At 45.9% G+C, this 60,948-nt stretch overlaps 1 protein-coding gene and 1 pseudogene across 1 annotated transcript; one reads left to right on the forward strand and one right to left on the reverse strand.

The window, feature by feature from the left end:
* The first annotated feature begins 7,988 nt into the window (after positions 1-7,988).
* ITGAX (integrin subunit alpha X) lies at positions 7,989-28,547 on the forward strand. The gene is made up of 30 exons (XM_055562047.1): positions 7,989-8,025; positions 8,608-8,710; positions 9,208-9,311; positions 9,601-9,671; positions 9,816-9,930; positions 12,291-12,421; positions 12,549-12,694; positions 12,923-13,073; positions 13,378-13,528; positions 13,974-14,047; positions 14,201-14,330; positions 14,456-14,598; positions 14,756-14,896; positions 14,989-15,198; positions 18,406-18,536; positions 18,651-18,808; positions 18,952-19,106; positions 19,814-19,945; positions 20,035-20,108; positions 20,325-20,466; positions 22,935-23,051; positions 23,141-23,220; positions 23,311-23,394; positions 24,685-24,763; positions 24,873-24,980; positions 25,329-25,412; positions 25,617-25,730; positions 25,881-25,982; positions 26,255-26,365; positions 27,111-28,547. Exons 1-30 carry the CDS (start codon positions 7,989-7,991, stop codon positions 27,207-27,209), a joined length of 3,477 nt encoding a protein of 1,158 aa, XP_055418022.1. The 3' UTR covers positions 27,210-28,547.
* A 14,764-nt stretch (positions 28,548-43,311) lies between these two features.
* On the reverse strand, positions 43,312-43,718 carry LOC129637787 (60S ribosomal protein L26-like; annotated as a pseudogene).
* Between the last annotated feature and the right edge of the window lie 17,230 nt (positions 43,719-60,948).

The raw sequence follows: 60,948 nt of genomic DNA on the forward strand, positions 1-60,948 counted from the left end.
AGTCCTAAATATAGAGGACAAACAGGTGGCTGGCAGAGGGGAAAGAAATGGGAAAGAGAGAAAAATAAGTGAGAAAGATTAAGAGATATGAGCTTCCAGTTGCAAACTAAAAGAGTCATGGGTATAAAATGTACAGTGTGGGCAATATAATCAATAACCTTGTAATATCCTCTTATGGTGACAGATGACAACTAGACTTATCATGGTCATTATTTTGATGTATAGAAATATCAAATCATTATGTTGTATACCAGGCAGGATAGTATTATAGGTCAATTACACTTCCAAAAACAAACAGATAAACTCAGAAAAAGAGATCAGATTTGTGGCTACTAGAGGCAGGGAGTAGGGGCTGGGGAATCAGATGAAGGTAGTCAAAAGGTACAAACTTTCACATAAGTATTATGGGATTTTGTTTTATGGTCCTGCGGCAGGGCATATGAGATCTTAGTTCCCCAAGCAGGGATTGAACCTGTGACGCCTGCATTGGAACTGTGGAGTCTTAACCACTGGACCCAGTCTTAGGGATGTAACGTACAATGTGATAAATATAATTAACACTGCTGTACGTTATAAATGAAAATTGTTGAGAGTAAATCTTAAGAGTTCTCATTACAAGGAAAACATTTTTTCTACATCTTTATTGATGTACGTACATGAGATGATAGATATTCATTAAGCCTCTAATAGAAAAAGGAGTATGTCAAGGCTGTATATTTAACTTATATGCAGAGTACATCATGAGAAACGCTGGACTGGAGGAAACACAAGCTGGAATCAAGATTGCCAAGAGAAATATCAATAACCTCAGATATGCAGATGACACCACCCTTATGGCAGAAGGTGAAGAGGAACTCAAAAGCCTCTTGATGAAAGTGAAAGTGGAGAGTGAAAAAGTTAGCTTAAAGCTCAACATTCAGAAAACGAAGATCATGGCATGCGGTCCCATCACTTCATGGGAAATAGATGGGGAAACAGTGGAAACAGTGTCAGACTTTATTTTTTTGGGCTCCAAAATCACTGCAGATGGTGACTGCAGCCATGAAATTAAAAGACGCTTACTCCTTGGAAGGAAAGTTATGACCAACCTAGATAGCATATTCAAAAGCAGAGACATTACTTTGCCAACAAAGGTCTGTCTAGTCAAGGCTATGGTTTTTCCTGTGGTCATGTATGGATGTGAGAGTTGGACTATGAGGAAAGCTGAGCGCCAAAGAATTGATGCTTTTGAACTGTGGTGTTGGAGAAGACTCTTGAGAGTCCCTTGGACTGCAAGGAGATCCAACCAGTCCATTCTGAAGGAGATCAGCCCTGGGATTTCTTTGGAAGGAATGATGCTAAAGCTGAAACTCCAGTACTTTGGCCACCTTATGCGAAGAGTTGACTCATTGGAAAAGACTCTGATGCTGGGAGGGATTGGGGGCAGGAGGAGAAGGGGACGACAGAGGATGAGATGGCTGGATGGCATCACTGACTCGATGGACATGAGTCTGGGTGAACTCCGGGAGTTGGTGATGGACAGGGAGGCCTGGCATGCTGCGATTCATGGGGTCGCAAAGAGTCGGACGCAACTGAGCGACTGAACTGAACTGAAGCCTCTAATAGTCATCATTTCATGAAGTACATTAGTCAAATCATTACACTGTATGTTTTAAACTCACACAGTGCTATAGGTCAATTATATATCAATAAAACTGGAAAAAAAAGTTCACACTGATAAAAATGTTAGGATTATCACAGTTCCTTTGTTCTGCCATCAAGATGTTATTTCCTGGGACTTCCCTGGTGGCTCAGTGGTTAAGAATCCATCTGCCAATGCAGGGCACACGGGTTCTATCCCTGGTCTGGGAAGATTCTGCATGCCGTGGAGCAACTAAGCTTGTGCACCACAACTACTGAGTCCACGCTCTAGAGCCTGAGCTCCGCAACAAGAGAAGCCACACAATGAGAAGCCTGTGTGTACCACAAGGAAGAGTAAACCCCATTCACCGCAACTAGAGAAAGCCCAAGCATAGCAACAGAGACCCAGCGCAACCAAGATGTTACTACTCTATGCCTGCTTCTCTCTTCCATGTCCTATGCTTTGCAGGCATTGGGTAAAATCCTCCATCGATCCCAAATCACCCATCACACCAGAACTCCATGCCCAGGAATCCAGGAGTGTAGGGAGAACCAGAGGCTTTTGAAGAGAAGCATCTTCCTGATGGGGCTTCCCAGTTGGTGCTAGTGGTGAATCCGCCTGCCAATGTAGGAGACGTGGGTTTGATCCCTGGGTCGGAAAGTCCCCTAGAGTAGGAAGTGGCAACCCACTCCAGTATTCTTGCATGGAAAATTCCATGGACAGAGGAGCCTGGTGGGCTTATAGTCTATGGGGTCACAAAGAGTTGGACATGGCTGAGTGATTGAGCATATGCACACACAAATACACCTTCCTGAGTACCTACGTGCCCGCGTGTATTTCTACACTACAGAATTCAAATAAGTTCTGTTTTGAGAAAACTCAGAGGTGAGGTAGACAGGTGTTCCTTTGAAGACAGAGAAGTGAGATGGATTGTTTGCAGCAAGAGGAAGGGCTGAAACTATGGAAAATCCGGTAAAGCCCTGTGGGCAAGCAAAGGGTAGAAACACACGAGAAATCTGAGGGTTTCTGCCCACTAAATTTCTGTTCTCTTATTTCCATGGGGAAAAAAAAACTCACATGACAGACTGCAGATTATTCAGTTCCACTTAGCTCGGGTAAACCAGACCTGAATTAAAACAGCTTTTGTCCTGGTTTCTCTAACCCACTCCCCACAACCACCTCCATCCCCTGCCCATACATGGTAGACCAAATGCAGCCCCTCCTACCCTACCATCCTTCTGGAATCTTCTTCAGCCCCTCTGAGCTCAGAGACAGAGCAGAAACTTATGGAGTCAGAAATGTCAGCAGTGGGAAGGCTGGCTGTTCTTCAAACCTCCCCAGACCACCCCTCTGCCCTTGACTGCTTGCCCCAAGTTTGACCAGGACTCTGAACACCCTAGGGGTGCCAAATAGACAAAGCTGGATGTGACTGACTGCACTGAGGAGATGAGTAACTGGGATGTCCGCCCCTTCCTTGCCTATATCATCCCCTTTACTGTCATCCTTTTTTTCTGGAAATGTCAAAGTCATGAATCACTGAAATGGGGCTTTGAGTTTTAGACACCCTAAGGTCTTTGCTGGAGCCTCATTGGCCTCATCTGTAAAATGGGTGGGTTGAATTAAGGACACATTCTGTTCTACAGTTTTATGATCCAAGTCTTCCTTACCAAAGGCGAGGTACCTTATCTTGACTTTTCTCTGAAGCATCATGGAAGTACGTGAGCAGAGTGAGAGAGGGGATGGAGTCTTACTGGTCCAGGATTCTTATCTTATCTGTCCTCACCCATCCAGGGTGAAATCCGTGTCTAAGGAAAGAGAGTGACAGTAAGGCCAGGTTCAAGGTTCTTTGAAGGCCGGTGGCCTCTGTCCATAACACTAGCCCCGAGTCTCCCAGACTTCTGGTTTAAGTTATTTCTGGTTGTCTTTTATCATCTTCAGGATCCGGGCCACTTCTCTTTTCTCTTTGCTGGGTTTTTCTGCCACCATTTCCTTCTTGGAATTGAACCCCTGCACCCTTGCTCACTTGCTCTCAAATTTCGTTCATGGCAAAAGATTCCAGAGGGCTTCCCTGGTGGCTCAGTGGTAAAGAATCCATGTGCCAATGCTGGAGACTCAGCTTCAGTCCCTAGGTAGGGAAGACCCCTTGGAGAAGGAAACGGCTACCCTCTCCAGTATTCTTGCCTGGGAAATTCCATGGACAGAGGAGCCTGGTGGGCTACAGTCCATGGGGTTGCAAGAGTCGGACACGACTGAGTGAATAAATGACAACAACCCTCATTCACTCACTCTCAAATTTTCTTCATCACCAAGAATTCCAGGGCCCTTCTCCAGCCATATTTTGTCTGAGGTCTCCTCAGGGCTGCTCCTCTCTCTGGGTGATATTGCTGCCCCAAGTCCCTCTCCCACTGCCCTGGGACCACTCACTCCAGGGTCACCAACAGCCTCTGTATCCAGATTCAGAGACTTCTCATTTCTTACCTCACTTGATGGCAGCCTGTGATGTTGTTCACACTCCTTCTCTCCAGGCTGCCTTTTCACTGTGTCCTTCTCGCTCTTTCTTTTTTTTCTGAAGATTTTGTTAACATGGACCATTTTAAAAGTCTTTGGAATTTAAGTGCATGTTAGTGACTTACAGACCCTTTTTAACAACAACAACAACAACAAAACCCCAAGAACTAATGTAGTAACAGTTCATAAAACAGAACTTACAAAACCACTAATGTACACAGATATTGCATTTTATTCTGATAAAATATCTTTCAACTACAAATTGTCACAGTAAAAGAGAATTTTATTCTTAAACAGGTAAAATGCTTATTTCATTATTTTTTTTACATTTTTCATAACAAACTGATATTTATTTAAAATGCTATACTTTAATCAAAAAATCTTATTCTTTCCCTTGACTTTAAAAAAATTATTTATTTTAATTGGAGGATAATTGCTTTGCAGTGTTGTGATGGTTTTTGTCATATGTGAGTATGAATCGAACATAGGTGTGTGTGTGTCCCCTCCATCCTGAAACCCCCTCCTACATCCCGCCCCACCCTATTCCTCCAGGTAAAAAAAATAAATAAATAAAATAAGAGTCTTCATTGAATTTCCTACAATATTATTTCTGTTTCATTTTGTAAGATTTGTTTATTTATTTATTTATTGGCTGTGCTTGGTCTTCGTTGCTGAGCGGGCTTTTCTCTAGTTGCGGTGCACGCACTTCTCGGGGTGGTGGCTTCTCTCTGGAGCATGCGCGCTCAGTAGCTCAGTAGTTGTGGCACATGGGCTTCAGTAGCTGTGGCCCAAGGGGCTCAGGTGCCCTGTGGCGTGATCTTCCCGGACCAGGGATCGAACCCATTGTCCCCTGCATTGGCAGGAGGATTCTTAAACACTGGACCACCAGAAAAGTCCTATTTCTGTTGTTCACATTCTGATCTTTTGGCTGCAAGGCATGTGGCATCTTAGCTCCCTGACCAGGGATTGAATCTGCACACCCTCCATTAAACACTGGACTTCCGGGGAAGTCCCTCTTCTCCTTTTTGGACACTTTCCTTCCCAACCTTCTTGAGCCCTTTGTGGCCATCATGGGTGTTTTCCTGTGACCCAGGCCAGGCCCATTTTTCTCCTTCATTTTCATACTCCCATCAGGATCTCACCCAGCACTTCTGCCGATGGTTCCAGAATTCGTTTCCAGCCCAGGCTTTTCTCCCAGATCCAGCCCCACACACCCTTCATGATGTGGCAGCTTCTCCACTTGAGAAGCCCGCTTTCCTAACACAGTAATCATCATAGCATAGTAAGCTAAGGCTTCCCTGGGGGCGCTAGTGGTAAAGAACCCGCCTGTCAATGCAGGAGACAAAAGAGACGCAGGTTTGATCCCTGGATTGGGAAGATCCCCTGGAGGAGGGCATGGCAACCCACTCCAGTATTCTCACCTGGAGACTCCCCATGGACAGAGGAGCCTGGCAGGCTACAGTCCCTTGGGTTGCAAAGAGTCAGACACAACTGAAGTGACTTATCACTCATGCAACAGTAAGTTAACCATCAATAACAAAAGTTCACAAATACTCTTCTGAGCATTTTCACACTTACTAAGTCACCTGCCCCAACAATAATAGGAAGTGTGTATTTTTATTATCACCTCGTTTTGCAGAGGAGGAAATGGTCAGAGAGGTCAGAAGAGCCTAAACTTTTTTTAACTTTAAAAAATGTTATTTCTTTTAGTTTGTATTTTTATCAAAGTTATTCATAGGCACAGTCAAATTGTTTCACAAGCTTTGCTATGAAAAATAGCTGTCCTTTATCCTTCCCCTCCACACCTTCCTCTCTGGGAGCAGTCATTTTCAATGAAAGAGGCCAAGCTCTTATTTTTAAATTTTAATTTGTTTTTATGATTTTCAAAAATTTATTGGCAGGCGATGGTACCCCACTCCAGTACTCTTGCTTGGAAAATCCCATGGACAGAGGACCCTGGTAGGCTGCAGTCCATGGGGTCACTAAGAGTTGGACACGACTGAGCGACTTCACTTTCACTTTTCACCTTCATGCATTGGAGAAGTAAATGGCAACCCACTCCAGTGTTCTTGCCTGGAGAATCCCAGGGACAGGGGAGCCTGGTGGGCTGCCGTCTGTGGGGTCGCACAGAGTCGGACACGACTGAAGCGACTTAGCAGCAGTTGATTTACAGTGTTGTGTTAGTTTCTGCTGTACAGCAATGTGAATCAGTTATACATGTATCTACTCTTTTAAAAATTCTTTTCCCATATAGGTCATTACAGAGTATTGAGAAGAGTTCCCTGTGCTAAACAGTAGGCCTTATTAGGTATCTATTTTATACATGGCAGTATGTATATGTCCATCCTAGACTCCCAGTTTATCCCTCCCCACCCCACCCCCTTTACCCTTGGTAACCCTGTTTGTTTTCTCCATCTGAGACTCTATTTCTGTTTTGCAATTAAGTTCCTTTGTACCATTTTTTTTTAGATTCCGCATTTGAGTGATAGCACATACTTGATTTCCTCTGACTTATTTCATTCAGTCTGACCTTCTCTAGGTCCATTCATGTTGCTGCAAATGACATTATTTCATTCTTTTTTATAAACCCAAACTCTTAGAACAACATATTTTGGTTCCCTTAACACGGAAGTTGGCCGCACCCCCCACCCCTCCCCACTCCTACCCTCCAGCTCGGGGACTGTCATCAGCGTTCATGCCTTAGGGATCAGTCAGCCTTCAGTTCGTCCCCATGGCCACCAGCTCACCCACTCATCACTTCTCTCCTGCCCAACCCGTCTTCAACCAGCTCCCAAGGAATCCATGCCCCACATAGCCCCCTTTTCTAGTTTTCTAAAACTCAAATTTGAAGATCTCAGTCTTTGTAATTTTCTTCTATGCCTCCCTCTGTCCTCAAGATAAAACTGACAGGTCTTAAGGGGGCTTTCCAGGCCTGAGGCCTGCTTCCGCTTCCCCGACCTCACCGACTGACCACATCTTTTGCCACTTCCCACCTCCCACTCTCTGGTTTCTACCACTGATGTCCTAAGAAGCCCTCTTATCTTGTGTCTCTTCTACATTTGGCCACTCCTTCTGAAATATGTTCCCCTTTGATCAGTTGCTTGCAAGACTCAAATCAAGTGTCACCTCTTCCAGGAAGTTTTCCTGAAACTTCACACCCTTCCAATCTTAGTGTGATACCCTCTGACCAGTAAGTATCTTCTCTCATAGCAATGTCTTGCTGTTTACATGTTTGCCTTCTCCACTGACACCAAAGCTGGGGCCTTGTGGTTTGTGTTTTCCTATCCTGCTGAGAGATGGCTTACACAATCAGCCCCAAATTAGATTTGTTGAATAAGTGATAAACAAATGATGAACAAATACCCACTCTGCCTTCCTCCTAGGGTCCAGAGGCTTGAATCTTGGGCCCGGAAGTTTCCAGGTCCAAAGTGGAAGATTCTTCCTAGAGTCTCTCTTAGGGGTCTGAAGACACCCTGGCATCTACCCTTTCCCATCCCCTGGTTCATTGACATTTCAAGGTCAGGGGGAAACTTTCTTCTGTACAATAAGGGAACATGGGAGAGGTGGGGTGGGGCAGGAGATTTGCATTCACCCCAGCCTAGGTTGCAGAGACAAGAGAAGCAAGTCATATCATCTCTGCTTAGAAAGACTCCTGGACACAGTGTTTGTGGGCTGCCTGCCCCTTTCTCTGCTTATTTCAGTTGTATTCTCCACCCCCACCTCTGAGTCATGCTGACAACTTCCCTCCCTGCATCTGGCCTCTTGAGCTTCTCTCTGCTCACTGGCTTCCTTGGCATCTTGGTCCAGCTCTTCCCTTTGGGGCTCAAGTGCTCTGATGCCCACATCTGACCTTCTTGTCATGACCGGGACCCAGGTTTTTCTCTTCCTGTTGATGGGTAAGCCGAGGGTCACAGTGGGGAGGAGAGGATGGGGGTCGAGCTAGGGAGAGAGCCAAGAATGACTTTTCGAACTCAGACTTTAGGGGAGGGATCTGGAGTTATACCAGGTTGAGGATCTGGGGTTTGTGGAGGTCGAGAGGATACTGAATCAATTTTAGGGGTGTTCAAGAGAAAATGCTGGAAGAGAGGCCAGTTGCCTGGACAATGCAGAGGTGTCTCAAGTAGGCAGAAGAAGTCAATCGTGTACTGTCTGCCGCATCTGTTTGGCCCCAAGTTTTCCTGAATTCTCCTTCATGGGAGCCCTGAGGGAGGTATGGGGAAAGAGGTCTATTTGGGCGTTGCTCTGTGGCAATGGAGAAATGAAACTTGGTAGCAGACTAGTGGAGGAACAGCTATCTCTGGACCATCTGAAGGAGGCAAACAGGGCTGAGAGAGGCCTGAGGCTGGGGGTCCAGAAGCCCAGGAGATGCTGGGGCATTATGCCTGGAGGGGTAGTAGGGGGAGGCAGTCTGGGAGCAAGGAAGATGGAGGAGGTGGGAGACCCTTCCTCAAAGCTTGTCTCCTCACCTTCCTTCCCAGCCCCGGTGTCCTCTCTCTGCTTCAACTTGGACACGGAGCAACCGACAACCTTCCGTGCAGACAGCCCTGGGTTTGGACACAGTGTGGTCCAGTATGCCCAATGGTGAGGACAGTGTGGTGTCTTTGGCTTTCATCAACTCCTTCCCTGCACAAGGCTGGTCTCTCCCGACATCCTTCCCTTATTCACAAACTCTCCTCTGTCTGCATGGAATCTCCCCTAAGGCTATGAAGAACTGGGCTGAAGAAGGGCCATCTTGCGAAGTCAATGACCACAGCTAACTTCATTTTTTTATTGAGCAATCACTAAGTGCCAGGCACCTTTGGATGGGCACTGATTTCATCCTCACAGCAACCATATAATGTAGGAAGCCACCACTCAACAAATGTTTACTGAGCATCTATTACTGTATGTCTCAGGAGCCAGACATATACTAGAGAATGAAAGAAACCAAAATCTCTCTCATGTGGACTTTAAATTGTTATGAATCTCCACTTTACAGATGAGGAAACTGAGGCTTAGAGAGGGAAAGCAAACTGGCCAAGTGGCAGTCTGGCTCCAGCATCCATGATCTTAGCTGCCATGCTCTTTTCTCCCCCCAGGCTGGTGGTTGGAGCCCCCCAGGAGGTAAAGGCTGCCAATCAAACAGGCGGCCTCTACTGGTGTGACTACGGCAAGGGGAGGTGTGAGGCCATTCCCCTGCAGGGTGAGTGGCTGCCCGTGGCTGGCACCCAGGTTCAGGCTCCCATGCGCTGTGGGTCTGTGGGGAACACAGGAGACTCACTCCTTGGCTTCAGCTCTGTCTGCAGACCCTGAGCCTCAGACAGGCCTCCTGACCCTCCCACAGTCTCCCCTCCCATCCCACCCCTGCGGCCCCATAGCTCCATCAAGACCGAAAGCTCCCTTCACCTGTCAGACTGCCTCATCTCCTAGAGTTGAGGTGCCCCCTGCCTCCTCTGACCTGAAGGTGACCATGCATACATCTGTGCCCTCAGTGCCTCCAGAGGCTGTGAACATGTCCCTGGGCCTGTCCATGGCAGCCACCACCAACCCCTTTCAGCTGCTGGTGAGTTGCCCTGCGTCACGGGAGCATCCTGAGAGAATGCGTGGGGATCTAGGGCTCTGGTGCTGGGGGTCTCGTGGAGGGTGGGGGTGCTGGGACGGGAGGGTGCGACGGACAACCCTTCCCACCAAGCCCCTCTGTCCCCAGGCCTGTGGCCCCACCGTGCACCATGCATGCCGGGAGAACATGCACTTGACCGGGATCTGCTTCCTGCTGGCCTCCCCGTTCCGGCAGGTCAAGAGGATCCCGGCTGCCCTGCAGGGTGAGTGTTTGGGGCCACTGAGTCCTTTGAGGAATCTACACGCATCTGACAGGGGCTTGCCATGGGGCCAGGAACACTCTTACCAGAGTGGATAAACCAGAGGGATCCAGAAAAAAAAAATTTCGCTGGAGGGCACAGTGATTCCAAACGTGCCTGGAGAGGCCACCACCTGCTTTTACACCTGCCTCGTCACTATGCCAGTGCAGGGCCTTCCTAGGACCTCTCTCTCTCTGAGCTTCAATGCCCTCGTCTGTTTGATGGGAATAATAGCACACCCGACACTGTGAATAACATAGATGGTCCACGGCCAGGGTTCAGCTCAGTGCCTCAGTGGCGAGGGCTCGGTTTATGCCAGCTGCTACAATTTTTAGAGTGAAGGACATTTATTTTCGCCCATTGTACCCTGTGGTATATAACCAATTGATTTGTGCAGCAGGCTGGGAAAGGTGATGAGTATACAGGCAGTCTGAGCAGTGTGCGTGTATGTGTGTGTGTGTTTGCGTGTGTGTGTAAATGTGTACGTGTGTGTATGTATATGTATATGTATGTGTATGAGAGTGATATATATATATATTTATGTGTGTTTGTGTGTATGTTGTGCGTATGTGTGTGTTTGTGTGTATATAATGTATATGTATTTGTGTGTGTTGTATGTATGTTTATTCATCTGTGTGTATGTATATGTATGTGTGTGATGTTTACATGTATTTTGCATGTTGTGTGTATGTTTGCATGTGTGTTTGTGTGTGTATGTGTATGAGTATGTGTATGTGTGATTGTGCATGTTGTATATGTTTGTGTGTGTTGATATGTATGTGTATGAGTGTGTATGTGTATGAGTGTGTATGTGTATATGTATTTGTGCATGTTGTATGTATGTTTGCATGTGTATGACGTATGTATATATGTGTTTGTGCATGTTGTGTATGTGTGTGTTGATATGTATGTGCAAGAGTGTGTATGTGTATTTGTGTATGTTGTATGTATGTTTGTGTGTGGTATATGTGTATACGTACACGTGTGTGTGTGAGTACAGGTTGAGGACCCGGCTTCCCCTGTGCTGATGGGGATGGGGGATGAGGAGGTGAAACAGTAAGCTTCTCAGACCCCACCTGGGGCAGGCCAAGGCCCCTTCCTGGTTCCACATTCACACCCAGGCCCTTGGGGAGACTGACAACCGGGGCTTTGACTGGGGTGCCCCTCCCAGCACCTCCTAGGCCCCTGGGCTTCCACCAGGACACCCCTCTTTCTGCTGGGAAGCCTCAGGGGCAGAAGGGGGAAGCTAGGGGCTAGACAGGAATCTCCATCAGAGAGCAAAGTCAAGCGGGACTCCCTCTTCTTTTTTTAAAAAAAATATTGATTTAGTATTTATGTTATTTTTGTCTGCCCTGGGTCTGCTCAAGAACTTTCTCTAGTTGTGGTGGGCGGGGGCGTGGCAGCGGCGGGGAGGGTGGAGGCGTGGCCGGGGCCCGCGGAGGGTTGTGCTACTCTTTGCTGTAGTGTATAGGCTTTTATGGCACCCAACTCCAGTACTCTTGCCTGGAAAATCCCATGGATGGAGGAGCCTGGTGGGCTGCAGTTCATGGGGTCGCTGAGAGTTGGACACGACTGAGCAACTTCACTTTCACTTTTCACTTTCATGCATTGGGGAAGGAAAGGGCAACCCACTGCAGTGTTCTTGCCTGGAGAATCCCAGGGACGGGGGAGCCTGGTGGGCTGCCGTCTCTGGGGTCGCACAGAGTCGGACACGACTGAAGTGACTTAGCAGCATAGGCTTTTCAGTTTCGGTGGCTTCTCTTGTTGTGGATCACGGGCTCTAGGATGCACCGGCTTCAGTAACTGCGGTGCGCAGGCTTAGTTGCCCCCCAGCATGTGGGATCTTCCAGGTCCAGGGATCTAACCATGTCTCCTGTATTAGCAGGCAGATTCTTAACCACTGGTCCACCAGGGAAGTCCCCGAGCTGTCTCTTCTGAGGATGGATTTTGTTTAAATATTTAACAAAAGTAGTTTGGTGCTGACCCCGAGACAGGGGCTGGAGCAGTGTCCTGTTATTGCTGGACAGTGGGGACGGTGGGAGAGAAGGTGGAGAAAGGCCAGGGGGCGGGGCACGGACAGTCGAGGTAGAAGGAGGGGCCCCAGCCTCTCACCATCTGGACTGGACGAATTGTCACTTTTTAATCAACTAGGTGTGAGCAGCTGAATCACAGATGTGGCCTCTTTAGAGACTTTGGGAGACCGAGGGATCCTGTTCTAGGCAGGAGTCAGGGCAGCTCCTGGGAGGGAAACTCCTCGTCTTGTGCCCAGGAGACCCGGGCTTTGTGAGTGTCCCTCTGGGAACTGGTGCCATCTCCTCCCCTAGAGTGCCCAAGGCAGGATCAGGACATCGCCTTTCTGATCGACGGCTCAGGCAGCATCTTTTCCAGCGATTTTAACAAAATGTTGAACTTCGTGAAGGCCGTGATGAGCCAGTTCCAGCGTCCCAGCTCCCAGGTGTGCCCTCAAGGGCGGGAAGGCCGGGGTGTAGCCCCTCCCCGCCCCGCCCCGGGGGAGGCTTGTGGGAGGAGCCTCGAGGTGGCGTTGCCTCGGCCTGACCCCCAATGCTGCTTGGTTCTCCCAGTTCTCCCTGGTGCAGTTTTCCAGCACGCACAAGGTGCACTTCACTTTCAAAGACTTCGCTACCAGCTCAGACCCACTAAACCTCCTGAATTCCGTCCGGCAGCTGCAAGGGTGGACGTTCACGGCCTCAGCCATCCGATTTGTCACGTGAGTCCTGACTCCTCCCAGGTCCTCCCTTAAAGCATCTGAGTCTTCCTTCACGGCCCCATCTGTCTCGGTGCGGAAGGGAGGTGGGCACTGAAATTCAGGCTGTGGTCTCCTGACCAAGCCAGGGGCCTCCGGGTGGGACAGAGCATCCCCTCGTTCTCACAAAGGCATCAGGGGCCAAGCAGCGGCTCATTTCACTGGCCTCTGGACCTTCATCTTCTCTGACAGAGATCAACTGTTCAGTGCCGCCTATGGGGCCCGAAAAGATGCCTCCAAAATCCTCATCGTCGTCACTGATGGGGAGAAAACAGAAAACCTGGGTTACAAGGATGTCATTCCCCGGGCTGAGGCCGCCGGCATCATCCGATATGCAATTGGGGTAGGATGGGGGGATGCCCTTACTCTACCTCCTCCCCTCAAGTCCTCTTAAGGCACCTTCCCTTTCAAGGACAGAACCCCCCAGCTTTCTTAGTTTCTTCTGCCTTCAGGATGAAAACTTTGTCCAAGCCTGGAGGACCCTCATCTTTTCCTTAAACTCCTCCATACTGTCTGAGCCTCATTTTTCTTGCCTGTTCGCTGGCTGTAATTATATTAACCTTGCAGGGTTACTGGAGGAGCCCAGCATCCAGCAGGCATGTTATAGTTCGGATTATTTTCACTGAGTTGGTCTTTGCTGGGGACAGGTGGGATCAGCATTTCGATACAAAAAGTCCTTGCAAGAATTAATCGACATTGCCTCCACACCCTCTGAAGAGCATGTATTTCAAGTGGAGAACTTTGATGCTTTGCGAGACATTCAGAAACAACTGAAAGAGAAGATATTTGCCATTGAGGGTAAGTCAGAGATGGAACTACTCACTTCAGAAGCCCTCACCTATAAATCCTTTTTCTTCTAGAACATGGACTCCTTTGTCATGGGCCAGTTCCTGCCTTTGGGTATTTAGTCTCCAACATGAGATCCTCTTGGGCTTCCTCAGTGGCTCAGTGGTAAAGAATCCACCTGCAATGCAGGAGCCACAGAAGATGTGGGTTTGATCCCTGGGTCAAGAAGATCCCCTGGAGGAGGGCATGGCAACCCACTCCACTATTCTTATCTGGAGAATCCCATGCACAGAGGAGCCTGGCAGGCTACACTCCGTGGGGTCATGTAGCGTCGGACACAACTGAAGCAATCTAGCACATAGCACACACATGAGATCCTCTTAAAGCTGAGATTCTCCTTGAACCTGGCAAAGCTTGTCTTTCCCCCATAGAACCTAGGTGTCATACCTTTCCCCAGGTACACAGACCATAAGCAGTAGTTCCTTCGAACTGGAGATGTCTCAGGAGGGCTTCAGTGCTGTGTTCATGCCTGTAAGTGGGGCCCCTTTCAGCCCATTGATGTAGGGTTAGGCAGAGATGGAGGAGGGAAGGCAAGAGTGGGTATCTGATGAGTGGGTGGCAGGCATTTCTTCAGAATAGGCTGTCTTTTTCCCACCTGCTCACCCTGGAATCCTTTCCTTCCAGGATGGACCAGTTCTGGGGGCTGTGGGGAGCTTCAGCTGGTCTGGAGGTGCCTTCCTGTACCCCAAAAATAAGAACCCCACCTTCATCAACATGTCCCAGGAGCACATGGACATGAGGGACTCGTATCTGGGTGAGACAAGGCTGCGGTTAGGGGCTGGGCAGGAGATGGGCTGCCTGGGAAGGACAGGGGCTCCGGGGGTGGGGGATGAGGGGATGGAGGTGGGGAAGCCTCGGTGCTGACCCTGGCCCCTTCAGGTTACTCCACAGAGCTGGCCCTTTGGAGGGGGGCACAGAGCCTGATCCTGGGGGCCCCCCGCCATCAGCATACCGGGAAGGTGGTCCTCTTCACCCAGGTGTCCATGCAATGGAGGCCGCAGGCTGAAGTCACAGGGACCCAGGTTGAGTGTGGAGGGGGTCTCCAGGGGTAGAGAAGGAGGAGAGGAAGGGGTGCAGGGCCTCTGGGGGAGGTGTTGGTGTCTGGGGAGAGGTGGGACTTGGCCCAGGGCGTGACCCTGGCAGAGGGCAGACAGGATGACTCCCAACTCTGCCTTCCAGATCGGCTCCTACTTCGGGGCCTCCCTCTGCTCCGTGGATGTGAATGGAGATAGTAGCTCTGACCTGGTCCTCATTGGGGCCCCTCATTTCTACGAGCAGACCCAGGGGGGCCAGGTGTCCGTGTGCTCCTTTCCCCGGGGGGTGAGTAGTGATGAGACCCGGGCTGGGTGGGGTCTGGCTGTGGGATGGAGGGGTCGCCTGGGGTGGGACCTGACACTGTTTTTGTTCTGCAGAGAGCTAAGTGGCAGTGTGATGCTGTCCTGCGAGGGGAGCCGGGCCACCCCTGGAGCCGCTTTGGGGCAGCCCTGACAGTGCTGGGGGATGTGAATGGGGACAGGCTGGTGGATGTGGCCATTGGGGCCCCGGGAGAGCAGGAGAACCAGGGTGCTGTCTACCTGTTCCACGGAACCTCAGAACTGGGCATCAGCCCCTCCCACAGCCAGGTGAGGCTTGGTCACAATCCCTTTTGCCACAAACCTCCACCTGGCAGCTTCCTGTCTTTGACACTGCCACCTGGATAATTCTTCTTTCCCTCATCTTACCTCTTTTGCCTAGAACTGGGCACCTAGTAGGCATCAAGCAAAATCTGTGGAGCTTCCAAAATGGAAACATTGGTAATTCTTTAATTCGTATAGATGGATTCTTGGTGGCTCAGATGGTAAAGAATCTTCCTGCAATGCAAGAGACCTGGGTTTGATCCCTGGGTCGGGAAGATCCCCTGGAGAAGGGAAAGGCAACCCACTCCAGTACTCTTTCCTGGAGAATCCCATGGACAGAGGAGCCTGGTGGGCTACAGTCCACTGGGTCACAAAGAGTTGGACATGACTGAGCGACTAACATTACTTTGTATGGTGACTTGATACTTTCTCCACCCAAGTCTTTCAATCCCCTAGCAGTTTTACCCCATACACAGGCCAGGCATTAGCAAAGACAGTTTAAAGATGAAATCTGGGGCATGGAGAAGAGAAGTGCCGTGACCTGTCCAAGGTTTATAGTGGATCAAGAATCGTGGTGAGGGAGGTTCCAACCTCTTGTCTCTGACCGGGAGCTCCACCTCTATCTGGCTCGCTTTGCCAATCGGTTTAGTTCTGGGAGCCTCAGTCTGCCTGTCCACCTACCCCTTCATCTCCCTGGATGTCATGACTTTATTGTCTCCTGCCATCAGTAATCCTGCTGGATACCCGTAGGCAGGAGCCCTTCATTGGGTGGGGCAGGCTGAGAAGGGAGGGAAAAAGTTAAGGAAGTCTCAATTAAAAAAATAAGCAAAAGATCTGAAAAGACTTTTCTTCAAAGGTGATATACAAAGGATCAATTGGCACGTAAGAAGATGTTCAGCATCATTAGTTGTCAGTCATCAGGAAGTCAAAACCACAATGAGACATCAGTTCAGTTCAGTTCAGTTCAGTCGCTCAGTCGTGTCCAACTTTTTGTGACCCCATGAATCGCAGCATGCCAGGCCTCCCCGTCCATCACCAACTCCCGGAGTTCACCCAGACTCATGTCCATCAAGTCAGTGATGCCATCCAGCCATCTCATCCTCTGTCATCCCCTTCTCCTCCTGCCCCCAACCCCTCCCAGCATCAGAGTCTTTTCCAATGAGTCAGCTCTTCACATGAGGTGGCCAAAGTACTGGAGTTTCAACTCTAGCATCGTTCCCTCCAAAGAAATCCCAGGCTGATCTCCTTCAGAATGGACTGGTTGGATCTCCTTGCAGTCCAAGGGACTCTCAAGAGTCTTCTCCAACACCACAGTTCAAAGGCATCAATTCTTTGGCGCTCAGCCTTCTTCACAGTCCAACTCTCACATCCATACATGACCACAGGAAAAACCATAGCCTTGACTAGACAGACCTTTGTTGGCAAAGTAATGTCTCTGCTTTTGAATATGCTATCGAGGTTGGTCATAACTTTCCTTCCAAGGAGTAAGCATCTTTTAATTTCATGGCTGCAGTCACCATCTGCAGTGATTTTGGAGCCCCAAAAATAAAGTCTGACACTGTTTCCACTGTTTCCCCATCTATTTCCCATGAAGTGATGGGACCAGATGCCATGATCTTCATTTTCTGAATGTTGAGCTTTAAGCCAACTTTTTCACTCTCCACTTTCACTTTCATCAAGAGGCTTTTGAGTTCCTCTTCACTTTCTGCCATAAGGGTGGTGTCATCTGCATATCTGAGGTTATTGATATTTCTCCCAGCAATCTTGATTCCAGCTTGTGTTTCTTCCAGCCCAGCGTTTCTCATGAGGTACTCTGCATATAAGTTAAATAAGCAGGGTGACAATATACAGCCTTGACGTACTCCTTTTCCTATTTGGAACCAGTCTGTTGTTCCATGTTCACACCTATTAGGATGGCTAGAATAAGAAAGACAGATGATAATAAGTGTTGATGAGGATGTGAAAGTATGTGGCATACTAAACCACTATAAGTGGGAATGTAGAATGATGCAGCTACTTTGGAAGACAGCTCTTCAAAAGGTTAAACTAGAGTTACTGGGTGACCCGGAAGTTCCACTCAAGAGAATTAAAAACAGGTCCATACACAAAAAAGTTATACATGATTGTTTATATTAGTGTTATATGTAACAGCCAAAAGGGGGAAATAATCAAAATGCCCATCCACTCATGAACAGATAAAGAAAATGTGGTATACCCACACAGTGGCATATTATTCAGCCATGAAAAGAATGAAACACTGACGCATGCTACATGTGTCAACAGAACATGCTACAACATGGATGCTACAACATGCTACCACATGGATGAACCCTGAAAACATTATGCTTAGTGAAAGAAGAAGCTAGATCCATCAAAGGACCACATATTGTGTGATTCTGTTTACATGAAATGCCCAGAATAGGTAAATCCACGAAGTCAGAAAGTGGATTATTGGTTATCAGGGGCAAGGGGTAGAGGAGAATGAGGGACATGGGGGTGACTGCTAAGGGACCCTTCTAGCCCTGATACTCATCATGGTAAGTTACTGAGTAGTGACTGTATGCCAAGTGCTGTTCTAAGAACTCCATGAATTAGTTCATTTAGTGCTCTGAGGTGTTATCATCCTAGATGAGGGATAAGGAAACTGAGGTAGAGAAAGACTGACTCCTGGCTTAAGATCTCATGGCTCATAAGTGAAGGAGCCAGAATAGGAACCTGAGATGAACTAGCCAAGTGAATGAATGAAAGTCAGGTCACCAGCCCAGTCTTTCCAGCTCCACTTCTTCATTTATGTCCTAGAAATCTTTTGTCTCTAGTCACTATTTCTCTACTCCCACTTCCTTTTTTAGGTACTTCTTGGAGTTGTCTTTTTTTTTACGGCTCACCCCTCCATTCTGTCTCCCTCATCCCCTCTTCCCTGTTCCTCTTGTTGCTTCTGTTCAACTTATTTATCTCACCCTCAACCTGACTTGGGTTTCCCTGGTGGCTCAGTGGTGAAGAACTCACCTGCTAATTCAGGAGAGGCGAGCTGGATCCCCGGGTCAGGAAGATCCCCTGGAGAAGGAAATGGCAACCCATTCCACTCTTTTTGCCTGGGAAATCCCATGGACAGAGGAGCCTGGTGGGCTATAGCACCGGGTCACAAAAGAGTCAGACACGACTGAGTGACTAAATAATAACAACAACCTGATTTGCCGCTCCCTCTCTGGCCAGCGGGTCACAGGCTCCCAGCTCTCCCCCAGCCTCCAGTATTTCGGGCAGTCGCTGAGCGGGGGTCAGGACCTCACCCAGGATGGACTGGCAGACTTGGCTGTGGGGGCCCAGGGGCATGCACTGCTGCTCAGGTAAGAACACATACAAGGTCCCAGGTCTTCCAGGACACCAGCCTCTCTAACCACCCTCCCTGGTTGTCCTCCCGGAACCAGAGGCTTGTTCTCAGATCAGTGTTCTGCCCACAGGACCAGACCTGTGCTCAGGATGTGGGCAAACATTCACATCACACCCGCAGAGATCGCTAGGTCTGTGTATGAGTGTCAGCAGCTGGTGACCTTTCCGCATGATCTGGGCAAGGCCACTGTCTGCCTCCAAGTTTCCGAAAGTTCCAAGAACCAGCTGGGTGAGTCGTTTGCCCCCTGACCCAAGATAACGTGACCCTGGGAGTCCCCAAGCCCAGGGCTTCTGTCTCCTCCCTTGCCCTTGCCCACTTGGGGAGTTCCTCTTTCTCTCTCAGCCTTTTCCATCCCCCACTTTCCCCTACAGTTAACCTCCAAAGCATTGTTACCTTTGACCTAACCCTTGACCCCGGCCGCCTGAGTCCTCGTGCCATCTTCCAAGAAACGGGGACTCGGAATCTGACCCGTGTTCGAGAGCTGGGGCTGAAGCAGCACTGTGAGGCTGTGAGGTTGCTCCTTCCGGTGAGGGGTCCTGGGGAGGGAGGCGACTCTAAGGCTTGTGGGGGTGGTGGCTGGGCAGGGCCGCAGGGATGTGTTCTGGTCCTCGCCTTGGCTCCGCCCCCAAACGGCAAGTGGAAAGCAGGAGGGGCTTAACACAGGTTAGCTGAATGACTAAGGGAGTGAAGGATGGATGAGGTTGGCTGCATCAGCTGGAGGCTACACGGCTGGATTTCAGGTAGAAGCCTAAGGTTGCTTCGGAGAGCCATGGGGCATTGGGCTGGGATTCTTTTATCCAGCCACTCCTCTGAGACAGGTCCTGTCCTCGACACCAGGGAGCCAGCATTGGACAAAATGATCGTGACCAGGGGGAGCTATGGGGGAAGATCAGAAGCGAATCAAATTCCTAGATAATAGATGTCGATAATATTCCTAGATAATAGATAATAGTGAAGAAAGACAGATAAAGCTGGAGAGAGAACAGAGAGGGTTTCAGGGGGCTATGGGGAACAGTCTGGGGAGACCCTGAGTAGAGTGAGGGAGCCTGTGGGAGGCTGAGGGAAGGATACTCAAGATGAAGGACAACCACAGCAGTGGTTCCACATGCAGATCCTAGCGATGAGGGGCTGTGGGTTGGTACCATTGTTACTGCATTTTACAAATGAGGAGACGGGACCCAGCTGGTGGCTGCGAGGGTGCGTTTCTTGCTTCCTCCTATATCCATCCCCCAGGACTGTGTGGAGGACTCAGTGACCCCCATCATCTTGCGTCTCAACTTCTCCCTGGTGGGCAAGCCCATCTCTAGCCTAAGAAACCTTCAGCCTATGCTGGCAGTGGGTGCCCAGAGATACTTCACAACCTCTGTGAGTCCTGGGGTTGGCCTTTTCCAGAGGGGTTGGAGGGGGTGGACTCTAGATCTTGAGGGAAAACCCTGCTTTGCCTTCCCTCTCAGCTCCCCTTTGAGAAGAACTGTGGCGCGGATCACGTCTGCCAGGATGACCTCAGCATCTCCTTTGGGGTCTCAGAGTGAGTGTCCAGCCCCTTAGACCTACCCTAGTTCCCCAGGCCCTCTCCTGGAGCCAGGGCTCCTGTCCCTGGCTCTTCCTAATGTCTCTACCCAGGGCTCTGGACCCAGATACACTGTCCCTGTCTCTCCCCCCACTTCCCAACTCGGCATTTCATCCCCACCCCATTTTCAGCCTCGGTCACAGAATCACCTTCTCTCCTCTGCCCCAATGCTAGCTTGAAGACCCTGATCGTCGGGAGTAACCTGGAGCTGAACTTGAAAGTGAGAGTGTGGAATGATGGCGAGGACTCCTATGGAACCGCAGTCACCTTCTTCTACCCTCCAGGGTTGTCTTACCGACGTGTGACTGGGGGCCAGGTACTATCCCCTCTGGGAAAGGAAAGGCTGATGGCAGGGGGCCAGCAGAGACTCCTGTGTTGGGTTCAATGCTCAGGCAGGTCTCCTACTGTTTAGCATTCTTGAAAGCCAAGAGGGCTGGACTGATCATGGTTAGATGGATGTGGCTGTGTTTGCTGCGGCATGCCTCAACTCATTCTGTGTTCAGCTCTGAGCTTGGCATTTTAAGAATGACAGTCAGGAATCAGTTCCCAGGAGGATGCTAATGTGAGAAGCGCAGGGACCCTGCCTTCTATTTTCTTTATATTACACATAGTATAACTATTTCTCTTTTAAAGGAGAACATAACTCAGTCTTCAAATATTTTAAAACACTCTTCTGGGGAATTCCCTGGTGGTTCAGTGGTTAGAACCCAGGGTTTTCACTGCCATGGCCCAAGTTCAATCCCTGGTTGAGGAAAACTAAGATTCCAAAAGCCTTGTGATTCAGAAAATAAAATAGAAAAGAAAAAATTAAATAAAATGCTGTCCTGTGGAAGATGAGTTGGATTTATTGGTTACTGTAGATTAGAGCTTGGCATACTTTATCCATAAAGGGCTAGAGAGTAGATATTTCAGTTTTGTGGGCCCCACAATGTCTTCATTCTTGCTGATGTAAAGTGAAAGCAGCCATTGACAATATATGTATGAATGAGCATGGCTGTGTTCCAATAAAACTTTATTTATACAAATTGGTGCTGGGCTGCCATATGGCAATCCCTGTTCTAGAAGACAAAACCAGGACCACAGGGAGTCAAAGAGAGATTTTTAACAAACATTTTATTATGAAAAACTGTGTTAAACATTTACAAAAGAAGAGAGTGGTTCAACAAACCTCCTCCTAAATTATTGCCCAGATTCAACAATCATCAGCATTTTGCTATATTGTTTCATCTGTTTTTACCCTCTCTTGGTTTAAATATTTTAAAACGAATCCTAGATACCCTGTCATCATACATCTTCCTATTTCACTGTTCTGGACAGTAGAACTGTCTTACATGACCCCATAGTCATGATCACACCCAATGAAATGAATAATTTCTTGGCATTTAGACCATAATCAAATTTCCTTAATTGTCTCAAATATATCCTTTTAAGTGGTTTATTTGAACCAGCATTTAAACTAGGTCCACATTTTATGTTTGGTTGTTCTCCCATGTGTCTCTTAAGCCAGTCTTCCCAATGCAGGCTTACTTTGATCAATGCATGAAGAAATACATGATGAATGTATTTCTAGGAATGTTTGTCTAGGAATGACAAACGCCAGCTGCCCTGTGAGGGTGAACACCCTATCACTGGAGGTACTTCTAGACACACCAACTAGATGCCACGTGTGGACCTTTTTTGGATACAGCTTTTATTTACTTTTTGAAAATATTTATTTACTTGGCTATGCTGGGTCTTATTTGTGGCATGTGGGATCTCTGCCTTGACGCATGGGAACTCTCAGTAGTGGCATATGGGCTCTACTTCCCTGACCAGAGATTGAATCCAGGCCCTCTGTGTTGGGAGTGTAGAGTCACAATCACTGGACCACCAGGGAAGTACCAGATATTGCTTCTAAAAATGATCTATAACATTCACATTTTTGGACACAATTTAGAATGACTTAACATAACTTGGATATCAGCTGATCTTAAGGAGTTATTGTTAATTTTGTTGAGTCTTGTGCTTATGTTAAAAAATACCCTTATCTGTTGGTGGTATTCACTGAAGTCTTTCCAGATCGACAGTGTGTGATATTAGGAATGTGCTTTAAATAATTCAGGGGAGAAAAAGTGGAAAACAGGTGAACAAAACAGAGTAGAAAAATGCTGGTAATTTAATCTGAGTGATGGGGTATGGGGTGGATTTACCTTGTCTTTCTACTTTTGAGTAGATTTGAAATTTTCATAATACAAATCTTTTAAAAAGAACTGTGAATTTAAAAAAGGGGAAATGCTATTAACAATAAATCTGGGATTTCTACCTCAGGAGGAAGTTTGACCAGATAGTGTCTAAGGATTAAAAAAGTCACAGCGTTTCTTTATTTTTGGCTGTGCTGGGTCTTCGTTGCTGTGGGAGGGCTTTTCTCTTGTTATGGTGATCGGGGGCTACTCTCTAGTTGAGGTGCTTGGGCTTCTCGTTGCAGTGGCTTCTCTTGTGGAGCATGGGATCTAGGGCCCCAGGGCCCCAGTAGTTGTGGCTCCTGGGCTCCGGAGCACAGACTCAGTATTACATGGGCTTAGTTGCCCCAAGGCATATGGAATCTTCCAGGACCAGGGATCAAACCCGTGTCCCCTGCATTGCAAGGCAGATTCTCAACCACTGGACCACCAGGGAAGCCCAAAAATTTAAAACAAAACAAAACATAACCTTAAGGTAAATTGCAGGTAACTGTCACTTCTGTATAGAGTTTTGTTGGGACACTAACAAGTTCTCACCTGCCTTGGTTCATCTGTGCTTCCCCAGAGCCATCTGCAGTCGCGTTCCCTGCGCCTGACCTGCGACAGCGCCCCCGCCGGGACCCAGGGCACCCGAAGCACCCGCTGTAGCTTCAACCACCTCATCTTCCGTGAGGGTGCCCAGGTCAGCCTCGCTTCTGCCCACACCTCCTCCCCCGCCCTGACGCGGTCCCACTCCTAGGTGACCTCCTCCCATTTCTGCCTCCTCCCCAGGTCACCTTCACGGTCACCTTTCACGTCTCCCCCATGGCCACCCTGGGAGACAAGCTGCTTCTTGCCGCCAATGTGAGCAGGTGAGCTGGGCCAGGCCCAGGGCAGTGCCCCCTCCCTCTCAGTCTCCTCCCCTGGGGAACTTGCCAGCTGGGATCCTCCTCTTCTTCCAGTGAGAATAACAGCCCCAAGACAAGCAAGACCGCCTTCCAGCTGGAGCTCCCTGTGAAGTATGCCGTCTACACCGTGATCAGCAGGTGCCACACCATGACCTCCAAGGGGTCCTCGCCCATCACGCTGTGGGGTGCAGGGAATTCTCTCTCTGTAGGAGCTGAACTTCTGCCGAGTTTAAGTTTGTTTTGTTTTGTTTTGACCATGCTGGGTCTTCATTGCAATGCTCAGGCTTTCTCTAGTTTCAGCTCACGGGCTTAGTGGCCCCATGGCATGTGGGATCTTAGTTCCCTGTGTCTCCTGCATTGGAAGGTGGATTCTTACCCGCCAGGGAAGTCCCTCAAATTTAAGTTTTATCACTACCCTTTCAATAAGTAGACACCACCACTAGCAGCGCTTACTAATCATCGAGTGCTTTCTGAGGCTATTGATAACAATCATTATGATGTTATTATCGGTATAGCCCACATTTAATAGAGGCCCCAGGACAAGCTGGGGTGTTTTGGAGGGGCCCTTCTTAGAGAAGGATGACACTTCAGAGTAGGAGTGGGGGTTCGAAATTCTGTGGTGCAGGTGAAGGGCAGGTATGCAAGGAGTGGAGTGGGGCAGGGGAGGGGGCACGGAAGTGAGAGCAGCCCCCTGGTGAGGGGCCAGGCTGGGGACCGAGGGCAGCCTCGAGGTGTGGTTACAGCGATACCCAGTGGACAGTCCGTGTTGGGCCCACCCCCACCTCCAAACCCCAGGCCCAGAAAAGCTGAGGAGGGAATTCTCTGGTGGTCCTGTGGCTAAGAGTCTGAGGTTTCATAGGTTTGATCCCTGGTCAAGGAACTAAGAGCTCACAAGCAGAAAGGAAGAAAGAGAGAGGCGGGGAGGGAGGGAGAAAGGAAGGAAGAAAGAAAGAAAGAAAAACTGAGGAAACAGGAGAGAAGGGCCCCAGGGAAGACCCCAGGGAGCCAGAAAGGGTGGGTCCAGTAGACATTCGTCAGCAGCATCAGCCTGAATCTCCCTACACCTTCATCCGGTCCCACCTGCCCATCTGGCCTCCTCCGAGTCCACAGAGGCCCTAAAGGAAGACCCAGGCACAGAGAGGGCAGGCCCTGGCCCCCTCTCCCCGGGTCAGACAGAGCTCTCAGCAGTCCCTGTGACCCCACCCCCCTGCCTGGCTGCCCTGGCGGTCTCCTCTCTGGACAGCCTCTGCAGGAAGCCTGCACCTAGCCTGCAGCCCAGCCCGGCTCCCTGAACCGCCCCGTTACCCTAAGTCACTCCCGACCAGCCCAGGGGCCCTCTGACCACCCGTCCTGTCACGCTCCCACCCCAAGTCTCCTCAGGAGGCCCTAACGGAGCTTCTCATCCGCCCCTGCCTCCTCTCCCTGCAGCCACGAACAATCCACCAAGTACCTCAACTTCTCGGCTTCACAGGAGGAGGGCAGCAGGGAGGCCCAGCACAGATACCAGGCACGCGTGGTGACTTGGGAACATGGCCTGGGGCGGGGGGCCCAGGAGCCAGAGATCCGAGAGGGCAGGGGGTTCGGCATGATCTTGGCCCTCACCGACCTCCATGCAGGTGAACAACCTGGGGCAGAGGGAGCTGCCTGTCAGCATCGACATCTCAGTGCCCATGGAGCTGAACCAGGTGGCCGTGTGGAAGGACATAGAGGTCCTCAACCCCCAGGTACTCAAAAGGCTCTATGGGTCCTCCATTAATGCCCTCTCTCTGGACTCCCTGTGGTTTTTTGGTTGTTCTTTAATGGCTCAGTTGTGTCCAACTCTTTTGCAACCCCATAGACTGTAGCCCACCAGGCTCCCCTGTCTGTGGGATTTTCCAGGCAAGAATCCTGGAGTGGGTTGCCATTTCCTCCTCCAGGGGATCTTTCCCAATGCAGGGATCGAACCTGCATCTCCCACATTGGCAGGCAGATCCTTTAGCACTGAGCCACCAGGGAAGCCCTACCTGGACTCCTTGGTCTTCGTGAGTCCCTGATGACCCCTCACATGCTTTCTCCCTGTGCCTTTTTCCTAGAACCCCTCCATTCAGTGCTCTTCAGAGAGAACAGTGCCCACAGAGTCTGATTTCCTGACCCACTTTAAGAAGAAGCCTGTCCTGGTGAGAGGGCCCTGGGCGGTCCCCCATTGGAAGCCAGACTTCAGAGGGATTTGATTCAGGAATACATATTATATCAGATGGATGTCTGCTGAACAGCCTGCTTGAGCTCCACTGTGGCAGCTCCTCTCAAATCAGACAGTTGAACGCTGCCTTATACCTTCAAACCCATCTTTCCCTGGCCTGATGCCACTTCTCTGTCTCTAGGACTGCTCCATCGCTGTCTGCCTAAGGTTCCGCTGTGACATCCCCTCCTTCGGCGTCCAGGAGGAATTTGACTTCATCCTGAAGGGCAACCTCAGCTTCCGCTGGGTCAGCCAGGTGTGTAATTCTAAGAGCAGAGTCCCTTCCCAGACTCAGGTGGAGCCTGATGTGTCTGTGCCTACCTCAAGCCAGGGCGTTTCTCTATCCCCGAGCCCTCCTGCCCATCCAGCTACAGCTAGTTCCCAGCTCTCCCCTTCTCTGTTGCAGACACAGCAGAAGAAGGTGCTGGTCGTGAGCGTGGCTGAAATCACCTTCAACAGACTTGTGTATTCTCAGCTTCCAGGACAGGAGACATTTTTGAGAGCTCAGGTAGTGACCATGTGGTAGGGAGGGGCCGGGCTGGTCGGACAGTTCCTGATGCTAAAACCGTGATGCTGAGTTGGGGGCTTGCAATCCTGGAGAGAGACAGGATGGATGGAGAGCCCCAGGCAGGACAGTTGTTCCTAAGCCCATGAGTCCTTCTGTATCCCACCCCTTGGAGCGGAGCCTGATGAAGGAGGGGAGGGAGTTCAAGGGGACCTGGGAGGAGCCTGGGACAGCAGGAGTCCTGAGCCTTTCTGATGGGGTCATCTCTACTCCAGACAGAGCTGGTGCTGGAGAAGTATGAGGTCTACAACCCCATCCCCCTCATTGTGGGCAGCTCTCTGGGAGGACTACTGCTCCTGGCCCTCATCACAGCCCTACTGTACAAGGTGAGTGTTTTTATCCCACTCCTGAGACCACCAGCATTTGATCCCACTCTTTCTATAGTGTAAGAAAGAGCTCACCGTGGAGCCAAGCCCGTGACTCCAATTCTTCCTAAAGAGATCCCTTCCCACCTGTGACATCTGTTGTTGTTTAGTCACTAAGTCGTGTTTGACTCTTTTGCGACCCCATGGACTGCAGCTCACCAGGTTCCTCTGTCCACGGGATTTTCCAGGCAAGAATACTGGAGTGAGTTGCCATGTTTTTCTCCCAGGGGATCTTCCCAACCCAGGGATCGAACCCATGTCTCCTGCATTGCTGGTGGATTCTTTACTGCTGAGCCACCAAGGAAGCCACCTGTCCCCAGTGGACTCCATGTCTTTCTGTCTGATTCTCAAGCCTCCTTTAATCTGTCTCCATTTCTTTTCCGCTCTTCTTCACCTCTTTACATGTTTCCCTGGAAGGCAAATTAGAACGTGAAAGCCCTGGATTTGATGTTGATGCCACCACTGATTCTTTCCTTGGCCATTGGCATGTGTTTGGCCCATGATGGGTCTTGGTGTCTCATTCTGAAGGTGGTTCTGCCCAGCTGACAGAACTGTGGCAGAGTCTAAATGACACTGTTTATTTAAAGTTCCTAGTATAGTGCTGGAACATAGGGTTCCAGAAATGGTGATCACTGATCCTCTCCATCCTCTCTTTTCTTCTCATCCACTGGACTTCCTGATTTTTTCTCTCCTTCCTCCCTAACAGGTTGGTTTCTTCAGACGTCAGTACAAGGAAATGATGGAAGGAGCAAACAAACAGAGTGTCCCAGAAAACGAGACAGGAGACCCCCAAGCTGCCCAATAAGATACTGCCTCCCATTGTCCTACTGTCTCATCTGAGAGGTTCCCTGGCCTTCTCACTTTTGCCCGATAAGCAACTACCTCCTGTTCTCCTTTGAACCTGCTCTCCCCTGAGCGATTCCCTAGCCTGGTTACTCTCACCCCAGTCAGGCCTGATGGGGAAGCATTCCAAGCGAGGGGAGCTGGGATCATCTGCTTTCTGTCCTTGGGAGGATGCAGTGTGTTTGTACAAATCACCTTGCCTGGGAGGAGGCATTGGTCTTGTCAAGGCTCCAACTGGAAATCCCAGGACAGGATCCTTGCTGTGCAACCTGAGGACTTGACTTGGAATTTCTACCTAGAAATCCATGGACAGAAGCCTCAGGCTCCAGTCTCTGTTCCTCCACTAACCACGGATGATCTTCCTAAAATACAGTACTAAACCTGCCACGCATCCTCATCCATCCTCAGTGGTTCCCCCTACTCGCAGTATAACTTCTGAACTCCCCAGCTTGTGAAGCAATACACAGATGCTTCTTACAAACCCTGGGATGTATGGAAGATGACATCGTTTGCATATGGTTGGTGACTGGAGAGCACTTTGAAGTCCTCTCTCAGGCACCTGCTGCCCCTAAATAAGGTCATTCTTATTATAATGCCACCTATCTCAGCATAACGGTCAATGTGGTGCCTGGTGCCGAGCTGGGAGTCAATGCACAGCAGGCCATTCACTGGACAGCTCCTACTGCTGCCTCCAATAAGGTGCTTGGGCCACGTGGACGTTTTAATTAGAAGAACAGAAGGGGAGGCACTTGACCATGTGATTTGAGGGGAAGCCGTTCCTTCACCTCCACCCCAAATTATCACCCCATCCACCATAGGGTCCCAAACCCTTTTGAATTTGGAAGTTGGGGGATCTCCAGAAGGGCCAGTTATGATGAAATTCATTAAGCTGGGCTCCAATTTAGACCTTATGAGAATTGGGGTTTAAAGTGTTGTTTTTCAAAATGTGCTCCACAAACCTCCAAAGGTTTCCTAAATACTGTTTTAGAGGGAAAAAAAAAAGACAAGAAACAGTTTTAAACCCATGCATCTCACATATTTGTTCCCAGTGACTTTCACAGAAATCCTGCCATATCCTTATAATTGTGCTCCTAAAGCTTGTCCCTGGGCTCCAAAGACAGTAGTTTAACATTCAGGCAATGGTGCTATTTTCATATAATTTTCCTGTGTGTGTTATTGTTTCCCTTCATTATATGCTCGATTTTCATGGTTTTCATTGTGTTGTGTTATATGCCCAAATCACAAAAATGGATTGATGGCTCAAAAATTATTCATCGAGGGATAAATATTGTAATTAAAAAATAAAAGAGAATTGGTGCAACTAGAACAATGTCATCAAAGTCAGTACTGAGTGAGATTGCACTTCACATTACTATAGATGTATGAATGCTGGGTTGAGTGATTGTGAGCTGAGAAATTAAAACGTGTCTAGGAAATATACCATCTGAAAATTGGATTTTCTTGGATCAGGTATCTATTTGTTCCTAGGTTGTTGTCCATTATGAAACTTTGTCCAGTCATACCATAATTTTTAAAGGATTTTTTAAGCAACCATGAATTCGTTTTATTTATTTACTAATTTTATTTTTTGCCTGAGTGGCATGTGGGATCTTAGTTCCCTGACCAGGGATCGAACCTGCACCCCTTGAATTGGAAGCTCCAAGGCTTGACTACTGGACAGCTATCCACCATAGTAGTACCATAATTTTATCAAAGCTGTTGTGTCATTTTCAAACAAAGTATAATGGCCTCTCACATAAAGCCACAGAGATTTCTTAGAATGACTGCAACATATGACTGCCCCATCTAAGATCAATTAATTTCATCTGAAGATAGAGAAGACAGAAAAACCCCAGATGCATAAATCAAAGTTGCTAATGTAGCAAAAGCATGTGCAAGTAACATAATTTCCAAGAAGCTTATAAAACCAACTGTGAAGTTAACATCTGTATCAGAAAGTTGCTTTTGGCTGCAAGTAACAGGAGCCCACAAAGTGCATAAAGGTATATACTGATAAAAGGCCTTCACGTATGAGGTCCAGTAGAGCCCTGGCCACTGAGTCTCAAAATCAATTTGATTTTACATGGGAGGGGCAACAGTGCACCTTTCCAGTGCTCCCCAAGGCTGCCTGCACGGCCTCACTGTATGTCTTTGGTAGCCCAAGATCTGTTCCTGTTCTCCTTCCCTATGTTAGTAAAATGGGCTCATTACATTAATGATCTTTTTATTACTTATTTTTAAAATTTTTGATTGCGCTAGGTCTTCATTGCTGCATACAGCTTTCTCTCGTTGCAGCTCGAGGGCTCAGTAGTTGTGGTGCATGGGCTTAGTTGCCCCAAGGCATGTGGGATCTTCCCAGACTAGGGATCGAACCCATGTCCCCTGCATTGGCAGGCAGATTCTTATCCACTGGACCACCAGGGAAGTCCCAATAATAGAGTATTAACAGAGGAAGACTTGTCTCTGCTCAGGACACTCTGAAGATTCTGCTGGAACATGTTTGAGGGAGAGGATGGGTGGTGAACCCACAGAAAAGTCAAGGCCAGGCATCAACATATAGTTTTGGGGAGTCCTTTGGTCAGGTAAGCTTCCCTTGTGGCTCAGCTGGTAAAGAATACCCCTGCAGTACTGGAGACCTGGGTTTGATCCTTAGGTTGAGAAGATCCCCTGGAGGAGGGAAAGGCTACCCACTTCAGCATTCCAGCCTGGAGAATTCCATGGACTTTATAGTCCACGGGGTGGCAAAGAGTAGGACACAAATGAGTTATTTTCACTTTTACTTTGGTCAGGTAAGGTGCATACTGTCCCAGAAGCTGTGATTGATGGGGAGCAACCCTTTCCAACCCCTAAGAATACAAAGGAGGTGCAAGACTTTGTGGGGGTTTGAGGTTTGGAGGACTTATATTCCCCACCTGGCACAGTGCCTCCATCTCTTATACTGCCTGGTAAAGGAAGGAATGAAGGCAGGAGGAGAAGGGGACAATAGAGGACGAGATGGTTGGATGGCATCACCAACTCAAAGGACATGAATTTGAGCAAGCTCCAGGAGTTGGTGATGGACAGGGAAGCCTGGCGTGCTGCAGTTCACGGGTCGCAAAGATTCGGACACAACTGAGCGACTGAACTGAAAGTAAGGGCACGTATGGGGCTGGGGATCAGAGTGACAAGCCACCTTTGAGAAGCCAAGACACTAGTGAAGCAGATTAAAGCTCTGGGCATCCCCCAAGCAGGGCTTCCTGGGAGGTAGATGCCTCTGTGACTCTGGAAGATATGAGGTGGGGACAGTCACAGAGACAGCAAAAGGGAGTACCCCTAGGAATTTGGTCCCGGTTCTGAAAGGAGGCACAAACCCCATAAACCCGCAGAGAGCAGCAGTTCCTAGCACTGCACGCAGCGTTCCTCCCAGGTGAAGTCTCTCACGAAGGATCAGCAATCATGGTGAGACCCTCCCTTCCTATTGAGGGCCAGGTTGATAATTATGTGTCACCCACCCACGTCTGCTGTAGCACTAACTCCCACTTTGACTAAGGGGCTCGAGGACCCTGCCCTCCATACTCCCCTGCCCCTAATTCTGCCCCTGTGGCCTGTAGGGAGGGAGTGGGGGAGATTCCCTCCGATGCCTGGTGTACTGGTTGGGGTGACCGGTCTACAGTCACTGTTCAGCTCAACACTGACACCATCTGGAGGGAAACAGGCATGAACCACAGCTACCAGGGGGCTGAACTCAGAGAGCTCGTGACTCTGGCTGTTTGTTAACACTTTGCACTGACAGTTGGACTGTTCTAAAGGAATTCACCCTACGGCTTAGAAAATGGGAAGCTGGGGGGTGGATGATCATGAATAAGCACTGGTGGGGTCAGGATATGTGGAAAGACATCTGGGTTTGCCGGCAAGAGCCTGAGTCAGTTCTCGCTGTCCTCCACTTCCGGGCTCAAAGGATGCTGACACCCCTGGCAATCAGGAAGCTGAGGCTGTAGCCCGGATATGAGCCCTAGCAACGCACACTTCAGTTGTGGTGCCTGCGTGGGATGGTGTGTTGTCAATGATACTGGATTGCCCTTGAAATACACTGACTTGGTTAATGCAGAAACAGCACATCTTGTGTGTTCTAAATAACCAAAGGATTCTGGGGCCATCCACTGGAGGGAGCTCCCAGCTGGTGAGGAATTGACAAATTGATTATATTGGCTCCTCCCTCTGAGTGAGGGCTCTAAACATGCCTTGGTTTGTGTGGACACTGCATCTGGCCTGACCCGAGCTTTTCCCAGTGGCTGAGTAGACCAGACAGTTAGGGAATTAGAGAGGCTGAGTACCAGGGACAGGTACCCTCACTGAGTAGGCAGAGATGGGGGTCACATTTCAAAGGTCATGAAATGCAAGACTGGCCGAAGGAACATGACACTGAATGAAGGTTCTGTCTCCTTCACAAACTGCAGGCAAAAGTGTTGGTAGAAATGGAAGAATGAAATATTAAAATAGCAGATTAAATTACTAACAGGTACCCTTGGACAGCAAGGAGATCCAACCAGTCCATCCTAAAGGAGACCAGTCCTGGGTGTTCATTGGAAGGACTGATGTTGGGGCTTTGGCCACCTGATGCAAAGAGCTGACTCATTTGAAAAGACCCTGATGCTGGGAAAGATTGAGGGCAGGAGGAGAAGGGGACGACTGAGGATGAGATGGTTGGATGGCATCACCGACTCAATGGACATGGGTTTGGGTGGACTCCAGGAGTTGGTGATGGACAGGGAGGCCTGGTGTGCTGCAGTTCATGGGGTTTCAAAGAATAGGACACGACTGAGCGACTGAAATGAACTGAACCGAACTGAAAACCACCTTGGTCAGGTGATTAAGGGACTGTTCCAGCCTTTAATACTTTGAATAACAACCAGTAGGAACTGTCACCCCATCTGCCAGACTGGGGAACGCTGCTGAGACACCCAACACCTTAAATGTATGGAAGTCATGAGAGATGAACATCACCCTGATTCTCACCATGGATCATGGGGCGCTGCTGGGACCACTAAGCCCCATTGCTCCTGAGAAGGGTGTTATCTACTAGAGTTTGTGATGGGATGCCCCACTGGGATGGGTGGATTGCTTCTCCATTGGAATTCTATCGTCCTGCTACAAGCTGGACCAGTTGAAATGCACCCTCCCTGGCATGGAACGTACGCCATTGAAAGAGGGGAGAGGGTGGGGTCCTGGTCTGGTATTACCCACCCCAGCCCATCCATCTCCTCACACCTGACGGTGCTGCCTCCTCTAGCAACACATCCAGCTCAAGTTCCTAAAGCTGCAGCCACATTAACACCCCAGGCTCAGGCCACAGGCGTAGTTCTTAGAGAAGAGGAAAGCCTCCCCGTGTCAGTTCCTACTACATTTCTGTCTTGACTTTAGTCTTCTGCTGCTCATGTGGTTTCTGATCATGGGATGGGCACCTGATGGAAATACCTTTCTACCGTGGGCCCTCTGGATGCCTGGCAAAGGAATCAATCTGCTTGGTGGGTATGTGGGCAGCTGCCCCTCTCAGCTTGTCAAGACTGGCATGGTGGGTATCACCACTCCAGGGAGGGGATTGGAAGGCCTGAAAGCAGTACATTAAGGAAGGACAAGCCAAGACTAATACTCTTTTCTTTTCCTTTTTATGGAAGTATATTTGATATACAACATCGTGTTAGCTTCTGATGTACAGCAAAGTGATTCAGTTATTTATGTAGGTATATATATATAAATATTCTTTTCCATATAGATTATTACAATATATTGAATATAATTCCTAGTTGTACAGTAAATCCTTGTTTTTTACCTGTTTTATATATAGTGGTGCTTGCACGCATACTCAGTTGTGTCCAACTCTTTGTGACCCCATGGACTGTAGCCCACCAGTAACTCTGTCCACGGAATTTTCCAAGCAAGGATACTGGAGTGGGTTGCCATTTCCTACTCCAGGGAATCTTCCTGACTCAAGGATTGAACCCAAGTTTCTTGCCTCTCCTGCATTGGCAGGAGGGTTCTTTACCACAGTGAGGTAGCAATGACTAACTCGTGTGTGACCTAGGAACCATATCCCTTTATACTTGGATGAAGTCACTGATGTGGAAAGTCTGAATCAGCCCTGGGCTTTTCTGCAGTGCATTTATGGGGTAGATGTGCTTGCTAAATTTTTATCACTGAAAGCCTGAGTAACTGAAAATGAGATTCGGTTGTTTGTAACTAATGTTTATCCTGTTAATTAATGTTTCCTTTGAGTGGCTGGCAAAAGGGTAGGATCACTTCTGATGGAGTGCTGGCCTGAAGAAGTTGGTCTATGTACACTTGGTTGGCAGAGAGTGGCGGGGAGGCCGGGGAGGGGTTGGAGTTAACAAGACACCTTTCAACCTTGATTTGGTGCTGAAGGAAAGAGAATTGTGAATCTGATCAAGTCATAGCCACTGTGTTCATCTTTGCAGTGCTGCGAGGAGAGATGGGTATTTCATATTAAAGTGATGTCAGGGAGAAATATAGTCATTTGAGATTTTATTTTATTTCTGGCTGCCCTGGGTCTTCATTGCTGCAAGTGGACTGGCTCTATTGCAGTGAGCTGGGGCAACTGCCTAGTTGTGGTGCACGGGCTCCTCATTGCTGTGGCTTCTTTTGTTGTGGAGCATGGGCTCTAGGGCACTCAGGCTCCAGGACTTGTGGCACAGGGACTTGGTTGCTCCTCCACCAGTGGAATCTTCCCAGATCAGGGACTGAACCTGTGTCCCCTACAGTAGCAGACAGACTCGTAACCACTGGACCACCAGGGAAGTCTTATTTTTATTTGAAATTGTGGTAAAATCCACAGAAGGTAAATTTTGCCCTCTGGCTGTTTTGAAGTGTAAAGTTCAGCAGTGCCAAGTGCTCTCTCTTTGCTCTGCAACCGTCACCACCATCCATCTCTAGAACTCTTTTCATCTTGTAAAATCAAACCTCAATACCCATTTAACCACGACTCCTCATAACGCCCCTCTCCCCAGGCCCTGGCAGCCAACATTCTGCCTTCCGTGTCTGTGACTCTGACTACTCCAGGTGTCTCCCCTAAGTGGACTCACAGCAGTGTTTGTCTTTTTGTGACTGGGCTTATTTCACTCAGGATAATGTCCTGGAGCTTCATCCACGTTGTAGCAACTGTCAGAATTTCCTTCTTTTTAAAGGCTGAATAATATTCCATTATATATATCGCATTTTAGGGACGTCCCTAGTGGTCCAGTGGTTAAGACTCTGTGGTCCCAGTGCAGGGGGCCTGGGTTCACTCCCTGATCAGGGAACTAGATCCCACGTGCCCTGATTAAAAGATTCTACATGCCGCGACTAAGACCTGGTACAACCAAATAAATATTAAAAATCAACAACAGCAGTAAAACAGTTGTTCAGTGATAAAACAGAGTCCTTGTCTCTCTTCAAGGAATATTCCTAATGATCTGACACATATCTTTGAGTTGTTCTGCAGAAACTAAGACATCCACTCAGGTAGAGGATGGTGACCACATACTGCTGGGGTCCAGCCCCAGTGAATTCAGGGAATTCGAAGGGGAGACGGCATCGGCGATCAGGAAACAACAGCTTATTTAAATGTTAATTAAAGATATTAAGAGTGGTTAAATAAGGATAGCTCAGTGAGGAAATTCAGTGGAGAAAAGAGGCTGAATAATTCAGCCAGAAGGTGAGAGAAAGAACAACATGGGGAGACCAAGTTTCGGTGAACAAGGCCTGCACTTTATTTTCCAGAGTAGTTTTTATACCTTAAGTTATGCATAGAGGATAATGGGGGAAGGGGTAGAGTCATGCAGTAAGCCAGGCTTTCTTCCTGCAAACTTATCATATGTAAAAGTTTAGGTGATTTTATCATCTTCTGGCCCGGAGGCCTGTTAACATTTTAAGACCCTTTCTTCAGAAAACTTATTTTTCTCTAAAGGTGATTAGTCAGGCACCACCCTCCAAAAGCATTAGGTAAAGTTGCACTCCTACAGGGCAAAGGTGTGGTGGGCTATAATAAGAAAAAGAATTAACTCAAGGGTCCAAGGTTATAAACATTAAAGCTATTACTTACACCAATTATATTAATCAATACACTGCCAGGGACACAGCAGGTAAGGGATATGGAGACTTAGCAGCAAACATTGGCCCAATAAGTGAAAAACCCTTCACCAATACAATTTCTAATCAATCTTTTAACTGCTCAAAGGAATCTGTATTTAGACAGTTTAGAATATCTCATGCCTCTCACAGTTGGGAGGCTCTGAGCAATCACATGTGGCCAGAAAAACGTATTCAGGCAGGCTAGAGGACTTCCAAAGGAGTTTGTAGGTTGAAACACTGTCACACCCAGGAATTATTAACTGGAGCTGTAAGTTAACTCTTTTTTCAGAGAGAGGTGGTGGGGTCAAACCCCCGTAAAGTCAGAGGTGTAGGTGAGAGCACAAAGCAGAAAGTAGGCAGACTCTGGTTTTGGGGGTAGATGCTTGAGAATTTCCAGGGGGACTCCTGAGGCTCGATCCCGCCTTTGCCTATGCCGAGCCTCCTTCCTCATGATCTTTGCCATGGGCAAAGCTCCTCACGTCGGCTCCCAGCATCTCCCCCTTTTTTATTTTTTAAAACAGCCAGATGCAGCTCAGTCGGAAGCCTCTGAATGTTCTGCCCAATAATCCTTCAAAGATGTCACGCATATCCACCGGTAATCAGCGTGGCATGACAGAGCCATTTTCACTTTTAAAGCCTGTAATCAGCCCCAATATGCATTATTGCCTCTTCTAAGGTGTCTACTCTCATCTCTAATTTCCTATCTATAGCTTTCTGTGTTGCTAGAGTTAGAGAAACATTTTTAGACATGGTATCAACATATTGGGCAGTATGCACTTGTTGAGTCAATGATATTGCTGCCACAGTAACAGAAGCAATTGCTGCTATTAAAGCTGCTATTCCCAGGATAAGCAAGCCCACAAACCCTCGCGATCTCATTAAATCCTGTAGTTGTTGTAATACAGCAAGACCAAAATTATCATATCAATAAGTGGTTACATCATAAGATAAGGTGGACGTTGTAACACTACAAAGGAGCAAACATTATACTGAGGGTTTAAACAGGATGAGAGCATGCATTGTTCACAAGTTACTACATTGGGTCCACCAGTGAAAGTCATATGTACATTAAGTTTTCCAGAATCGTTGGTAAAGAGAAAAACATAAGGAGAGGGTAGACAAGCCAAAACAGAATAAGAATTATTTTCTGGTTGGAGTTCGCGCTGCAGCAGCCCCATCAGTCTCCCCGGGATCTCGATGTTTATCTTGTCTCCCCTTCCGGTGCACCTCTTTTGTGATGGAAGCAATGGGGGAACCGGATGTCTGGGGGACTGCAACATGGCGAATCAGCCTGTCGCGGATCTAAATTGGAGAATCTGCATCCTGTGGAAAAATACAAGCACATCCTCGACTGCTAGTTAATAATGGGTCAGGACACTTCCATTGTCTTGAGAGGAGGTCCTTTCATTTGACTAATGGTTTTGCATTTAATTGCTCCAGGCACCAATGACGAAGCATTGTAGTAGTTCCTGCCGGATCAGTATTTAGAATACTTATTACGAAAAGAGCAGGTTGCAAGATTTGATGGGGAGAGCTATACTTAAACTTCCCTTCTTTTAGTTTTTGAATTTGGATTTTTAATGTTTGATGCGCTCTTTCAACAATGGCCTGTCCCTGGGGATTATAAGGGATGACAGTATTATGTTTAATTTGAAACTTTATACAAAATTCCTGAAAAGACTTAGAAGTGTAAGCAGGAGCACTGTCAGTTTTCAGAGCTTTTGGCAGGCCCAAATATGAAAAACAAGTAAAGAGATGTTGTATCACATCTTTAACTGCCTCTCCGGTACAAGCAGTTGCAATAATAACATGAGAAAAGGTATCTACAGTTACATGAACAAAGGACAGTTTTCCAAATGAAGAGACATGAGTTACATCCATTTGCCAGAGTACGTTAGGTTTGAGACCGCGAGGATTAACTCCCATAGGTAGACTATTATAAACAGTGGGGCAGTGTAAGCAAGAACGCACAATCTCTCGAGCAGTCTCGCTGGGAATTTGGAATTGATATCTTAAGGCAGTAGCGTATTGATGATGAAGTGAGTGAGAGGCTCTGGCCTCCTCAATCACAGTAGCCACTGTATTTCTGGTTAACAAGTCAGCCAAATCATTAAAGGCATTTAAAGGGCCGGGCAATCCGGAATGAGCCCGAATGTGTCCAATGAAAAATATTTTATTTTTTTTTCAAATTTGTTGCTGTAATTTAGTTAACAAATGAAATACGGTAGTTTTATTTTTAGGCAAAACCGCAGTTTCAATGTGTGGAAACAGCTTGACTACATATTGAGAATAAGAATAAAGGTTAAATTTCTCATCTGCAAACACAGCAAAAGCCTCTATGACTGCTGTTATTTCAGCCCTTTGAGCTGAAGTTTCCTGTGTTTCTAAAACCTTTTGGTGATTTTTAGTAACTATGGAGGCTTTACCACTTGCTGACCCGTCAGTAAAGGCTATCTGAGCATTTGGAATAGGAGACTGTTTACATCTGACAGGAAAAATAACTGGATGTCTGGATATAAAATTCAGCAAAACATGTGAAGGTAAATGATGCAAAAATTTGACCAAAATAGTTTCCTATAGCAATCTGCCAATTTTCAAACATTAGAAGAGCATCAAGTTGTTCCTTATTATATGGAATTACAATTTCTGATGGCTCTTTACCAAATAATTCAATGCTCTGCTTTTTCCCTTTAATATCAAAGTAGCTATCAATCCTGGATAAGAAGCCGCTACTTTTTTAGTTTGAGCGGGAAGATGGACCCACTCTAGGGGGCCGTTTTGCCATAAAACCAATTTTTTGTCTGGCCACCCCAATTACACTTATGGGGGTTTTACGGCAAAGGAATTGTCAAGCAGTTGTCAATTTAATTTTTAAAATTTTTAAAATTTACGTTTTAACAACATAAATTTAGGGATATGTTAATTTAGGTCTAATGTTTAGTTTAGGTCTCTGTATAAATTTAAATAATAAATGTATAACCTCCTTATCTCATTTTGGTATACAGATATACCTAAATGCAAAATGTATTTATATATGTATTTATATATGGCAACAAGTATAAACTTATTGACATATAATATATATAAATCAATATACTTGAATTAATCTTTATAATTAATATATTAATTAATATATATTACAGCAATACAACACGTACACAGCTAATACCAACCAACACAAACCAATGTACTGCAATAATACATGTCACACATATATAATATAATTATACAGTATATACAACATATATCATCACAGCACATCAATCTATACCAATTAATATCAGCCACACACATTATATTACTGCAATATACATTTAATTATATAGTATATATATAATATGTATATATAGTATACATACTAATTTATATACAAATTAAGTATAGATCTATAAATAGAATTAGGCATACCTTTATTATATTTTATTTATACCCATACCTGATTAGGCAAACTGTAATTAGGCAAATATATTTATATTATGTATTTATAACGATATATAAAGTATTGTTAATTGTACTGTCTGTTGATAACTAAGAAATTGAGAAAACCCTTCTCTGAGTATCTCCTATTTGAGACAGCACGTCCCTCCCCCATAGGGTAAAGTAGAGCATGGGAACTACATAGGGTTGGAAAGTTCCACAGGTATCCTCAAACTGCCAATCTAACATTTTTGAACTTTTAACTACTGTGGAGGCTTGAGGGCAAATGAAACAAAATTTGACCCCTGAAATCTATCAGGGCAACTTGCCAATCATTACTATTTTGTAAAAGACTTGCAGTTGATCCTTATTGAATGGAATTACTATATTTGCTACTTCTTTTCTAAAAAGTTCCACACTTCTTTTTTCCTCCTTTTATAAATAATTGTGCCACCAAGCTGAGATAAGATAAAACTATTTTTCTTGGGGTCACTGGTAGATGGAACCAATGGGCCTTTTTGTCACAAGCACCCTGTAGGTGTATGTTTTGTGGCAAGAATAATTTAATCTCATCTTTTGGTAATATTAATCCTAATTAACTGATCATTTAAAGTCTCATCTATTTTAACAAGAGCTGACTCTGTCTCATTAGTAAACTTTCTCTTTGAACTGGAATTAGGATCGCTTTTTAAGTAATCAAACAAAGGCTTTAAATCTGCAGTAGTCAGTTTTAAATGTGGGTGTATCCAATTAATGTCCCCTAATAATTTTTGGAAATCATTTAGAGTTAGTAAACAATCTCTCCGCAGCTTCAAAGGGGCATTATCAGTTTTCAAAATTTTAGCAGACCTAAATATGAGAAGCAAGTAAAGAGGTGTTGCACAACATCTTTATAAGCTTCTCCAGTTATCGTTTTGTAACCTAAATCTGGTCTATAGCTTTTTAGATGACAAGCAACCATCTAATCTTTGCTTGAATACTTCCAGCAACGGGGAACTCACTACTCTTCAAGGTTTTAAACTCTCCCTCACCTTTTTCTCTACAGCATTCCCACCCCGCATACCACTTTTTCTAATCCCACCAACTCATTTTCAGTAGTATGTGTTGGCCAGGAGCTGGGTCAATCTTTCCCAGAAATGTTAAGAGATGTCTGTTCCTGTGTCTAATAGCCCTGACATTTTAATTTCTTGAATTAAAAGATCTTTTAAAGGCCTTGGAGCTGTAATTTCCTGTACCCAAAAAGCTAGATCACTAGATCCAAATCCTCTGGGACCCTAGCTTGAGAAGTCAAGGTTTTTCTTGTCTGATAGTAAGGTAAAAGCAAAAACTGTGTTATTCTTTGACCTTTATTAATTTGCACAGTTTTAGTAGGTGGTGAGATCAAAACTTTAATTTCTCAATATAATCAGAATCTACTACACCACGCACCACCGAAATTTTTAGAAAAGAAAGCGAGCTACGCCCTAGCACAAGTCCTTCAATGTCCTCAGGTAGGGGGCCAGCCACTCCCGTTGAAATTGGAGTAACCAGCATGGCAGGGGTTAATATTGTTGCTAAATCCCCTTACCGTTCTGCTTTTCTCTTAGCCTGGGTGAGACTTCCCCTGAGGGGGTTTTCTCCAAGGAGCAGGCTCTGCATGTTGTGCAGTCAGTCTGTTTTAAAAGCTCCACTGTTCAAAAAACTTTTTATCTTTCTTAGGCTTGGGCAACACTTTGAGAGGCTTTGGGGGCAAAGTGGGGAACTCTTGGGCCCTGGAAGGTGCAAACGGAGGCGCCGGCGATCGCCTTAAATCAGAACGTGGTGGATAAGTTCTTTTAAAGGTTTCCACAGAGGGGGAGGGAGCTGCCAAGGCGCCTGGTCACAGCGTCCTGTAAGTCCTCTCTTCTCTCTTCTGTTGATTTTTTTTTTTTTCCTCTTTAAATCCTTTTCAAGTTTTCTTTCCCTCACTCTATCTTCTTTCCTTCCTCTTCTCTTCTCTTTTACTTTCTATCATTTCCTTCTTGTTTCCTTCTTTCATTCTCCCTTCTTCCTTCTTACTGTCTCTCTCTCTCTTCCTGCCTTTCTCACTTTTCTTTCCCCCTTCCTTTTTCGCTACCCTTTTCTTTCCTTCGTTTCTTTCCCTTTACCCTCTTTCTCTCTAACTTTTTCTTCCCTCCTCCCTCTCTTTCTCTCTGTATCTCTTTCTCTAACTTCCTTTCTTCCTTTCTCTATCTTGCTGCGTTCCCTGATTCTTTCCTTCTCCGTTCCTCTCTCCTTTTCACTCTTTAGCTCTTTCTCTATCTTTAGATCTTTCTGTATTTTCTTTCCTTTTCACGTAGATTCCAGCTGGTTGCAACCAGAAGGTTGATGATTAAGATTCCTGAAACATCACCCTGCTACCTCACAACCAACCAATTGGAGGAAAGTGCAGGAGCTGCACCCTTCGCCCCAAGTGTTACCTTTAAAACCCTTCCCTGAAAGTTCAGGTCTTTTGAGCACAAGCTGTCCATTCTCCTTGGTTGGTGCCCTGCAATAAATGCTGTACTTTCCTTCCACCACAACCCAGTGTCAGCAGACTGTCTTTGCTGTGTGGTGGATGAGCAGAGAAAGATTTCTCTGCTCATAGATATCCAGTGGGGACACAACTTTAGCCCCACTCATATTCGTGTTGAATGTGAGTACACACTGGTGAAGGCATGTTAGCTAGCTTTTCGTGCCTTTACCCCCACCCTCCACTTTGTTTTTTGTTGCTCAGTTGCTAAGTTGTGTCTGACCCTCTGCAACCCCATGAACTACAGCATGCCAGGTATCTCCCAGAGTTTCGCTCGTGTCCATTGAGTCAGTGACACCATCCAAACATCTCATCCTCTGTCATCCCCTTTTCCTCCTGCTCTCAGTCTTTCCCAGCATCAGATCTTTTCCAACGAGTCAGTTCTTCACATCAGGTGGTCAAAGTATTGGAGCTTCAGCATCAATCCTTCCAATGAATATTCAGGGTTGATCTCCTTCAGGACTGATTGGTTTTATCTCCTTGCTATCCAAGGGACTCTCAAGAGTCTTCTCCAGCCCACAATTTGAAAGCATCAGTTCTTTGGCACTCAGCCTTCTTTATGATTCAACTGTCACATCCATACATGACTACTGGGAAAAATCATAGCTTTGACTATACAGACCTTCATTGGCAAAGTGATGTCTCTGCTTTTTAATACTGTTTAGGTTTGTCATAGCTTTTCTCCCAAGGAGCAGGTGTCTTTTAATTTCATGGCTGCAGTCATTGTCCACAATGATTTTGGAGCCCAAGAAGAGAAAATCTCACTACTTGCACGTTTCCCCTTCTATTTGCCATGAAGTGGTGAGACCAGGTGTTTTTAGACAACCAGCTTTTTTTTAAAGATTTTTTTTTGGATGCGGGCCATTTTAAAAGTCTTTATTGAATTTGTTACAATATTGCTTCTGTTTTATATTTTGGTTTTCTGGTTGCAAGACATATGGGATCTCAGCTCCCTGACCAGGGATTAAACCCATGCCCCCTGCATTGGAAGGTGAAGTTTTAACCACTGGACCACCAGAAAAGTTCTGATAACCAATGTTTTAGTTGCCAGCTCCAATTCTCTGTCAAACTAGTGCTCTAAGGTGGGTATCTCTCTGCTCATTGTTGGACATCATAGGCTCCAGAGTGAGTTCCTTGGTCTGAGGAAATGACAATTAGCCATCCATATTGATGCAGTATTTTCTCTTCCAGTTCTTTCATAATGCTGTTAACATTCTCATCTACCACCAAGTAATCAAAGCCCAATCCAGAATCAGAGTCTATTCTTGTCAGGACCCATCTGCTGCCCCCAGGGTTACCAGCATCCATCTGATTTACCAGCTGTGTTTACCACCTTCCCGCCAGGGAAGCTGTCATAACACTATCTGCGGTCTCTTGTCTCTTTTGCTGGCAGACAGAACAATCTTTTTGACATTTTATGTCTTAGAAGGTGTGATACAAAGGAGCCCCCAAATGGAGTCATCTTTGTTAGGTTCCCACATCAGCAAACCAAGACTTAATACATCACTAATTACAGTTTCAATCTTCCCCAGGAATTCAACCTTTAACCAGATAATCTGGAATTTCCTGGTCAGCATTAGGAATAAATCTGCTGATAAACTCCTTCTGTTCCCCCTTAGAAGGATGATGATGATGATGAAGTTGCTCAGTCGTGTCCAACTCTTTGCGACCCCGTGGACTATAGCCTACCAGGCTTCTCCGTCCATGGGATTCTCGAGGCAAGAATACTAGAATGGGTTACCATTTCCTTCTCCAGGGGATCTTCCCAACCCAGGGATCAAACCCAGGTCTCCCACATTGGAGGCAGACGCTTTAACCTCTGAGCCTGACCTTGCCTAAAACAAGGCTTTTTTTGATGATAGTTTCCTTTTTTCTGTTCCCTCTCTGACTTTGAAACCTTTTCTTGTCTGCAGCTTGACGGAGCTCCTTTCTATTGCTACATGAGATGCTGACTGATTCACGAATTTTTTTTCCATTTTAAAAGTTTTTAATGAAAGCTATAGACAAGATGACTTTATTCCCGCATCTTCTCAATTGTTTCTTCCTTATATTAATCTTGCCTTGTGTTCAAGGATCTCTGTGTGATCCTTGCCAGTTTTAGTCCAGTGATAACCACCTTGCTGGGGTGAATGCCCACATGGACAGTCCTGCCACTAGCCTTCTCCCACTGCACTTGCTCAGTGTAGATGATGTATTTCTTCCTGTAACCCTGGACTAGTTTGCCAATTTGCTGCCTTTTGTAGTGCCCTTATATAGCCTGAACTTCATCATCCTTTCAGATGGGTATGGATCGAACGTTGTACTTCTGTCTCAGCTCTTAGAAAGAGAAGACATCATCTTCCTGAGAATGTGGGAAGGTGCACTGAAATGCCTTTTTCAGTTCTTACTTCTGTCAGAAGTCACGAAGGGATTGAACTTCATTTTGGTCATTTTAGTGAGGCCTTAGAAGGGAAGAGACTCATGAATCATTTTATAAAGTCATTTAGATCTTTAAATTTTACTTGTTGGAACTTTTGTTATTGAACAGGTACAAAAACAGGTCTAGATTCAGCCCATCTCTGCATTGATACAGTGCTTCCTTGGTGGCTCAGAGGTTAAAGCGTCTGCCTCCAATGTGGGAGACCTGGGTTCGATCCCTGGGTTGGGAAGATCCCCTGGAGAAGGAAATGGTAACCCACTCCAGTATTCTTGCCTGGAGAATCCTATGGATGGAGAAGCCTAGTAGGCTACAGTCCACGGGGTCGCAAAGAGTTGGACACGACTGAGCGACTTCATCATCATCATCATCATAGAAGGGAAGAGACTCATGAATCATTTTATAAAGTCATTTAGATCTTTAAAATTTACTTGTTGGAATTTTTGTTATTGAACAGGTACAAAAACAGGTCTAGATTCAGCCCATCTCTGCACTGATACAGTGCCCTCACGTCCCCTTATTTCTGGACCCAGTGGCCATCTCAAGAGGTCACATGGGGATATCTGCTTGTCAATTACAGTCACTTTCCAAACTTGGAAAGTAGTTCTTCCAGTGGGCATAGACATATCCTGATTTAATGCATTCCTCCAGTTTTCATAGAATCACACCCCTTATGCTGCTGCTGCTGCTGCTGCTAAGTCACTTCAGTCGTGTCCGACTCTGTGCGACCCCATAGACGGCAGCCGACCAGGCTCCCCCATCCCTGGGATTCTCCAGGCAAGAACACTGGAGTGGGTTGCCATTTCCTTCTCCAATGCATGAAAGTGAAAAGTGAAAGTGAAGTCACTCAGTCGTGTCCAACCCTCCGCAACCCCATGGACTGTAGCCTACCAGGCTCCTCCGTCCATGGGATGTTCCAGGCAAGAGTACTGGAGTAGGGTGCCATTGCCTTCTCCCCAGCCCTTAGGAACATCCCTTTAATAGTCCAGGTTTCCTTTAACCTACCACCTGACCAAATGGATAGGCCATTGACCACTGCCTATGAGGCATTAAAAACCCAAAGGATGGTCCAGTGGCTAAGACTCTGCACTCCCAGTGCAGGGGGCCTGGGTTCAATCCCTGGTCAGGGAACTAGATCTCACATGCCACAACTAAGACCTGGCACAGCCAAATAAATAAATAAATATAGATATTTGTTTTCTTAAAAGAAAACAAAACAAAAACATAGGGACTTTTAACATGGGTCAACTCCTCCATCACTGCCTGGAAAACAGCATGCAATTCAACATACCACGCTGATCTCTTTTTATCTTCTTCAATCAGACTGGTAGCCTTCCAACAAGAATCTTGTCCATTTACCTTGGAATGGACATCCACAAACCAAAGAACTCTTTGTCTGTCAGTGGAAAGCTGTGTATGGGGCACTGCCCAAGTGATAGTAGAATCCATCAGCTCCTCACACAGTTCCAGAGTCAATCCTGGAGCAGGCGGGGTGGGGGAAAGTCTCCCTGCTGGTGAGTATCTGTTTCTTCCTTGTATTCTTCCCCAAACTGAGACCCTAGATTAGCAATTTCCATTTCACTATGAAGCTATTCCAAACTGGGAAAGGAGTACATCAAGGCTGTACATTGTCACCCTGCTTATTTAACTTATATGCAGAGTACATCATGCGAAATGCCAGACTGGATGAAGGACAAGCTGGAATCAAGATTGCCAGGAAAAATATCAATAACCTCAGATATGTAGAGACACCACCCTTGTGGCAGAAAGCAGAGAAGAACTAAAGAGCCTCTTGATGAAAGTGAAAGAGGTGAGGGAAGAAGCTGGCTTAAAACTCAACATTCAAAAAAGTAAGATCATGGCATCTGGTCCCATCACTTAATGGCAAATGAGGAAACAATGGAAACAGTGACAGACTTTATATTCTTAGGCTCCAAAATCACTGCAGATAGTGACTGAAGCCATGAAATTAAAAGATGCTTGCTCCTTGGATGAAAAGCTATGACCAACTAGACAGCATATTAAAAAGCAAAGACATTACTTTGCCAACAAAGGTCTGTCTAGTCAAAGCTATGGTTTTTCCAGTGGTCATGTATGGATGTGAGAGCTGGACATAAAGAAAGCTGAGTGCTGAAGAACTGATGCTTTTGAACTGTGGTGTTGGAGAAGACTCTTGAGAGTCCCTTGGACTGCAAGGAGATCAAACCAGTCCATCCTAAAGGACATCAGTCCTGAATATTTATTGGAAGGACTGATGCTGTAGCTGAAGCTCCAATACTTTGGCCACCTAATGTGAAGAATTGACTCATTGGAAAAGACCCTGATGCTGGGAAAGATTGAAGGCAGGAGGAGAAGGGGACGACAGAGGACGAGATGGTTGGATGGTATCACTGGCTCAGTGGACATGAGTTTGAGCAAGCTCTGGGAGTTGGTGATGGACCAGGGAAGCCTGGCATGCTGCAGTCCATGGGGTCACAAAGAGTTGGACACGACTGAGTGACTGAACTGAACAGAGGAAACTATCCTGGGCACTGCCATGTTCATTAGATTGTTTTAACTCTCTAGGCCTAAGTCCCAGTAGGCATTGCTCATAGGGTTTTGCCATAAGCCCCAGCTAGGTTCCATGTAGGGTTATCTCACACAGGGCTATCATAGGGAGAATCCGTCCCCACCAACACTCTGGCTTCTGTTGTACGATGTGTGGGCTCAGGGAATCTTCCTGGTTTCCGTTTAGCATGTCCAATTAGCATTGCTTGAAGGGAAGATTTACATGTCTTCTATTTTATGCAATACTAGGTAGGGGAAATATTCCCATGAGATTCAACATGGGAACACCACCCTGGAATATAATCAAGTATAAGAAATGCAACTGGAAACTTCCCTGGTGGTCCAGTGGTTAAGGATCCACCTTCCAATTCGGGGGATGCTAGTTCAGTCCCAAGTAGAGGAACTAAAATCCCACATGCAGGTCAACTAAACCTGCAAGCCGAAACTACAGAGCCTGTACACTCTGGAGGCCGTAGGCCACAATCAGAGAAGCCTGCACACTGCAACAAAGATCTCGTTTGTTGCAAGTAAGACCTGACACAGCCAAATACATACATTTTTTTTTTTTAAAACAAGAAGACTTCCCTGGTGGTCCAGTGGTTAAGAATCCACCTGCTAAGGCCAGGAACACGGGTTTGATCCCTACTCTGGGAGGATCCCGCATGCTGTGGAGCAACTAAGTCCATGCGGCACAACTACGGAGCCCATGCTCTAGAGCCTGTGAGCCGCAACTAGAGAGTGGCCACCACTCACCACAACTAGAAGAAGCCTGGAAGCAGCAACAAAGACCCATCACAGCCAAAAATGAAAAAAAAAAAGTAATCACTATAAAGACTGTTCAAACCCACCAATTCTCCTACAAACTTTTACCCTACATTCCTTTTGTTTTATTATTATTGTACTTCACTGTGCATTGCAAATATTGAAAGGGGTTTTTTTGTTTGGTTGTTTTTTTTTTTTTTTTTTTTAACAAATTGAAGGTTTGTGGTAACCCTGTGTGGTATATGTTTATCGGCACCATTTTCCCAGCAGCATTTGCTCGCTTTGTGTCTCTGCCTTACATTCCTAACTGCAGCCTCCATTAAGACTCCATCCACCACACTAGATAGGAAAAGTGTTCTACTGCCAAAGATAATATCCAGTGCCATAGAGGGAGACACAGCTTCTTTATGTAAAGCCTGTTTCAGCATTCCAACTTTCATAATCCTATCAATCATTACATGTTTACATTCTCATCATCTAATTGCTGCCTGTGTAGGGGCTTCACCAATGGATGTGGCTTCCCTCTCAAGGAGTCCTGGAAACTTCTCCACCCTCTGACCACTTGGCCCACTCTTGTGCCAAAGGCTTTTGGTCATCAGTGAGGGATTGAACCAAGGCCCTTGTGTCAATCTTTACCCTGATAAACCCACCTAACCACTGTACCAAGCAATGACTGGCCAGGTTTCTCATCATCATTCCTGCAATCTGACTTTTGCCTTTTCCCCTATTTTCTCTTTTTTCATTATTTAGAGAATACTTTGTTGGTTTCTGTAATCAAATCCATATAGATAAGACCTTACATATTTAATACAGATGGAAAAATTTATGTTTAATGTTTCTAGGCCAGATGGCTGCTGACTTTTTCAATTTCTCCAAAATCTAAGGATTTCCTTCTGCTGGGACAAGTCTCGTGACTCTCCCCTTTCTGTTTCCTCTTCATTTTTTTCCTATCAATATTTGCTTATTCACCTTAATTCCTAATAGCCATTTAAAATGTTTCACTCTGTTGGGAAGTCCCTTGAATCTCCCCTTGGCCTCTTCTCATTCTCTTGTTAATTAACTTAATATTTTTATTACCATCTGTGAAACTGAGTCTTCCAAATTCCCTTTCCAATTATTAATCTCTTAATGCAAAACTTTATTCCCCGTTTCGTGCCCTCTAGGACTTAGTGACTAAAGAGAGAGAGAACCTCAATTCTGTGCTAACTGAACACGAATCAGCCAGAGTCACATGACTAAAATTTGGCTGCTGTCGATAATGTCGTTCATGTACTTAAATTGTTATTGTAGATAAAATCATCAATGTACAAACTCAGGTTGTTTCTTTAGGGCAAGATAAGCTAACAGACTCCCGAGTCATATGGACCACCTGACCAGAGAATCCTACACCAGAGACATCCCAGCTTCCAAAACTATGATTAAAAAGTGTCACAAGGGCTCAGTGGTAGGAAACCTGCCAGTACTGGAGACACGGGTTCGATCCCTGGTCTGGGAAGATCCCACACAGCACGGGACAATCAAGCCAGGGCGCCACAACTACTGAGCCTGCACTCTAGAGCTTGGGAGCTGAAACTACGGAGCCGTGTGCCTCAATTCTTGAAACCCACATGCTCCACACCTGCTTTGCAACAAGAGAAGCCACCAAAATGAGAGGGCTTCACACACAACTAGAGAAGTGAGCGTGCAGCAACCAAGACCCAGCACAGCCAAAATAAATACATTTTAAAAATTATTTTTTAAAAAAGAAATGTCATAAGAATTGATTAATCCCAGCCTCTTTGTTACTTACCCCAGGAAAAAAAAACGAAACCCTTTAACTCACAGACCAGGTTGGAATGGATCCGAGGCTTGTCTGCCATTCCCTTGCTTGGCGCCCTGCAATAAATCCTTACCTTGCTGCAAACGCCTGTTGTCACAGCGTGGCTTTCTGCGCCTTGGGTACCTGAGCCCTTTACTTGGTTGCATCTGTAAGACCTATGAGGAAAAGCTGAGACAGGAAATTCAATAAAGCTTCCTGCACTGTTTTGGGGTTTTGCAACAAATGCATTATATGGGGTCCCTTCTAACCACAGCATTTACCATGACCTGGGTAATGGGCATGTTCATCAGGTAAATATCTCAGTCATCACAAAGCCCGCCCCACATGGTTTACATTCATATATATCAGCTGCTTCATTTGGGGTATTCATTTGGCATCCATGGGCTTCCCAAGTGGCTCAGTGGTAACGAATCAGGCTGCCAATACAGGAGTTGCGGGTTCGATCCCTCCACAACTACCAAGCCTGTGCTCCAGAGCCCGGGAGCTGCAACTTCGGAGCCTACATGCTCTAGAGCTGGTGCTCCATAATAAGAGAAGCCACCACAGTGAGAAGCCCGGGTACCACAACTAGAGAAAGCCCGGGTGCAGCAACGAAGACCCAACACAGCCAAAAATGAATAAATCAAAAAGTAGTGATTGATTATGTAAGTTTAAGACTGCTTTGCTGGAACTTTTTATAAGGAACTGCAAATGGACTTTAAAAAACTCTCGAGGTCAGGAAGGTCAAGCCAAAGTCCAAGCAGTCCTTCAAGCTATCGGGTCACAGCTGAGCCTATACCAGGCCATAGCTGAGTCTATGCATCTCTCTCTCAAGTGTATTTATTTATTAGCTAAGCCTTTGGGTGTCTCAGAGCCACACCAGTACCTAAAAGGATATGCCACTTGGTTGGAGATCAGACAGTATTTAACAGTTTGCCTCACTGCATAAAAATTTTCTGGACATTTTGGCAGGTGACCTACTGTCAACCTAACTCATTCTGTGACCAACTTATCCTGCCACTGTGACCCTGGGATCTTTGAGTTAGGTGGCAGGAAACTGCTTGATCCCTTCCCACCATTTTTTTTTTTTGCAACTTTTTGGCTTCTGAGATTCCCAGCAGTCTTTATCTCTTGTGCTCACTGACAGAAACCGACAGTAACTGAGGACCTAGAACTGTGGACACTACCAGTAGTCAAAAGACCAGGGACTGGTGAGGGGACTTTCCTGGTGGTCCAGTGGTTAAGAATCTGCCTTCCAACACAGGGAACACGGGTTCAATCCCTGATCAGGGAACTAAGATCTCACCTCCCAAGGAGCAACTAAGCCTGCTTGCTGCAACTAGAAGACCCCGTACAGCCTTTTTTTTTTTTAAAGAAGCATTCTTAAAAAAAAAAAAAAAATAGGGACTGGGGAAAGGGTTGAACCAGCAGTCTTCAAAGAATGGGGACTGCAAACTGATTCCAAACAAATGGGGAACTAAAGACTAAACTGCCAGCAGTTCCCAGCATGGAGTCCGAGGTCAGAATGAAGGGCTGAGTTTAGAACGTACTGCAGGCTGGCCAACCCTGAGCCTCTTTTAATCTCTGGGAGACTCTGGAGCTGTTTGAGCCCAAGTGGCATCAAGGCCATGCCCCTTCTGGGGGGAGGGGCACTCATCCCTCCAGCGCTTACCAGTTCATGTTCACGAGTTCCAACATGCAGACATTTCTTTCCCAACTCACTTCCGGAAATCTGGACTCAGATTCTCAGCTGAACCGCTTCCTTTCACCTGTAGAAATGAAGGTGACAGAGAGGCACAGAGCAGCTTATGCTGTGTGCTCCAAAGCCAGACTTTTAGAAAGAGAATTGGATTTCTAACATCAAGCTGGCGAGTTCAGAAGTTACACTTCGAGTGGTGGGGAGCCGCCGAAGATGGATGAAGATGCAAGCCTGGCTCGGTACTGTATTTTAGAGAGGTCATCAGTGGTTAGCAGACAAACGGAGACTGGAACCTGAGGCTCTCGTCCATGGATTTCTAGGTAGAAATTCCAAGTCAGGTCCTCAGGGGGCACAGCAGGGATCCTGTCCTGGGATTTCCAGTTGGAGCCTTGATAAGACCAATGCCCCTCCAAGGCATTGTGCAAACACAATGCATCGTTCCAAAGGCAGAAAGCGGCTGATCCCAACTCCCCTCGCTTGGAATGCTTCTTCCCCATCAGGCCTGACTGGGGTGAGAGTAAGAAGGCCAGGGAACCTCTCAGGGCAGAGCAGATCCCAAGGACAACAGGAGGTAGTTTCTTATTGTACAACTTGGGGGTCTCCTGTTTCATTTTCTAGGACAGTCTGTCCGTTTGCTCTCTTCATTATTTCCTTGTACTGACGTTTGAAGAAGCCAACCTGCTAAGGGAGGAAGGAGAAAGAAAATCGCTGGGGTCAGTGTAGGAACCCCACCTGAGGCAGTCCAGGCCTATCTGGAGACCTAGTGACCAGCCTGGCCCCTCCCTGGGTGGCTGGTCTCACTTCTGCTCCACTCACTCCTTTGCCAACATTATCCAAATTCTAGACCCTCAGAAGGGCTCCCCCAGACACCTCAGCTTGTCCCCTGAGTGCCCCCACCCAGAGAGTCACAAGTGAACAATACCACTGAGCCATAGAGTCACAGGCATGGTGTGTCCCGCTTGTGGGTCCCCTGCAAGCAAGTGTGACAACCCCAGCACACACACCAACAAGCAGGCTCCCACTTGCACCTGCCTGGGCTGAAGGGGTGTGCAGGACTGAAGGAGAGTGTGAAACCCTGGGCAGGAGGATGTCATCCAGGAGGCCCATGGGTGGGAACAGCGGTGGGGGTAGGGGGACCCAGGTTAAGCCACCTGGGCCTGTTTCACGTCACGAGTGCATAGATCTCACAAAAGCAGGGGTTTGCGTCTGGTGTTGATGACAAATAGGGGCCCCAAAACTCTTTGCTGAATGACAAGTGAATTTACAGCAAGTCACAGCACCCTTCCTGGAACACAGCAGCTACTAGGAAGGTATTTGTTGAAGGAAGGTGTCTGCTCAAGCCCCTGACTTGACTCCTTAGCATCACACACCATGTGCGCCCCTCCCTGGGCAGCACGGAAGCCCTTTTCCTTTCATTCAACTTTTCCCTGATCCCCAACCTCTGCAACCAGCAGGTCATCTCCTTCTGTCCTTCCCAAAGGAGCCTGGGAAAGAAAGGATGGGTAGTTATAAATACCCCGCAGGGTGTCAATCTGTTCTTGGGATGAGGAATCATCCTGCCCAGATGCCAAGGGTTAAGCCCAAAGCCACGGACCTGTCAATGTTTAGCTGAAGCCTCCCCACCTCCATGACAGGAGGCCCAGGGACCCCCTCTCTGCCTCCTCGGAAACTCACACATCCTCAGGACACAGAACCTCAGGGAGGCCCCTGATGAGATTCTGCTTTGTATCAGGGTAACACTGCTCTCCCAATAAGGCTATAAGAACCTTGAAAACAAGGTCACATCTCATGTGTCTTAGGGGACCTGGGACAATCTTGAGGCTTTTTAAAAAATACTGATTTATCAGTTTGGCTGAACCAGGTCTAAGTTGCAGAAGGTGAGCTTTTTATTTGTGGCATGTGTGATCTAGTTCCCTGACCAGGGATCCAACCCGGGTTCCCTGCATTGGGACACAGTGTCTTAGCCGCTGGACCACCAGGGAAGTCTAATCTTGAGGCTTTTAAGAAAGGCTTCTGAGAACTTCAGCCTCTAATAAATGTAGGATGTATTGATAATCATTTCACAATTCTTATTATCATCAATAGCCCATAATAAGCACTCGATTGATTAGTAATAAATGTAATAAATGTAGGATGTATTGATAATCATTTCACAATTCTTATTATCATCAATAGCCCATAATAAGCACTCGATTGATTAGTAAGTGCTTCTAGTAGTGTCATCTACCAATTGAGAGCGTGGCGGGAAAACTTAAACTTGGCTGAAGTTCAGCTCCTACAGAGAGAGAATTCCCCACGCCGCACAGCCTGATGGGTGAGGACCCCTTGGAGGTCGTGGTGTGGCACCCGCTGATCACGGCGTAAATGGCGTACTTCACGGGGAGCTCCAGCTGGAAGGCGGTCTTGCTTGTCTTGGGGCTGTTACTCTCACTGGAAGAAGAGGAGGATCCCAGCTGGCAAGTTCCCCAGGGGAGGAGACTGAGAGGGAGGGGGCGCTGCCCTGGGCCTGGCCCAGCTCACCTGCTCACATTGGCGGCAAGAAGCAGCTTGTCTCCCAGGGTGGCCGTGGGGGAGATGTGAAAGGTGATCGTGAAGGTGACCTGGGGAGCAGGCAGAAATGGGAGGAGGTCACCGAGGAGTGGGACCACGTTGGGGCCGGGGAGGAGTAGGCAGAAGCGAGGCTGACCTGGGCCACATTTACTTTATATCATTCCAATCTTAGCCAGTCCTGACCACACACAAAATGCCTTTTCCAAGATTTCTTTTTCATAAATCTTTTTTTACTCAAAACACACATCCTACTTTTCTTGCATACAGAGATGTTTTCTTTATTCTTGTAGCTTTAATCACATATATTAGAACTTCTAACCTTTACAAATCTTTAATTTTTACTGAAAATTAAAAGGTAAGCAATCGTGAACTGTCTTCTCCGTTAGCATTTTGTGGATTGGCAGACTTATAAGTACGTTTTATAATTTCTAGAAACAGGTGCTTTCTCATAGAAAAGTTCTCAGCATGGCACCCAAATATCATAAGTTTTTATGTAAAAGGAAGCCGGAAGTATATAAACCTGTGTTCAATAATCAATGTTACAGTATTTTATCTTATTTGAGAATGATCTAGATAGTCAATGACTAGCCATCACTTAGAATGATGGCAGAACCCACCTGCCAATACAGGAGACATAAGAGTTCGATCTTTGAACTAGGAAGATCCTTTTGAGGAAGGCAAGGCAACCCACTTTAGTATTCTTGCCTGGAGAATCCCATAGACAGAGGAACCTGGTGGGCTATAGTCCATAGGGTTGTAAAGAGTCAGACATGACTGAAGCGATTTTGCATGCATCCATCATTTGATTTAACTTAGCATATCTTTCAGAGAAGGCAATGGCACCCCACTCCAGTACTCTTGCCTGGAAAAATCCCATGAACGGAGGAGCCTGGTGGGCTGCTGTCTATGGGGTTGCACAGAGTCGGACACGACTGAAGCTACTTAGCAGCAGCAGCAGCAGCATATCTTTAAGGTTTCAGGTTACCAAAAAGATTTGGGGAAACTATTTTAAAAGTTCACCTAGAAACTTTTTGTCTCATTGACAACCATTTAGTTCATCTGTTTAGATTATCTATGTAAATATTGTTATACCAAGTTATTTTTCTTGCTGACAAATTTTGTTACAGAGAAACATGAACTTTTTTGATTAATAAACTCAGTTGGAATAAAAGTTGTATGTCTACATGATACATGTTGATCATTGTTGATCACTCTACAGACATGCTTGTTTTAATTTAACCAAAAACCATAAACTAGCTTTTGTTTATTCAAGATTAATCCCAGATCATGTAAACTTGAAAGTCATTTGGGCAAGTTTCCGTTAAATTTAAACTCATGTTAGTGCTTGTTTGTTTTTAAACCAATTAAATAGAGCTCTTTTACAAATTAATTTTAGTAATACCAACTGCAGGCGAAAAATAGCACATATCTACAACACGTATACATAGATACTTATGAACACACAGACATGCAAAAAGAGAACTTGCAGTTTCAGTTTAATATTTTAGTCATGAAACAGGCATAAGAATATAAAGTGTACTAGTTATAAAACAAGTTAGATCTAAGTCATTTTTCTATCAGATAGAGTAAGTTAAGATTACCAGCTCAGATAGCTAAAGCGTTTCACTAGTATCTGTGGAGAAACACTTAAAAGATTTTTTTTATTACCTCTCTTTCATTCTGTTCTCTTTCTGATAAGAAGTTTCTCCCCAGTTTTCATTTCAAAGAATTGGCTATCTGGTCCTAGAGAAAATGGGGCCAAAAATTTATATTACAAAGGCATAGAAAAAACGTCCAAGTTTTCTTCAAGAAATTTCGGGATTTATTTCCCTGTTGTCAAAGTCGTAGAGTAATTATTATTTAAACTTTCCTTCTTTTCTTAGTGTAGGCCACATTCTGTCTCCAGTGACCCAATCTTTTACAGTGTTTGTAAGCATTTACAGATGACAGACTTCCCTGATGGTCCGGTGATTAAGACTCCACGCTTCCACTGCAAGGGGTGCACGTTCAGTCCCTGGCCCGGGAATTAAAATCCCATGGACCACTCAGTACTGCCAAAAGGTTAAAAAAAATAAAAATAAATTAATAAAAATGAAAAAGGAGACTTTGAGGGATGGTAAAGTTTTCTAGAGTTGTATTCACAGTTTTATAAAGATGTGTAAGGTAAAGACAGCTTCTTTCACTTTATCAAGGATTTAGCTCAGGCGGTTAAGAGTCTGCCTGCAATGCAGGAGATCAGGGTTCGATGCCTGGGTTGGGAAGATCCCTTGGAGAAGGAAATGGTAACCCACTCCAGTATTCTTGGCTGGAGAATTCCATGCACAGAGGAGCCTGGTGGGCTACAGTCCATGGGGTCGCAAAGAGTCAGATACGACTGAGTGACAAACAGTTCACTTCACTTAAATGACATCATAGCTTGATAAGCCCACCCAACTTGCTCTACTCCCTCTGGGTATATAGCTTTATTTTAGTTTAGGGGAGAAGGCCTAAAAAAATTTCCTATCAGCCTCTGAATATCAGCTTCCAATCTCTGGCAACTTTAAAAACATATTACTTTTAGTTCCCACTTGGCTGTTTTAGAGAATAATGTAGCAGTTTACCAGAAAATCTCTCAGGGTCTCATCAACTCTGGATGGGAGTCCTCCTTCAACACCACTAGCTTGGTGGATTTTTGTTTATGGCCTTGTAGTCTCTTCAGAATGGAAAGACAATTCAGATAGAGGATTAGAATGAGATAGCAAATTAAAGGAGGAAAGGGACTCCCCTGGATGGTCCAGTGCTTAAGACTCCGTGCTTCCACTGCAGGGGGCATGGGTTAGATCACTGGTCAGGGAACTAAGATCCCACATGCCACTTGGCCAAAAAAAAATTAAAGGAGGGGAAAAGGGAGCAGTAGGATCCATCTCATAATCTTTTAAGTACATCTCATTTCTTCAATATTTTATTAGTTTCTTGCAATGAAACTTTCAAGGAAGCTATTTGAGGATTTCAAAGTATTCTTCTGGGAGCATCTGTATACCAATTAAAATAGGTATTATATTCTGTTTGATTTAAGAACTATTACTTTTTTTAACACAATTTTTAAAGGTTGCACTCCATTTACAACTATTACAAAATATTGACTCTATTCCGTGCCGTTGTAAAATACACTCTTGCAGCCTTATAGCTAGTAGTTTATACCTCCCACTCTGCCACCCTTGTATTGCCATTCCCACGTTCCCCAAACTGGTAACCATTAGTTTGTTCTCTGTATCTGGAGTTTTACCCTCATTTGCAGCTAGTCTTGCTTGAGCAGAAGGCTAGTGTGGTCAGCTGACTTGTGTGGTCAGTTGCTCAGTCATGTCTGATTCTTTGCAATCCCATGGACTGTAGCCCACCAGGCTCCTCTGTCCATGGGATTGTCCAGGCAAGAAACAGGAGTGCCGTTGCTGTTTTCTCCTCCAGGGGATCTTTCCCACCCAGGGATCGAACTCATGTCTCTTGAGTCCCCTGCATTGGCAGGCAGATTCTTTACCACTGAGCCACCGTCTCATTACGTAGACATGATGGATTAAATCATTAGCCATTGGTGATTGAACTCAATCTCCAGCTCTTATCCCCTCTTGAAGCTGAAGGATGGGGCTGGAAGTTTCAAACCCATTATCACGTGGTTGGTTCCAGTGGCTACCAGCCCCCATATTTAGTTGCTTTCCAAAAGTTGCCTCATTAACATAACTATCTTTATCTCTCACTATCTTGGCACCCACAGTATCAGGCCTGGCAGAAAGTACTTCCATGGCAACGTGTGGGTGGCAACTCAAACAAATATTTGAGTATCTTTTTGCCAGTTGCCCTAATTGTTGTTTAAAAATGAGTGAGAAAACAAGACTTCTGCTGATACAAGTGAGAATACATTTGAAGCAAAATTGGAAATTTTACAGTTGCTGGAATAGTCAATTAACCTCAAGCCTTGCTTGTGAAGACAAGTCTGAAATTAAAGGTGACATATAAAATGTGATACATTCAAGAATGTTTCTAAAACATGAGGTGTGGTGAAGATGGAGGAAATGAAGAGAACTTTAGATTTTTGGATTGAGGAGAATTGTCAAAAAATCATCTTTGGACTTCCTTGGTGGTGCAGTAGTTAGGAATCTGCCTGCCCATGCAGAGGACGCAGGTTCGATCCTTGGTCCCAGAAGACTTCACATGCTGCGCAGGGCAACTAAACTACAGCGTCTGCACATGCTCTGCAGCAAGAAAAGTCACTGTAATGAAAAGCCTGCCCATGGCAACTAGAGAAACCCTCGAGCAGCAACAAAGACTCAGCACAGGCAAAAATAAATAAATAAATTCATGTGAAAAACTTAAAAAAAATTAAATTATTTTTGTGGTTCCAAACACAGAGAGAAGTTCCCAGGTCCGCAGAAGTGATGACGGGGAGCTGTTTGTTACTGACCCCTCAGCACAAGAGGGAGAAAGCTATTGCTCAACTTGGCCTTGACCATCTTTGTAGGAAGTAAGTCAAGCCTCAAAGTCAGCACTCATGATCTTCAGCCCCATTCCCTACAAGGGCATCACCAATGCCCTTCTCAGCATCTAATTAATTTCTTCTGACTGTTAAATGTCAGCTCAAGTAAATAAAGCTAATATTTTTGTTTTGAAAACTATTTGATATTGTCTCTACAGGATTCCTCATATCCCTGGGGGTTCTGTTCCAAGAACCCCATGGTTGCCTGCAAACTTGTAGAGTTCTGAGCTCCCTGTATTGTATGTTTTTCCTACCCTTACATACTTGTTGGGCTTCCCTGGTAGTTCAGATGGTAAAGAATCCGCCTGCAATGTGGAAGACCTGGGTTCTGTCCCTGGGTTGGGAAGATTCCCTGGAGAAGGGAATGACTACCCACTCCAGTATTCTTGCCTGGAGAATCCAATGGACAGAGGAGCCTGGCAGACTACAGTCCATGGGGTCGCAAAGAGTCAGACACTGAGAGACTTTCGCTTTCACTTTACATACCTGTGATAGAGTTTAATTTATAAATTAGGCCCAGTAAGAGATTAACAATATTTCCCCCACTATATGGACAGGACCTCATCAATCTTGTGCCCCAGTGTTCATGGGGGTCTGTCCAAACATTAGCTTTTTAATCTTTGATAGTATGATATTACAAAGAAATCGCTTTTCTTTTTTTTTTTTTTTTTTTTAAGAAATTGCTTTTCTTCTGTTATTGTTCGGCTCAGGCATCTTCACACATGCTTAAACCTCACTAGTCATTTGTGTTATTTCATTTTCTTCTGTTTATTTTTTTATTTTTTTTTCTCGGAATAGCAATGTCTTTGTTACTGGTTTCTAAGAACTCATTTATTTATTTATTTTTAGGGTTTTTTTTTATGTGGATCATTTTTTAAGTCTTCACTGAATTTGTTACAATATTATTTCTATTTTATACTTTGATTTTTTGGCAGTGAGGCATGTGGGATCTTAGCTCCCTGACTAGGGATCGAACACTTACCCCCTTCATTGGCAGGCAAAGTCTTAACCGCTGGACCACCAGAGAAGTCCCATAAGTCCCATTTATGACTGAGGATGTTAATCATTTGTCATGTGATGCAAATGAAATACTGTATTTAATTGCCATCCAAACAGAGATTAACAACAGTAACTAATAATAAAATAGAACAATTTTAACAGTTATAATAAAAGTTATGTGAATATGGTCTCCCTCGCTCTCTCAAAATACCTTATTATCAAGATTTAATGCCTTATATCCCCCATGATAATGTTTACTGCAATGTCATTTATCCTGCAAAAGTGAGTGTAATTTCTTTATTGTGGCTTATACTTTTCATCTTCATGATTACTTTTGTCTCATATTAATGCTTTGTCTTAGAACTTCCCTGCAGCTCACAAGATAAAGAATCTGCTTGCAATGCAGGAGACCTGGGTTCGATCTCTGGGTCAGGAAGATCCTCTGGAGAAGGGAATGGCAACCCACTCCAGTATTCTTGCCTGGAGAATGCCATGGACAGAGAAGCCTGGTGGGCTACAGTCCATGGGCTCACAAAGAGTTGGACACGACTGAGGGACTAAGCACACGATGCTTTCTCTTAGGGTAACAGAACTTATATTTTTGTTTGTTTGCACTTACCAACTTCTTTCCTATAAGTCTTTTGGAGTCATTTTATTTGAAACATAGCTTTTATAAAGAAAACATAATGGTAAAGCAATTTTTAAAATTCTTTTTATTTATTTAATTAATTTATTTGGCTGCACCAGGTCTTCAGTTGTGGCATGTGGGATCTAGTTCCCTGACCAGGGATTAAACACGGGCCACCTGCATTGGGATCACTGGAGTCTTAGCCACCGGACCACCAGGGAAGTCCCTAATTGCAGAGATTTTCCAAAAGCCTTTTCCATCTTAACTAGGGACTTACCATGCACCATGACCGTAATTTTTGCAGCTGGAGGTGCGACAGCAAAACTAACACAAATATTTTTTTCGTTTTTTACAATTTCACAGGTAGAAGAGGTGTACTTGTTGTAGGTTTTAGCAGCCTCAGCATATGATTTTTTTTCTTCCTTTACTTCGTCAAGAATGTTCACCTTTTCACTTAAAAAAGTACTTTACAGCTTCTCTTCGGCACATCTGAATTGCCAGTGTCACTCCTCTTGCACAATGGGGCCATTTTTAGTAAAAAAAAAAAGGTCACTTGAACCCAAGCACTGGGACACCTCATCAATCTGATAACCGAGCTGGCTACTATTAATAAGTGACTAATGGGCAAGATACGCTGGACCACTGATGATTCACGTCCTTTGCGGGTTGCAGTAGATGGTAGGAGATCCCGTCACGTAACTCAGAAAAGGGTGCAATTTCAAACATATGAATTATTTCTGAAATTTCTTATTTCATATTTTCTTGGAAATCGAACCAAGGGTAAGGGGTGTACTACTGTACTTGACATTTAGTCTACATTTTAAGTGCTTCAAATGACTGTCACATATACACATGAGATAGTATGCCCCAGTTAGGGATTTTTGTCACATATTTTAACCTTCTAGGTCTCCTCCTGGGCTTTTATACATTGTACCTTTTGAGAGATATTCATTTATTGTGGAATATTAAAGACACACACAGGGAGTTCCCTGGTGACTGAGTGGTTAGGATTTGGTGCTTTCACTGCAGAGGCATGAGTTCAGTTCCCAGATGGAGAACACAGCCTGGCCAAAATACAAACACACACATGCAGATTTGGTTACCAAAGGGGAAAGGAGGGGAAGCAATAAAATTAAGACTTCAGGATTAACATATACACCCTACTATACATAAAATAGATGACCAACAAGGACCTACTGTATAGCACTATAGGGAACTATAGTCAATATTTCATAATAACTTATAAGGGAAAAGAACCTGAAAAAAAAATAGATGTCTATGTATGTATAACTGAATCATTTTGCTATACCTGAAAGTAACACAGCATTGTAGATCAACTATACTTCAGTGAAAACACATCAGAGAGAGAGAGAAACCTATAGAGAAAATAACAACCACCCATGTATTTACCCCTCCCCAGTGTAACAGATGTTAAAATATTGTGTGTTGAATGTTAAATTTAACACATTAGACATCCCCACCCCTCGAGAAGCCATCACTCTTCTGATTTCCAGATTCCTAGATTAATTTCACCTGTTCCTACAAAAGGATTCATATTATACAGTTCTGGTGTCTGTCTTCTGCTTATGACAAAGTTGAAATCCATCCATGTTGTTACCCATATCTTTGGTCTGCTCTCTTTTATTGCTGACTAGTAAGTGCTCTGTAGGAATTTACCAGTTTGGTTGTCCATTCTCCTCTTGCTGGGCTGTGCTTCTTTATTCTTTAAAAAAAAATTTTTTTTT

Source organism: Bubalus kerabau, chromosome 23 (genome assembly GCF_029407905.1).
Source record: "Bubalus kerabau isolate K-KA32 ecotype Philippines breed swamp buffalo chromosome 23, PCC_UOA_SB_1v2, whole genome shotgun sequence".
NCBI classification, from domain to species: Eukaryota; Metazoa; Chordata; class Mammalia; order Artiodactyla; family Bovidae; genus Bubalus; species Bubalus kerabau.

Excerpts from the sequence above, each read along its gene's own strand:
- ITGAX (XM_055562047.1), top strand. The coding sequence starts at position 7,989 with ATGACCGGGACCCAGGTTTTTCTCTTCCTGTTGATGG. Across the intron at positions 20,109-20,324 it reads ATCTCCTTTGGGGTCTCAGA|CTTGAAGACCCTGATCGTCG; the intron begins GTGAGTGTCCAG and ends CCCCAATGCTAG. Across the intron at positions 23,052-23,140 it reads TCTTCCGTGAGGGTGCCCAG|GTCACCTTCACGGTCACCTT; the intron begins GTCAGCCTCGCT and ends CCTCCTCCCCAG.